Below are 72,089 nucleotides of genomic sequence, written 5' to 3'. Positions count from 1 at the left end.
AATTATGTTTCTGCGAAGCAATAGTTTTATAAATCAAAGAGTCTAAAATGTTAAGTTAATGCATAAAAAAACTTTACCAAACTAAGTGTATTTATGCTAACAGTCTATAGGATCATCTTTCAAGCATGTAGGATTCTTTAAAACCCAAGTATATTACAAGAAAAATAAATGCACGGCAATGTACATTTAAATTTAAAAGATATTTGTGCTAGCAGTCCCAAAGCTTACGTTCAGCAAAACAAGAGTTGTTAAATAATAGATTTTGAAAAGAAAAGTGAAATGATAACAAAGAGTGTACAATTCGAAGTGCAATTTTGCTAGCGGTATATCACATCATCTTTTAGCAATGCAAGTGTTTTTGAAAATCAATTATATTTCAAAATATGTTATTGCGTAGCAAAGTGTATATTAATATTAGAGGCGTTAGTGCGAGAAGACATTAGGCATATTTTTATGTAAAGCTTTTGTTGTGAAAATAAAAGAGTTTCAACGGTCTATTGAATGTTTTGAAAAGAGATTACAAATCTAAGTGTAATTTATGCTTGTGGTCTATCGAATTATCTTTTAGCAATGCAAGTTATTTTGAAAATAAGTTGTATTATAAGAAAGTGGTATCGTATTCGTAGCAAAGTGCATAATAGTATAGAAGGTATTAGTGCGATCAGAATATAAACATATTTATATGAAAAGCTATAATTGCAAATCAAATAGTTTAAATATGTATTAAATGCAAAGGAAAGTGTAAATTGTAAAGTTTATTTCATGCTAGCGGTCTATTTGATTATCTTTTAGTAATACAAGATTTTTTGAAAATCAAGTATATCACAAGGAAGGTAAAAGCGTACTAAACGGCAAATATTATAAATGGCGTTAGTGCAAGCAGACTATAAGCATATAATTATGCAGAGTTAAAGTTTTGAAAATCATAAAGTTACTAGTGTATTACATGTGTAAAAAGAGTATACAAATCTAAGTGTATTTGATGCTATTGGTCTACCTGAACACATTTCAGAAATTTAAGTTTTTTAGAAAATCAAGAATATTACAAGATAGATGATTGCGGAGCTATGTGCATAATAATATATAAGGATTTAGAGTCAGAAGACCATAAGTTCATGTTATAGCTAAGAAATAGTTACATGAATCGAAGAGTTAAAAAAGAAGGAAATGTGTATAAAGTTTGAAATTTAAGAATATTTTATGCTAGTAATTTATCAGATCATCTCTCAGAGACGCAAATTTTTTTGAAAATTACGTATATTACAAGAAAAGGTAATTCGAAGCCAACAGTGTAATAATCTCAGTAGATTTCGTGCTTGCCCATATATACCTTTATCTGCGAAAAACAATAATTAAAAAATCCAAAAGCATACATGTTTATTGAATTCAAGGTAAGTTTAAAAGTTGAGGTTTATTTTATGCTAGCAGTTTATCAGATTATCATTTAGTACTGCAAATTTTTTTGAAAATTAATTATAACGTAAAAATAGTGATTTCAAAGCAAAATGCATGTTAATATAAGAGGCTTTGGTACTTACAGACTATAAGCATATTTTTATACAAAGGAATATTTGTATAAATTAGAAAGTTAAAAAAGTAAGTCAAAATGTAGAAAAGTGTAAAAATCAAAATTTTTTTAATTATATTGATATATTATATAATCTTTCTGCTATCTAATTTTTTTTTAAATTAAATAAATAACAAGAAATGTTTGTCCGAAGTAAACAGTGTAACAATCTGAATTATTTTATTGCAACCAGACAATAAGCTTATATTTCTGCCAAGCAATAATTATCAAAATCGAGAAGATTACATGTGTATTAAATGCATAGAATGGTAAAAATCAATGTGTATTTTATGTTAGCCGTTCATCAAGTCATCTTTTAGCAATGCAAGTTTTATTTAAAATCAGTTGTACTATAAGAAATGTGAATGCGTAACAAAGTGCTTAATAATATAAGAGGCGTTAGTGCGTGCAGACTATAAGCATCTTTTTATGCAAAGACATTATTATTAAAATAAAAATGTTTTACGAATTAAATGGGTGTGTAGAAAGGAGTGTACAAATCCAAGGGTAATTTAAGCTTGAGGTCTATCCAATCATCTTTTAACAATGCAAGATTTTTTCAAAATCTGCTGTACTATAAGAAATGTGAATGCGTAGCAAAGTGCAGAATAATATAAGAAGCGTTTTTGCGAGCACTCAATTAGCATCTTTTTATGCAAAGCTATTTTATTTAAAATAAAAAAGTTTTAACAGTGTATTGAGTTTGTACAAAGAGTTTACAAATCTAAGGGTTTTTTTATACTTGCGGTCTATCAAATCATCTTTTTCATAAGCAAGTTATTTTGGAAATCTTTTGTACTATAAGAATTGAAAATGCGTAGTAAAGTGCATAATAATTTAAAAGGCGTTAGTAGAGGCTGAATATAAGCATCTTTTCATGCTAAGCCATTGTTTTTAAAATAAAAAAGTTTTAACGGTGTATTGAGTGTTTAGAAAATAGTGTAGAAATCTAAGAGTAATTTATGCTTGCGGTCTATCTGATAATCTTTTAAAAATGCAAGTTTTATTTAAAATTAGTTGTACTATCAGAAATGTGAATGCGTGTCAAATTCATAATAATATAAGGGGTGCTAGTGCGAGAAGAATATAAGCAACTTTTTATGCAAAGCCATTGTTTTTAAAATAAAAAAGTTTTAACGGTGTCTTGAGTGTTTTTAAACAAATTTAGAAATCTAAGTTCATTTTATGCCTGCGGTCTATCACATCATCTTTTAGCAATGTTAAAAAAATAGAAGAAACTATAAAAAATAACTTCAAGGAAAAAAATTGATTAGAGAAAATAAAAATTTATTATTATTATTATTAATATTATTATTTATTATTATTATTACTATTATTATCATTATTTATTTTCTTATAACTTTTTAATTTTCCTTGTTTATGATTTAAATATTGTTATTATTTTATATAATAATATTATCAATATTATGAATTTTCTTTTTACATAGAATATAGTTGATAAAGAAATCTTTTCTACTCCTCCCTGCTTGTTGATCAATAATATTCCCTAATATAAGAAGATTAATTTTTTTTATTATTTTATTTTCATTCTTATTTAGTTATGAGAGTTATTTAATTTTATTTAAATATATATAAATATACTTATAGCGTGACCAGGTAAAAAGGGGAAGGATTTGAAGAATGAGAAGAAATGCTACTAATTATTATAATATATTTATTAAACAAAAAAAAAAAAGAATCATATTTTCAATCGATCGATATGTTATATATATATATATATATATATATAATCATCATCATCATCATCATCATCAGCCTATACTGTCCACTGCTGGACAAAAGCCTCTCTTATATTTTGCCACTCCTTTCGATCCTGTGCCATTAGCATCCAGTTTCCCGCGTGTCTCCTTATGTCGACTCTCCATCGGGCTGGTGGGCATCCTCTGTTTCTGTATGCTTCCAATCTTGGTCTCCACTGTAATATTTTTTTCGTCCATCGACCATCGGTTACTCTGGCCACATGGCCCGCCCAGTTCCACTTGATACGCAGAATGGTCTCAACAGCATTTCCTAGTCCTGTGTTGTATCTGATGGTTATATTTGGGATTCTATCTCGGAGGGTAATTCCAAGCATTGATCTCTCTATCTTACCTTGCATGACTTGTATTTTCTGAATGTTGTTATTAGTCATTGTTAAAGTCTCTGAGCCGTATGTTAAAACTGGGAGAACGCACTGGTTAAATACCTTCCTTTTTAAACACCTTGAAAGATTAGAACGGAAAACTGTTCTTAATTTTCCATAAGCTGCCCAGGTTAAACCTATTCTACGCTTTATTTCGTGTGTTTGATTGTCTCTTCTAATACTTATCTCGTGTCACAGGTATTTGTGTAGACCTACTTGTTCTATGTTATTCTTGTTAATTTTTATGGAATCACTAAAAATAAGATTAGTCATATATTGGGTTTTTGAAATATTTATTTCTAGCCCTACTCTTCTTACCGCCTTATAAAGGTTTTGCATCATAGTTTGTTCTTCTGACATGTTGTCTATTATTAAGACGATGTCATCGGCAAAGCATAGGTGGTTTAATTTCTCTCCGTCAATGTTAATTCCTATGTTTTCCAAATTTATTTTGTTTAACATGCTCTGTAACAAAGTGACGAATAGTTTAGGAGAGAGCGCATTGCTCTGCCTCAGTCCTCTCTCGATTTTAAATTTATTTGTGTATTTTTCGTTGAATAGTTTTACATTTGCTGTTGCTGTCTTGTATATATCTAATAGCTGTAGAGTATCGATGGTCTATACGGCATTCGGCAAGTGCTTCTAATAGTATCTGTTGGTCTATTGTGTCGAATGCCTTTTTAAAATCTACGAAAATCAGCATCAGCGGCTTATTGTATTCCATGCACCGTTCGATAAGAGTTTTATTGTGAGAAGGTAGTCGTTTGTTCCATATTTTGTTCTAAATCCTGCCTGTTCTTTTGAGAGGAAAAACTCGAGTTCGTTTGTTAAACGTGTGGTTAAAATTTTCGTGTATAACTTGAAGATGTGACTTAATAGGCTGATCGGTCTATAATTTTCAAGATCTGTATTATCTCCTTTTTTATATAAGATAATAATTCGTGCGTTTTTCCATTGAGATGGTGTTATTCTTTCGAGTTGACATCTGTTAAATAGGATCTTTAGGGCTTTAGTAATGTTTTGTCGACCATTTTTTATGCTTTCTATTACTAGACGGTCTTCGCCTTGTGCTTTATTATTTTTCATTCTCTTTAGAGCTGCCTTAATTTCTTCTTTATCTATCTCAGGAATGTCTTCAGATCCTTTGTTTAGCACTCTAGGGATATTGGTGTTTAACTCCTTGTTTGGTGCTGAGTATAGTGGTTGGTAAAAAGTTTCGATAGTTGTTATTATGTCTCTTTTGTTCGTTATTATGTCCCCATTGTTGTTTTTGATTTATATATGTCCTTCTTCCACATAATGGTTTTCTTTCTTAGAACTATCAAGCTTCTGTTTTCTTCTTTTAGGTTCTCAATGTTTTCTGTATTTTCTTCTCTTTTATGTTTCCTCATTTCCTTGGAAATTTCTTTGTTGATTTTTCTGTACTCTTCAGTAGTTGGACCTTTAATGTACGCAATCTACACAGCAGATTTATCAACCTCTGACGAGATAACTACAGCTACATTTGCGGACGATACAGCTCTATTAGCATCTGACAGCAATCCTCAAAATTCGACTGATATCTTACAACGTCACCGACATATTCTAGAAAGATGGTGCCAAAAGTGGCACATCAATATAAACGAAAGTAAATCGGCGCATGTAACATTTACACTGCGTAAGCGCACATGTCCTCCAGTGGCCAATTATGGGGTAGAAATACCAATGAAAGATTCGACTAAATACTTGGGACTGATACTGGATAAAAGATTGAGGTGGAAACAACATATCCAATCAAAAAAAAACTACTTGAAGGGAAAAGTAATAGATATGTATTGGCTAATTGGGAGAAAATCTAAGTTAAGTCTCGAGAGTAAGCTTGCTATCTATAAAGCAATCCTAAAACCGGTATGGACCTAGGGAATCCAACTTTGGGGTACTGCTGATAACTCAAATATAGAAATCTTTCAGAGATTCCAATCAAAAATCCTGCATTGCATCTGCAATGCCCCCTGGTACAAAAGCAATGAAAGAATCCATAAAGATCTAAGGATGCCTACAGTAAAAGAAGAAATTGCAAACTTCATCGAACGCTACAACATTCGTTTATCAAAACACCCGAATCCACTATCAAATAATTTGCTGGAAATCTCGAATCTAACTCGTAGGTTGAAAAGATTCTACCCTTCGGATCTTGCAATAAGATTCACCTAACATCTAACGACGTTAATTAATAAAAGTTACATATATTTACGCTAATCATTGTAATGTTTTCTATACTTACAGTTCATGTCAATGTATCACTTCATCTTATATTACTCATAATTCTCGCTGAGAATTGATTGTAAATTCATATAATTATAATAAAAAAAAAAAATATTTTGTAGGAATTTTATACTAGCTTGATTTAAAAATTTTTTCTAGATTTTAATAATAATTAAATTAGATGGTAAGAAAAAGGTTGCATTAGTATTATCTAGGATACGATTGAGATTTTCAAAGAGTAAGAATAACTATTGAGTAATTGAAATCTCATAAAAGAAACAAGATGAAGTTACTTCAAAAAAAGTACTCTTTGTAACTCGAGAGATATTTATTTAAAATTTTCTCGGTTTAACCGCACTGTTCAATTATGCTTAAATATTTATTTATGTCATTAACTGAGATAATTAAATGCTTTTACGTATGAAGCATTGTCATTGTACTTTCATTTAAAAGAAATCTTTCCTACGGCATCCGATGACCTTTGACTTCTAATTGTTTTTTATATAAGAAAAAACTGGAGTGAGAACTTATGTACGCACGTAACAAGTTATACTTCTTTGGCGTTAAAAAAAATATATATAACCTCAATTACCTTAAGTTTATTTTACCTTTATTAAAGAATAACTTAAAAAAAAAATAACTTGAAAAAAAATAATAGTAATTTTTATTGTTATCATTATTAAATTTTCTTGTTATTTTTTAATATTTCTTGTTATTTTTCAAATAATGTTAATATTATTATTTTTAGGAATAAGCATTCTAAAAGAATAGCGCAAACCTACAGTTGTCGCACTAGGAACACGCGTCGTTCCCGAGCGCCTTTTTTGACACCTCGCCGTAACTTCGGTTTTCCGGCAGCCGTTATCCGGTAGCTATTATAGTTAAAATTCTCAAACGGTTACGACGTGATCTTTAAGGATTCTCTGATACTTACTTGCGATCTCGTTTTGTTTCTCTGACAACTCAAGTGATTAATGTAATTACTTAACGTCTACTCTCGGAATTAATATAATCCTAAATATCTTTAAATCGCCTCTTGTACGTCAACACTTGCTGACCACCTATTTTTACCGAAATTATTTTAAATTCAAACCTGCAATTGTAAAGTGCTCGGCGTTCATCTCATTTTTATTTTATTTCCTCAACATATTTATATTATTTTTAATATTATTATTATTATTATTATTATTTTTATTATTATTATTATTATTATTATTATTATTATTAATAATTTTCTTTTAATATAAAATAAATTTGATAAATAAACGTGTCCCCCCCCTCCGCCCTGCTTGTTGATCGGTAATATTCGCTAATGTAAGCTGATTATTTTTTTTTATTATTAGATTTTTTTCTCTTTATTTATTTATTTAATTTTATAAATATTTATAGCGTGACCTTGTGAAATGGGGGAAGATTAGAAGTATGAGAAGATATATGCAACTTATTATTATTATTTATTTATTTAACAAAAAAAGAAAAAAATATTTTAAGTCTAATGATATATATATAAGAAAAAATAAAGAAATATCAAAATATAGATACCAGTCCGCACTAAATAGGAGATAAAGGAGATATATAGAATTACTTTATGCGTCAACGGCCATGGCGCGGTTACAGCACTAGTTCTCGTTTGATCATTTAAGTCAAGCAGCGCTGAGTACGATTAGTACTTGGATGGGTGACCTGCTTGAGAAAAAATGGGGAAGAAGAAGAGAAGACGACTTTACGCCGTAAATTTGAAATCGCTTTGCCGTGGATTGTAAATACCGACAAACTTCGTAAGGTGGCGATATTTACCATGTAAATATTTGTAAAATGTATGTGTAAAAACTTGTAAAATATCTGTGAAAAAATTTTCACTCTAATCACATTTTCCCAAATGCGCTAAAAGAAATATAAATTCAAAAACTCTACTTTTTCTATATAAAAATGAATTATTAAAGATCTCTTTATTGTTGTTTTTCACAGATTATTAGAAAGAAAATACAGAAGAAAAAGGAAATATAATAACGAAAAGAAGATCCAAAGAATTAAAGCATAAAACAACCATTTTATCGTATAATGAGCTATTGTTAATCTGGAAACAATAAACAATAAGAAGAATGAATAAATAATAATTTGGTAATAATTATATTTGTTATAAAAAAGACATTGCCAAAAAGTTACCTTCTATAAAATGGTCTTGATTCGTCAACCGTCTCCATCGGATCTTTAAGTAAATATACTCGAACTCCCTTAATGTAAGTATTAGAAAAACATTCCACATCATTATCAGAAACATTAAAAAAGAATTTATGTTTATCAACTACAGATAGCTTGTCCCATAATTTTAAAACGTTATCGTTTGTGAATTCCCATTCGGTAAATGTAAAGTAATTCATTACATATTTAAACTTTTCTATATTTCTGTAGATTTTAGGTAATCTAAAAAAATATACAATAACGTTAATGATGTTCTTTTTTTATCGACAAATAATAAATCGTTTGTTAATCTAAAATATTGTCAGATATTACCTTGGCTTTCTTCCACTAGGATAAGCTATCGAGTCTACTATAATTGATGGTATCCAGTGCAAAAAAATTATCAAAAAAATATGAAAAGAATAATTATGGTTAAACCATAGGAAGTAACACCATAAAACTTTTTTCGTCGGAACATTAAACCCATGATTTTTTATATAATTTTCCATCATACCCCACGTAATTAATTTTTGAACTGAGGAAACAACATTATAAATTGGAATCTCTTCGTTAACAGGAAAATATTTGTCTTTTCTCTTACAGAGATTAATAATCTTTGGTATATACCTACAATAAAAGTTCTTTCTTATTCACTTTAATTATTATTTTAAAAGTTCAACTAAAAGTAAATTTTAGAGATTTTTCAGAAAAGGAAGAAAAAACTTAATGTTTTTGTGCAACGTCCCATGGGGCAGCAATAATGTTGTTGACAACATAGTCGGCGGGAATTATGTCGCAAATAAAATTTTCATTACAATATCTTCTTCCTCTTTTTTCATTCTTTAGTTCAGGCAAGTTGCCTGTTTCGGAACGACGTTTTTCTGCCTATGGCACTGTTAAATTGTCACATCATCGTTTACGTGGGCGCCCAGTACTTCTGCGGCAAATCGGTGATTTATCCCGTGAAATTCTGACGATTATTCTGTTGTCCATTCTGCTAATAGGCAGAGTGTCGATTCTATGAGCCACAAACTTTTTTTTTTAATTTGGGTAGGAAGCTAACCTGACCCAAAATCCTTCCTCTTTTTCCCGGGCTAAGGACCGGCAACATAATCGCTGATCTCGATCCGCCCAGCCATCATGCAGGCTGATCTTCATTACAATATAGCGTGTGTAAAACACCAGTCGCACTTCCTACAGCAATACCTGTTATTCCATACAGATTGTTTATCCAACCGGCGATTGGTTCCTTTTCCGTTGCGACAACAATCGATGGCCGAACGATGCAAGCAGGAATTTCATTAGAATACTGCCGTACAGTGTCTTCACAGATTGCCTTCAAATATGCATAGGTGTTAAGGCAATTACCAAGTAGCCTATGAAATAAACGAATTTGCTAATAGACTAAGCTCTAAAAAAAAAGCAATAGTATTCTCGTTTTATTACTTTGGTGTTATTAAATCTAATTGATCTTCTTTCAGAATCTCTGTCAATTTAATTAGGTCTTCTGTCTTTATAGGTGGATTATAGAATTTTCCTTTAATTTTACTATTGAAGAATTGGAATACAGGAGGGAGGAAATCTACGAAGCAGACAAGAAGTTGTTTTATTTGTGGATCACTTGACCATATGGCTGATAGTTGTCCAAAGAAGAAGGATGGACCAACGTGCTACAATTGCAAAGAGCGAGGACACATTGAATCGAATTGTCCGAAGAAATATCCCGTAGTAAAAGAAAGTTTAAACACATTTAGAATTCAAGAAAAGAAGTGCGTTATTGACGTTCGAGTGAATAATTTTTGCATCAAGGCATTGATTGATACAGGCAGCGATATATGTCTTATGCATTTTGATCAATACATGGAGTTAGGATCTCCACGGTTAATGGATAGAGAATTGAAATTTAGTGGTGTAGGTGGAGGCACAAATACAACAATAGATGAATACTATGCACGGTTAACAATTGACAATAATTTATATGTAGTTCTAATGCGTGTAGCACCGAATACAGTTATGAGTCAAAAGTTGATATTAGGAATCGATTTTCTCAGTACGGTCGATGTAGCAATTAAAGATGGAAACGCTATTATTACACCGAAAGCAGGTAACGATTTAGATCGCTCAGAAATATTTAAAATAGATCTTATTGAAAAGTCTCTGGAAATAGAAGTAGATCATGTAAACGATGTTAAATATCAACAAGAAATTAAGAATTAAGTTGCTGATTATAATCCTAGGAAAACAAAAGATATCGGTGTTACAATGTCTATCGTAGTTAAGGATAACGAACCGGTATATAAAGGAGTGAGATGGCTTTCCCAATCCCAAAAAGATATTGTAAGTCAACAGATACAAGAGTGGATGGACGAAGGTATTGTACAACCATCTCTTTCTGAATATGCAAGTCCGATAGTTTTAGTGGAAAAACGAGACGGTTCATTTAGATTGTGTGTTGATTATAGAAAATTAAATCAAAAGATAGTTAAAGATCGTTATCCTTTGCCTCTTATAAAAGATCAGTTAGATCAGTTGCAGGGCGCTAATTACTTTAGTACTCTTGATTTAAAGAATGGATTCTTTCACGTGTCGATAGAAGAAGAAAGTCGAAAATACACCGCGTTATAGTTCCTGATGGACACTATGAGTTTTTAAAAGTTCCTTTTGGACTTTGTAATTCGCCATTCGTATTTCAAAAATATATAAATGCAGTTTTTAGAGATTTGACTCGCCAGAAAATAGTATTAACATATTTAGACGATTTGATTATACCATCAATTAATAGTGATGACGGATTAGAAAGATTGAAAATCGTGTTAGATACTGCTAGTCAAGCAGGTTTGCAGATAAACTGGAAGAAGTGTTCCTTTTTACAAAGTAGGGTCGAATTTCTAGGCCATATAATAGAGAATGGAAGGATATGACCATCTGAACGTAAGACAGAGGCTGTTAAAAATTTTCCCACGCCAACGAACATTCGACAGGTTCAAAGTTTTTTAGGTCTAAGTGGCTACTTTAGGAAATTTATACCACATTATTCGTTAATAGCTAGACCGTTGACAGATTTGTTGAAATTGGATGCTAAGTTTACATTTGGTGAGGAACAAGAGAACGCATTCATTCAATTGAAAGAAATATTAGTCGAGAAACCGGTGTTGAGTTTGTATAGGGTTGGTGCAGAGACACAGTTACACACTGACGCGAGTATGCATGGGTATGGAGCGATATTGTTACAAAAGAGCGAGAAAGATAACGCGTGGCACCCTATTTTTTATGCTAGTGGTAAGACTACACCGGCAGAAAAGAAATACACAAGTTACGAGTTGGAAGTACTTGCAATAATTAAAGCGCTTAAGAAATTTAGAGTTTACCTATTGGGAATTTCTTTTAAAATTATTACGGATTGTCGCGCTTTTGCTCTTACGATGGGAAAAAAAGATTTATGCGTGCGAATTGCTAGGTGGGTTTTCTTTTTACAGGATTTTAATTATGTTATCGAGCATCTCCAGGAAAAAATATGCTGCATGTAGATGCTTTAAGTCGTCAGCCGTTACCATCTTGTATGATTATTGAAGAAAGTAAAAATGGATTAATGAATCGCTTAAGGCAGGCTCAGCGGAGCGATAGTGATGTACAAAAAATAATAGATTTAACTAAAGACGGAAAAATTAATGGATACGAAATGCGAGGAGATTTGTTGTTCAAAGAAGTTGATGATGATTTTAAATTAGTAGTTCCGAAACAGATGTGTTTACAAATAATTCGTCAAGCGCATGAGGTTGGTCATTTTTCTGTAAGTAAAACGGAGGCATTAATTCGAAAAGATTATTGGATTCCAAATGTTAAAATGAAAATAGAAAATGTTATTCGAAACTGTGTTGCGTGTATATTAGCCGAAAGTAAACAAGGTAGAAAAGAAGGATATCTGAATCCCATAGATAAAGGGGAAGTGCCCCTTGATACCTATCACATAGACCATCTAGGACCGCTGCCTTCTACAAAGAAGAGTTATCGACATATATTTGTAGTTGTAGATGCTTTCTCAAAGTTTACCTGACTTTATTCAACAAAAAGTACTAGTTCGTCTGAAGTAGTAATGAGACTGCGAAAACAAGCTGCGATTTTTGGCAACCCACGGCGTATTATTTCCGACAGAGGAACTGCGTTTACCTCTGCCGAATTTAAAAACTATTGCACTGAAGAACGCATTGTACATTCTCTTATTACGACTGGTGTGCCGAGAGCAAACGGACAAGTAGAGCGTGTTAACCGAACATTAATACCACTGTTAACAAAATTATCTGATACATCGAAAGAAGAATGGTATAAATATTTAGATACGGCTCAACAGTTTTTGAATATAACTTTACATAGGAGTATTGGTATGTCTCCATTTCAATTATTGTTCGGAACAAAACCCCGTTTTAAAGAAGATTTGCAGATAAAAGAAATGATAGAATCAGAATTAATTAGTATGTTTGAGGATGAGCGTAATGAACTACGAGAGCGTGCGAAAGAAAATATTAGTAAAGTACAGAGGGAAAATCGCAAAAGTTTAATAAAAAAAGAGTCGAAGCTAAGGTTTATCGCGACGGAGATTTGGTTGCAATAAAGCGTATGCAACAAGGACCAGGCCTGAAGTTAGCGAATAAGTTTTTAGGACCGTATACGATAATAAAAGAAATGCGTAACAATCGTTATTTAGTACGAAGAGTTGGAGAGCAGGAAGGTCCATTGCAAACATCCACAGCAGCCGATTATATGAAACCGTGGATTAGTGAAGAAGGTGATATGTCTGACAATGAGAGTGAGAGTGATATATCCGATAACGAGCGTGTGTGTGAAAATTTCAATGTAGTATGTATGCATGTTCTGTAATGTTCAATGTAGTATGCATATATGTTCTGTAATGTTCTATTCGGAGAGGGAACATTCGTTTTCAATAAAATCCTGTATGTATGTATTGTTCGAGGACGAACAAAATTTTCAGAATGGCCGAGTAAAGGATAAGAAATAAAGAAAAGAAACTTTCTCTTCGAGATTATCCGGCATTCGTTTGTTTAGGCGATACCACGTAAGAAATGCGTCACCCTATGTTTCGTTTCATGTTTCGTCGCATGGAAACCACTCGATGTTTCTCGTAAATAAATAGAAGAATATTCGAGAGGGACCGAGGAGTTTCTAGAACGATAAGAAAGTATAAAAGAGAAGCGTTTCAGTTCGGACCGAGTTCAGTGTAAGTCCAGCTACGGTATAGTCAAGTGTTTGTTTTATATTAATAAATTGTTACTTCTGATTACAATCACACTCCTAACTATTTTTTTATAATTTAAACATCCTACATATATATGTAGGATTCGTGAAAAAATTGGGCCGTTGGACCGACTGGACCGGGACTCGAACCGGGATCTTCCGCTTTCCGGGCGACTGTTCTTAACCATTGAGCTATCCAGGGCCCACCGTCCAATCTCCTCACGAATGCCTATTTAAGTTTTTGGCTTGGATGTGCTCGCATCCCACATATAATACAATTACAATAACTAAAACTCTGTAAAATTTTGTAGGGACAACTAAAATTATAAAAATATAGCCTGCAGAATTTCTAATTTTTTTTTTAAATTATTTAAAAATAATGGACCATTATATACAAAAACTCCATGTTGTTTAGATAGAAAGCTTACATTGCTGTACGGCAAATTTTAAAATTAAGTTATAGATTTTAAACCTAAAGAATATTCTTTTTATTTATTTCAAACCATATAAACCTCTGGGAACATAAAAAATTTTGAAATACTCAAAATAAGGACCACCCTTTTGTACATAGTATAAAAATTTATTTAAAATTCATGATTGAAATCTTATAAGGAATGTATAAGTTAATTCGAGAACGGAAACATACATAAAAGATTTTTACCTTACCAGTTTTTCCCTTATAAGCCTTCATATAAATCCTAAACTTTCTGTTATGAAAATTTTTTTTCCAGAATAAAATGTAGCAATTTCACCTAGCTGATTATAATAATTCAACTCTTTTACCATAGAAAACAGTACCTCTTGATACGTTCGGCCGCTTAATGACACCATTTTAAGGATTTTTTTATAATAACAAAAAAATATTACATATGAAAAACGTAAGCAATTTCAATAATTAATAAAAATTAATTCCGTGCGAATTTTAAAGATAAATAAAGATGTATAAGTGATAGGAATAAATGGATTTGATAATGATTAAAGTAATAAATTATTCGTTTTTTAATAACTCGAAAATTTTGTTTTAATGAACGTAAATATAATCTATTATTAGGACAAAAATATATGAAATAAGTATTTTTATTCTTAAAAAATAATTATTTTGTATAATTTAAAATTTTTTCTAATAGCGTGTAAAAGGAAACATTTATTTTAACATTTTTAATGATTGAAGCAACTTTAATAATGAATGCCTTATATATTATCTCATTCAATAAAAGCTCATAAAAATTTGTTTGCAAGCCGTTTTAATGTTATTCACAAAAAAGAATCAAACTTGTGAATTTAATGCGGCTAACTTCTCATCTTATTTACAAAATTCTGCCTTTTGTGACTTTCACAGTTTGGAAAGGTATAAAATGATTAAAAGTAGAAAACTTAACTATTTACCTTAACAACTTTTATCACAAAGAATATAATAGAATATAATAAGTTATCCAATTTTACGCTATAAGAAAATACTTTATCATATTTGGAAATATTGTGAACAACTAAGTATGTTGGTTAGTGATTTAAAAGGATTATTCGAAACTGAGTATCAAATACAAATTCTTAATAAAATAACCGTTGATTTTATTCAAAGTTATTTGATTCATCTACTGTTATATATCGACACCCGAACATGGCTTAGCTTGTCTCTGAATATATTGAGACAGGAATTATTTCTTTTCTAGACTAAAGAAGTTAATCCTTCACCTGGCGGGCCTGAGTCAAGTATCTACCAGGGCTTTGAGTTAAGACAATATAAAATTTATTAATTAAAAGACAAAATAAATTTTGGGCGTCACAATTAGGTTTTCCATAATAAGTATATTATTAAATTACTCAATCTGTGCAGTCTCGACTAGCAGAAGGAGAATGAGACAAACAAGGACGGGTGTCATTAGGTGACCCAAAATATTGCAAAATTCCAATGAAAAAGAATCAACAAAGACTTAAGGAGATAACTTACGTTACTGGCGGAGAAAACACTGATCTCTAATCTTACAATTAACTGGTGGTATATAACAAAATAAAATACACTTATACTCTAGGTTGAACTCGTAGTCTGTCAAAAGTAATTCAAGAGTAAATAATATAAGAAAAATAATCATATAAAATAATACAGTAATAAATGATATAATAAAGAATAGAAATTTAGAATACATATATTATTAATATTAATAAAGAAAATAATGAAATAAAAGTTATACAATATAATATAATTCTAGAAACTAATCAAAAATTAGAATCAAGAGAAATAATCAAATCAGATATAGAGAATTCTGTTAGAGAATCTAATATCATAAACTGACGGTATCACTTCTAACAATAAAAAAAATTGTTCAAGTTAACAAGTTACAGTTAGTAAAGAATTTCGACTAGTCCGAACTATTAGACGGCTGGCAGAAAAGTGCCGATATTTTTCTCCCTGACAACAACGTGACATTGAGGAACTTCATCTGGGGGAATTTCCTGTCACGATATATATAAATAGTCCAACACGATTACGATGTACAGAATTTGTATTATTAATTTGCATATAATACAATAGGAAGCTACATTATCATGATGATAATATTCTTTCACAATATTACCAGTAATTACATTCAATAATTACAATAATCCCCTACCAACGCATCGTGGTTCGCCTTTTCTGTTATGCCCATGACGCTGCATAAAATACGAAATGGAAAGAATACGGAGAAGAATCGAAACGGGAATAATAAAGCTAATACGTATATTATAATTGTGGTGGAACGTCACACCTTCCTCGTATTTTAATTACAGTCATCACGATTTGAACAATAGTGAAACGATGACTATATTTACTCTTAGGTACAAAGTCTTATTAAGTAATAGAGCATAGTCACTGCAATGAATCGTTAAATATAGTGCATTCAATTTCTTAAACAACTCATGTTACGCTGTTGTTTGATCATTTTAATGTTTTGAAAATAGTGTATAAACTTATCATTGGTTTCACAGTAACGGCTATTGTTAATATTACAACAGTACAATTATTGTACTATATTCGAAAAATTTCACTTATAATTTCAAAAGAGATTGGGAATAATCTTGTGTCCCAACAATGTCCCATAAGTTATTTTCGCTTCACATTATGTATGATTTCGAGCCTTTCAAGCCATGCTTGTAGACATGCAGGATTATCTATTGTCCATTTGTGGCATTGATTTCAGTTTTTTCACAGCTCTTTCGAAGTACGTTTCCTTGCTGACAAAGTCTCTTTTCAAATCTTTTTTTATGCCGTTTAATATTGATAGGTAAAAGAAGCATTTGCCGTATCTTATGCTTCACTGCTTTAGAAAAAGTAGAAGTGAAAAGGACACTACAAATAAGATTTGCAAAACTACTACTATACTACTATACAACTATACTACTACTGTACTATAACTTAAGAGCCCATGGAAAGTAGTCAAAAAATATTTTACTAAAACCCAAATTTTGTCCAGTTAATCTCTCATACCTACTATAAATTAGATTGACAAATGATCAAAGGTCAGCAGCGATTCCTATAGCGTCACATAGGTAGGAAATGTACAAAAATTAGACCAAATTTAAAAGTATTTTTTGAACGTTGATATTTAGATATTTTATTATTTTCTATTACTATTATTAAAATAAAATAATAGCTTACAATTATGAAGATTCTAAAGTAATAGCAGACACTTACTAAAGTACCAAAAAAAATCAAATTTTAAAAATATTTTAACAAATCTGAAATTTAATGATGTTATTTATTATAGTATTAGGAGCCTACATTTTATACGGCAGATATTTTTTTTGGCAATAACATTCTGGTAGACATCGAAACCTTGTCTATAGCCCGAGCATCACTGATTTTAAAAAACACATAATACGTACTTATTAATTAAACAGAATATCGTTTCTCCGAATGATACAGAATTATTAACTACAATAATACAGACCCTCAGAAATACCGAATTAAATTAAATTATGAATAACAATGATAATCGTTCTTTCTCCTTGATCTTGGTTCTACGGTACTTTATGAGTCTACACTTATGGATCTGATATCCGTTCCTTTACATATTTACTTAGGGATGACATTGAAGAGCTTAACAAGCAGCCGCAAAATTGTAAATATTTAAAGTCGATAAGATACGTATTCTTTTTCCTCTTTTTCCTCCGTATTCTTTGCATTTCGTATTCTATGCCACGTCTTGTACATAGCAGGAACCCCTTTCTCCCTTCTACCTCTTATAATGTTAAAGCAGCAAAATGCGTGGAAAAATAGGAGCGAGGTAAGACGCACCACGTTACGTTGGTAGGGGGTTATTTTAATTATTGAATGTATTAATTGGTAATATTGTGAAGAAATATTCTCACGATTACAATAAAGTTTCTTATTGTATTGTATGTAAATTAATAATACGAACGTTATTATCATCAATCTTTGGTACAAACTGACGAAGTATCTTTTTTTGCAACAGCTCGCAAGACCGCAAATTTCATTGGCCGAAAAACAGAAACTCTTACTAATCGATTGAGATGTTCTACCTCATCCTCCGTACTCCACAGACCTTGCTCTATCCGAATATTACTTATTGCTCTCGTTAGAAAATTCTCTTCGTGGTAAAAGTCCAAAATCCGAAAGCGAAATAAAAACACAAAACAATTAATATTTTGCAAGTAAGTCTCAAGAATTTCAGAAAGAGGGCATAAAGAGGCTTCTTTACAGATTTAAAAAGGTAATAAAGCAAAATAGGTTATATATAACATATTAAATTACCATTAAGCAACAAATATCGTCTAATAAAGTCACATAAAAAAATAAATTGGTGTGTGTACTTATGTACGCCTGTAGGAAGTCATACTTCTTTAGCGTACCAAAACGAAAATAAACTTAATAGTTTCAGATATAACTTAAAAAAAAAAACCTAAAAAAAAATAAATAATGATTATTATTAATAATTATTATTATTATCATTATTAGTTTTCCTTGTTTATTTTTTAATTATTGTTATTATTATATTGTTATTATTAATATTTTTATTAATATTCTTTTTAGATAGAATATAGTTGATAAAGAAATCTGTTCCTTCCTCCCTGCTTGATGATCGATAATATTCGCTATTGTAAGCCGATTATTTTTCTTTTATTCTTAAATTTGTATTCATTTAATTATTTAATTTTATAAATATGTGTAGCGTTACAAGGTAAAAAAAGGGAGGATTGGAAGTATGAGAAAATAAGCTACTAATTATTATTATTTAATTATTTAATAAAAAGAAGAATGAAAATATATTTTTAATTGGTCGATATATTATATATATAAGAAAGAATAAAAAAAAGAATATCAAAATATAAATATCAGTGTACACTAAATACAAAAGAGATATTGCGAATTACTCTATGCGTCAACAGCCATGGCGCGGTGACAGCACGAGCTCCAGCTCGATCATTTCTGTCAAGCAACGCTGAGCACGATTTATACTTGGATTAGGTGACCTACTTGAGGAAAAACCATTGATGTGCCGTTTATGACAAGACTCTCCACCTAGTAATTACCTAGCTAGTCCTAAGCCCAAACAATTAGGAGGGCTTTGGGGTGATTCTAGCAATCTATCCTCGGTAAAAAACAATAAAATTGCTCTTGCAATTAGTAATAGCGCCTCGGATTGGACGGAAATAACGATGATGGCATGGTGAGCGAAAAGGAATATCATGAGGAAGAACATGAAAACGCTTAGAATAGGATGCTAGAACGTAACTTCAATAAAAAACAAAGACCAGGAAGTAATAGAGGAAATTAGCAAATACAAACTAGACAAACTAGACAAACTAGACCAAATATTAGATATCAGGACGTTAAATTCCGCGAATGTAGGAAGCGATCATAGCCTGCTATTAGCAAAGATAAGAATGAAGTTTAAACCCCAAAGAAATCTTGCACGAGCAACTCAAGAATTGAAAATAAACATCGAGTCACTATGGAACTTACTAACAAAACAACTATACGAGAACAGGTTGAAAGAAAAAATCGAAAAAAACCCAATAAAAGAAGAAGATAACATAAACATAGCCTGGAAGAAACTAAGAACCAACATTTTAGAAGCTGCATATGAAGCCCTGGGAACACGAACTGTAAAAAACCAAGCTAGAATGATCAAAACTCCTTGGTTCCGCCCAGAGATTAAGGAAATATGCAAAAAAAAGAAAATAGCATACCTTAACTATAGGACATTACGAACACCTGAGTCATACGAAACGTATAGACGAATCCGGAATCAAACAGCAACATTAGTAAGGCAAACAAAGCAAAATTATTGGGAGATTTTTTCGAAAAAAATGGAGAGTGACTTCTATGGACTCCAAAAACAAATCTGGCGACTTATTAGAAATCAAAGAAAGGAGGTCAATGAAATGATAGAAAAAAACCAGATCACAAAAGAAAATTGGATTAACTATCTAACAGAGCTCTATAAATCAGAAGAACCTCAAACGGAACTAAATACGCCAGAAATAATAACCAGAAGCGACATACAAATTGAGTCCAGTGATGTAGAAACAGCTATTCGAAGACTAAAGAATAGGAAGAGCTCAGGGCAAGATGGTATCCAAAACGAGTTAATAAAATATGGTGGCCAACGTCTCACACAACAATTAACATTCCTAATCCAAAAAATACTATGCCAACACAAAATACCTGACGAATGGCGAACTAGTACAACTATAGTTATGTTTAAAAAAGGAGACAAAAAGCAGCCTACAAACTACAGGGGAATAAATCTTTTAAACACTTCATTAAAACTAACAACAAAGATTATAACGAATAAAATTAACAGCTTAACGAATCTAGAAGACGAACAGCAGGGATTCAGATCAGGCAGATCGTGCACAGACGCGGTTTTCATCATAAGACAGATAACAGAAAAATCAATTGAATACAACAGACCAGCTTATATGTGTTTCATTGATTTAGAAAAAGCATTCGACCGAGTGCAGTTAAAGGATGTTATACACCTCCTCTATAACCGGCAAATTCCGAACAATCTTATCAAGACCATAGAGGACATCTATAGAAACAATAAGATCCAAGCAAAGATAAATGGCGCCTTGACTGAACCGATTGATGCAGGTCGTTGTATCCGACAAGGGGATTCCCTAAGTCCCCTGCTTTTTAACATCATTATGGACGAAATAATAAGAAACGTAAGACTGCTAAAAGGATATAATTGGGCAGTGAAGAAATAACCATTCTATGCTATGCTGATGACGCTGTATTAGTGGCCGAAAATGAGGATGATCTACAACGTCTACTACACCGATTTAACTGCATAGCCAAATCATTCAACATGAAAATATCGGCCCAGAAAACTAAATGCATTACAACATCAAAGACACCGTTAAGATGCAAACTGGAAATTGAAGGGAAGGTTATTCAGCAGGAAATGAGATTTAAGTACCTAGGAATAGAAATCTCAGGATATGGTGATGTTGAAGCAGAGGTAAGAGAACAGAAATGAAGGCATCCAGAATAGCGGGTTGTTTGAATGACACAATATGGCGAAACAAAAACATTGACATAGAGACCAAAGCAAGAATTTACAAGGCAATGGTAAGACCTATTATGTCACATACCGCAGAAACTCGACCAGACACGGCGAAAACGAAACAGTTACTAGAGACAACCGAAATGAGAGTTCTTCGCAGAATAGCTGGAAAAACACTACTGGACCGAGAGAGAAGTGAAGATATAAGAAGAACATGCAAAGTGGAAAACATTAACGAATGGATACTAAAAAGAAAAACAGAATGGAACGAACATATCAACAGAATAGACAACGGAAGAATTGCACGGGATAAGTCACCGGTAGGCCGCAGAAGCACGGGGCGCCCACGAAAACGATGGTGCGACAATTAACAGTGCAATAGGCAGAAAAACGTCGTTACGAAACAGGCAATTTGCCTAAACTAAAGAAAGAAGAAGAAGAAGAAACTAGAAATCTGCGCTCTTTCCGAAACAGAAAAGAAAGGCAAATAAAACCTTTGATATGAAAGATAAATCCTATTCTAAAGCGAGAAAAACAAAAACGAAAGAGCTACCTCAGGAGTAGGCCTACCGATACACGAGAGATACGAAGATAATGTACTAGAGTCCAAATATATTAGCGACAGGATACTACAGGTAACACTACAGCTCCAGAAGAAAACACCGATACACATAATCAATGTATATGCTTCAGATATCATCAAATCACAAAAAGAGAAAGATAAATTTTATGATCTGCTGCAAGCGCACCTAGAAAAAATCCCTAGACGACATAAGACTGTAATACTTGGAGATTTCAATTTAAGAATCGACAACGAAATAGTAAAAGGGATTAAAAGTCATTTTAAAGAGGATAACCTAAATGACAAATGGGATATGCTAATTACCTTCTGCGCAATGAATGAGCTACGTATCAACAATACATTTTACCCACATAAACCATAGTATAAATTTACCTTCGAAAACACTAGAGGAAAAAAATAAACAGTAGACTACACAATAACCAATAGGAATATACACCTCACAAAAATACTGGACGCCAGAATGCTAATGTCAGCAAATACGGGCACTAACTACAACCTGATACTTGCGAAAATATGGAAAAACATTTTACACCAAAATAAAACAAATGAGGAAAACAATAGAAAAACTAAACATAGTACTTTTAAGCGATAATTCAATAAAAGACTTTTAAAAAAGACGTCTAGAATAAAAAATAGAAAAAAAACAAAATCTGAAAAACAGACGACGTAGAAACATCTTTGGAGAGAATCAAAACAAACATAAAAAAAACTGCAGAAGCCCTAGGAAAAAGAAAATGTAACTCCGGAGGAAGGCGGAGAATTACTTAATGGTCTAAAGAAGAAATAAGGGCCTTAGCTGAAGAAAAAAGGTACGCCTACCGACAGTACCGTAATTATACAATAACATATGACGATTACCGAAGTACAAGAAACAAGGTAAATGAGGCAATTAGACAAATCAAACGAGACTACTGGGAGAAATTCTCGGCCGACATGGAACACGACCTTTACGGAGCACAGAGAAAAGAATGCAAAATGCTACGAAATCGAAAAAAACACGTAAACGAATCCGTGCAGACCACCAAAATCACAACAGACGCGTACAATAGAAGCGAGAAAGAAGAAAAGGTGGCACTAAACGATTACACTATCTCATCTGAAGAAATACAAAATACAATAGACAAATTAAAATACTGTAAAACACCAGGAACAGATGAGATACAAAACAAACTAATAAAATATAGGGGTAGACAACATACAGAACAACTAAGTACCCTATTCAATAAAAATGCCAACCCAATAGAATGAGAGTATAATAGTTCCCATATTAAAGAAAGTAACTAAGACAGAACCGAAGATCAACGGCGGAATCAGTCTCTTAAGTGCAGTAAAGAAGGTGATAACGAGAATCTTGGCAAAGGTAATAGAAGGGACAGAAATAAGCGAAAAGCAGCAAGACTTTAGACAAAACAGATCGACGGTTAATGCAATATTCATACTACGACAAATATCTGAAAAAGCGGTAGAATTTTACAAAACAATATACATCTGCTTCGTTGATCTCCTAATAGCGTTTGACAATGTGAAGCTTAAGAAACTACTACGGATCCTGAGAGCCTGAGGAGTAAATAGCAACATAAGACAAATAAAAAAAGAACTTACCACCTAAAATACAACAATAATAAGAACGGGTAGTTTGAAAGCGAAGAAGTTCCTAATAACGAGTGGAATTAAACGTGAAAACAGTCTAAGCCTGATCCTTTTTTAACCTGAAAATGGACGACGTAATAAAAGAGGTTAAAACAGCTGGAGAAGGAGTAAAGTTAGGAAAAAAGATAAAATAAAAATAATATGTTACGCCGACGATGCAATCATCATGTCAGAAGGCGAGGACCACCTATAAAGGATACTGTACAAACTAAGGCTGTCAAACATAACATGATTATTTCGACACAAAAGACTGAATCACTTATCAACTCCAAGGGGCCTAGATGACGCAAGTTAGCTGTATATAACAAAAACCTAAACAAAGTTATGCGATTTAAATATCCAGGAGCAATTATTACGAGCAAAAGAAACCTAGAGGAAGTGGTAAGATTTCAAGCAACAAAAGCCTCCTTAATCTCCAGATACCTTTGGGATATCATATGGAGAAAGAAGTATATGAGCATTAAAAGCAAGGTACGTATTATACAAGACTTGTCTCGAACCGTTAATGACATATGCGGCAGAGACAAGGGCAAGGTCTACGATATCAAAACGTATCCTAAGAGTTACGGAAATGAAGACGCTACGAGCCATAACAGGGAACTCACTAAAAGATAGAAGAAGAAACAAAGAGAGAAGGAAAGAAGGTGAGACCCACGAAATGGTAAGGTTGATAAGAGGGAGAAGAAGTGAGTAGCGAGACCATGTAGATAGGATGGATGACAATAGGTTACCAAAAGTGGAAAAAATGGGAAAAATAGGGAAAACGAAACAACCTGAAATTCCTCGAAAAATGTGGCAGGAAAGCTGGACATTATAATCACAAGATAAACAAACGCCCTACAAAGAGAACTATATAGCAAGTATATAAAAGGACGAAGTCCTAATAATAAAAATAAGAAAAAATATAATCTCTTGCTGCTTTTTGAACAGTATTAGTGTGCATTTTAAGTTCTATTTCAGTTTTCTAGATTTCTAAAACTAGTGCAGGGAAGAGTAATGCCTATTACTATCGTTACAAAAATGTATCTAAAAGAAAGAATCAATTCAAAAAGACGTGGAATGTTGTGAGGCGTATAGGCAGCGAAAAAAATGTCTTGTTACACTGAAGAATTATATCTTCTTACGTGCGTACATAAGAGGACACACTAGTTTTTTTAAATAATTTGGAGCATCAATTTGAGTCAAAAATCAAAAATTATTCTTAAATCGATGCTATTTTGTCAAAAATCAAATTTTTTATTATTCCTTTTTTTAATACCTGCATTATACTATCTTTTACAAGAATCCACTATATTTTTTTATTTCAGATAATTGAAATTGCCAAAAGGAAGATCACTGCTGAGTACCTATTTTTAGAGGTCGTTCGGGGCATCATCTACAAGAGCGGGGCACATTAATATTTTTACATAATCGACGCGCTATTGTATTCTTAAAAGTAGGCTCTATTTTAATTACTATCACTTGTAATTAATAAATAAAAACTGTTTCTATAAAAAATTCATAACAGGACGTCTTTTCTGAGCCTCGCAACTGCATATAACCCCTTAAATATTCATACAGCAATACATAATCGAACAAAAATATTCCATTTAAAGTTAAAAGCGAGAGTAATAACGACTTCTTAATCGAAACTCGTAAGTAAAGATTTTTAATTTTTATTTGTCGAGAAAAAATGATAAATTTTCCAATTTTCAAATTTTTTACTTATACTACTATAAAAAAGGTTTTTTTTGTTTTCGGTAGAACTTATTGGTTGTTTTCGTGTATTCTATAAAAAAGCTTACATGAAAAATAGATAAATTTACCAAGGATTTAATCAATAATAATCCAGTTTTAATAGCGTCATAACTCGTCTCCGAATTTATGTCTATAAAATATGTTCGATACCCATTAAGTACTGTTTCTACATGGTAGTACATTGTGCAATAATAAAATGTTCGCATTATTTATATAAAATACGGATTACCAACCGTGTATTGTTCTTGCACGTGTGCTTTTTTACGAAATAATTTTAATTTCTCTTTCCCTCTCTCTTTAAGTAATCCTAACTAACACGACAGCGCATGCAGAGCATGGCAAATTGGAACGAAAGAAGTTATATTTTCTTTACATACATATAAAAAATAAATTAGAGAGAGAGAGAGCATAATATTAAAAAACGAAAAAATATATAAATTAATTTTATACCAACACATGTTTAGAATATAATATATTCGTAAGTTATGCTGTGACAACAATAAATCTTTGTTATCTGTTTCACAAAAAATTTGTATAGATAATAATAAGAATAACGTATTATGTGTACAAATAAGTTACCGCCGTTTTAATGTAGATAGCGCGGAGTTTCCGTTAACTTTCGCAGATGATATCCTACTTAAAAATTAGTTTGGACGTTTAAGAACACATAACCTATTAATATTATTCATTTCATATTGGTAAAATATAATTTTTTTTAGTTGAAAATGTCCAAATTGGAGCCAAATAAGCGTCATTTGCGAGGAATATTAGTTTACTTCTTTAATATAAGAAATCTGCTGCTGAAGCGCATCGATTGCTCGTAGAAGCATATAATGAGGCTGTTTTGAGTGAGAGAACATGTTATGAGTGGTTTCAAATGTTTAAAAACGGAGATTTCGACGTAAATGACAAAGATCGCATTGGAAGGCCACAAATTTACAAGGATTTAGAAATAGTGGAATTATTGTGGGAAGATTCGTCTCAAAACAAAAGAAACTTGCACTTACTTTACAAGTCACTAAGCAAGCAGTCTCATATCGTTTAAAATCGTTAGGAATGATTCATAAACAAGGTAATTGGGTTCCATACGAATTAAAGCGGAGAGATGTTTAACGCCGATTATGCATGAGTGAAATGCTGCTTGCTAGGCACAAAAAAAAAGTTTCTTTACATCGAATCGTCACTGGTGATGAAAGGTTGATACATTATGATAATCCAAAAAGAAGAAAATCATGGGGACTACCTGGTCACGCGTCAATATCCACAGCAAAACCGAATATTCATGGAAAAAAAATCATGCTGTGTATTTGGTGGGATGAGCTGGGGTGTGGTATATTACAAGTTGCTTAATCCAAGCGAAACAATCACTGGAACTTTCTACCGAACACAATTAATGAGATAGAGCCGAGCATTGAAGAAAAAACGCCCTCAATACTACTCCAGACACGACAAAATTATTCTTCTAAAGAATAATTCTCGTCCGCATGTAGCGGTTCCGGTGAAAAATTATTTGAAAACACTTGATTGGGAAGTACTACCCCACCCGTTGTATTCACCAAACATTGCGCCGTCCGGCTATCATCTATTCTGGTCAATGGCACATGCTCTTTCGGAAAAGCGGTTCACATTATATGAAGATACCAAAAATTGGGTTGATTCGTAGATAGCCTCAAAAGATAAGGAGTTCTTCAGACATGGAATCAGAACGCTGCATGAAAAATGGGAAAAGTACTTGCTACGATGGACAATACTTCGATAAAATTTAAACTACCGTTCTTTCACAATAAAAATTATTTTTTTGACAAAAAACTGCGAAAACTTACTTGTACACCTAATATATAATAATGTAAGTAATTATTTAATTATTATTTCTTTAAGTAAATAAATTAAGTGTAAGATTAGAAAAATCTTTTAAAAATTTTCAAAAATGTATATCTCAGGAACTATGAGCTTTAGCAAGATTTTCTATAGAATACTTTCGTTTTGAAATTGCCAAAAATAAAAAAAAAGAATAATTCATCCCGAAAAACTCTAATTTTTTGAAAAATTGTGATATTCGGATTCAGTTGATCAAAATATATAAAAAGTTTAGCTTCACCCATTAAGCTCAAAATGTTACGAAATATAATACAGTATCCAAATAAAAAATCCTTAAATGCGTTTTCTCGAAACAATGTTTGTCCAGTCGGTGACCACTATAATTCAATAACCACTCGATGGATTTTGATGAAATTTGGACTGTTTATTAAAAGCACTAAATACTAGTTCATCGAAGGATTTTTATTTACGTAAAAAACTTCAATTTATTTTTACAATAGACTCAAAATTTTTCTGTCGAAAATAGGAAAAAAGCCAAGAGCTGTCATTTTGTTCATTTTCAAAAAATAAAAAGCTTTGATAAACAACTAGATTTATTATTAAACTAATAATTTATATGTTATTTTTTTTGATGATCAGATATTGTGGGAATCTAAGAAAGTAAAGAGAAAATCCTTGTAGCGTACATCGATTATGAGATCCGTTGCTATTGGTGATGATGCGAAGTGGGGGTTTCAACCGAAAAATTAGTTTAAGGTGAAATACGCAAGAAAAAAGACTATAAATAGAAACTTCTAGAATAAGATGAAGATGATTTCAAATCGATAGAGCTATTTCTAGAATAGGTAAAGATATTTTTGTGATAGTTAAAGCCACAAGAAACGTTGTCCTCCGTTGTTATGATATGAAGGAATGAGAGAGTATGTGTGTACACGTGTTTCGTGTGTTTAGTATAGATGAAGAAATAAGTGATGTAAGATAAAAGCGAATATAAATGTATAGGAGAAAGTGTGTATGTGTAGTAAGAGTAGTATCAGAGTAAAGAGTGCAAAAAAAAAAGAGTTTAACCTTTTGCGGTCGGCGACATTTTCGGCCAGGTGATTAGCAGGTCGACACGATTTTCGCGCATGTGTCAGGCACATTATAAGTAAAATAAAATTATCTTCTACATAAATTATCTTATAAAAATTGTTATATTTTGATAGTTTATCTATATTTCTACCATTAAGAATATAATTTTGTAATTTTAATGTCTGTAGTTTAGTTTTGTATGATAATTTACAAAACATTGTCCAAGACTCAAAAGAACTGTTTACTAGTTCTAATCTTATCTCCGTCAAGATGTGTCATTTGATACTTGATACGAAAGGGTATCAACAGTTTAGGAACATTCTAAAATACTTATACGACATACCTGTTGTTTAGAAATAACGAAGATGCTTCCAAATCGACAGTATACTGTATATATTCTTTTTCAAATAAGTATTCAATTTGATACACAAATAAATTTCTACGAGACAAAAAATCAGTAAGTAATTTAAAATTTTATAAAATACATAATTTAATAGGAAAAATATTTAAATTTTAAATTTCGTCTTAAAAAGAATACGTATTCAATTTGACACAGAAATAAATTTTTGTGAAGTAAAAAATTTATATCAATTAATTATACCAATAAATTTGATGTGTCGAGACTCAAAATAATTCATTATTTTTACTCTCTACTAAATTATAATAGTTTCTGTTAAAATGAATTATTGTTTTTCTTTTGTTCAAGGGTTACTACTTTCTACAATAAATAAAAAAACGGCGTGTCATAAGCATTAAGATTCGATTTAAATACTCCGCGCTTATACGCCGATATATAAAGATATACAGAACGCCCGACACTGGATGACCAAAACGAAAATGCTTCCTACCGAATGAAAAAATAGAAGGAGAAATATCGATTTCTTGTAAAACTCGACTTGGATACTCAACGCTCAACAGTTGACGGCCATGAAAAAAAAAATACTCTCTATCGCCTGAACGAATAGAAAGGAGGAAATGTCGGTTTCTTCTCTCACTCGCACTCGTATTCAAAGGCGAGAGGCCCGGAGATTGTCGAAAATCCTTCGTTTGTGGATTAGTACGCACGGACGCTCGCACGCACACTAGCCCGCTCAATTGTAAAACCGACTGTGAGGCGGGACTCGACGTTCACTTTTACAATATCTTTTACCATCTTTTCTTGCTTATTTTTGTAAATACGGAGATAAACCTTAAAACATATTGTAAACTTACAGCACATAAGAGTTCATAAGGCCGTTACTTTCGATAGTGGACAATTCTTAATAATTGTAATAACCCGTTACCGTAAGATACATAAGACTCATAAGAAGGGTCATCATAACTAACATAAGAACCGACAAAACTGAACTAAATCACTCACTCCTCTATAACTCTTCTATAACTCTTCTATAACTCTTCTATAACTCTCTGGCCGTATTCCCCGACTGTTCTTTTATACCTTTTCATCGAACGACGAAGCATCGGCCTCCCCCACGGGTGACGCATTAAGCCTCTGTTCCCCACACTTAATCTTAAGAATTTCGATATCCTAAACAAACATCCGCACGCACTCACACCAGTGCAGTCGCCAACGTGCACGAACCTGCATAAGACGTTTACAATCGGCCAGTCCTGACGGTGACCGCCCTCGGTCACTAGACCATCACACATACATAAAGACGCAACGTAAAATGAACATGAACATAAGGTTAATACACACATAAGGAGTACATGAATACAAACATAAGAATACCACCATAAATAAAAGTAATAATCTAAAAAAAAATATAAGAAAATCCATACATAAGAAATACAATAACAAAATAAACACAAGCGCAAGATAGTATAAAAGGTCCTAAAAATGCTGATATGAAAGGGTCTAAAGATTAAATAAACGCATACATAAGATATAAAATCACTCGGATACAATATTTCTTTTCCTTTTTTCCTCTCTCTTTTTTTTTTTCTTTTCGATCTAATAAATAACTAAAATATATTATTCTTACAAACATAAAGCGAGATGCGATTTCGGTGATAATCTTAAAAAGGAAATGAAATGAAACATAATACAACTGGGTTTTAATCGTAAAGATAAAATATACTAAAATTAACTTTAGATTATTCTCCTCTCTCTTTATTCTTTGGCCTGTTCCGTTCCTCGCCAGGGACGCATGTTACATATTCCCATGTTCCCTGATACGGTCTTTGAGATATTTGGAAGCCCCCTATATCGGCAACTACATATCTATCGTTTCGTAATTTTCTTATAACTTCGTACGGACCCCTAAATTTTAGTATCAGTTCTTTTCTAACCCCTACAGTGCTATCAAAATTCCTTACAACCACATAATCACCGACATTAAATTCTGACCGTATCTTATGATGGCGTTTATCATAATACCTCTTGTTATAATTTTGCTTCTCAGCCATTCTATCTTCGGCCTTATTCCTAATTGCTTTTAAATCGCGTTCGCTATTCGCGATGGTGTTTTCTAAATAACTACGGACATTATCGACAATGTCACCTCTCTGGGTTAAACCAAATAATAATTTACTAGGAGATTCCCCGGTTGATGCATTCGGACTGTTATTTAAAGCGTACTCAATATTCGTTAAAAATTGATGCTAATTTTTTCCCGATGATTTGTCATTTAATTTGGCTAACAAAGGCGCTATAACTAATTAATCCTTTAACTCTTCCATTGCTCGCAGGTGTTCCTTGCTTATTCTAGGCTTTTCCGGACGAGGTGCATCTAAGTAATTTACCTTTAAGATTTCCTTTAATTCATTTTGTTCTTCCACCGCGATTTTGGGATTAATGTCTAATTCGGTAATTTGATTATCGGTGGAATCATCTATTTCTATATTCATAATCTGATCTATCACTAAATCTTCTTCGGAGCGCTTATCTTTTCTGCTGAAAACTAATCCACATTTTTTTAATGCGTCGCGACCTAAAATAACGGAGTTCACCATTGTAGTATCCGGTACTACCAACAGACGAGTGTCAACCCTTTCGCCGTCATCTAATTTTAAACTAACTCGTATCGAGCCGTGTACCTGCAGATGACTATGATTAATACCATAATATTCACTTCCGAGTTCCGGCGCAGGGTCGATCGGTCCCATCACTAACCCTTTCTTTATGAAACTCACGGGGCTGCCGGAATCCAATAAGGTGTCTAAAACTAAGATGTAGTGTAAATTGCCTGAATCGACATCATTAGTTATCTTCCTGATGTAGTCGTCATCGGTGGTCACGTTCCTGGTGACGCTGTGGACTTCGCCACCCTTCTCCGGGCATTCTGGTCTAAGATGTCCATGTTTACCGCACTTTTAGCAGCTGCCTCTTTCCCTCTTCGGACGGGGGCAGTTCCCCGCAAAATGTCCTGTCTCTCCACAGTTGAAGCATCTGGCATAATTTTCCTCCGACGGCCTCTTATGGTCGATCGGTTTTCTTCTTCCTTCTCCCGTCGGCCTCCTTCCTTCGTATTTTGTAGGACTTCGAGGGCCCGTCGCTCGCACCCTTAACCCGGCGTATAGCGTAATACTTTCGAAAGCCGTCAGCAACGACTCCTGGTCTCGGAAACCAATCATCCGGGCCTGGTTTATTAATGCAATGTCTGGAATGCCGTCTATCGCATACTCTAAAATTTCTTGTTCTGGGAGGGGAATTCGGTATCCCAGAATCATTTTGTCATGTAGGTAATCTCTAAACGACTCGTTGCCGTTCTACCTACGTTCCTCAAACTGTCTTCTTAACGTGATAACACTTTGTCGCGAGCTAAACATCTTCCCTATTGCTGCTAATAATTCCTCCATTCCATAAGTCACGAGTTCGGGTTTTGAGTGAAACCATCGCAATGCTTTTCCCCTCAATTTTAGACTAATTATCATAACAATTTCGGTATCCCGAAGCTGGTGCATTCGTTGTATATAGCGCACTCGTCTCTCCCAGACGGTAAAGGTACCAACGCTTCCATCAAAAACGTCGATCATATCAGAGATTACACTTAAGCTGACCTCGCGGTGTCGATCATTCACTCTTGGTCGTTGTTCCGTTGTTCCCCTTGAGTTGCCCGACCTCACGCATAAGGTCTTTTACCTGCCGTCAGAGACTTTCTACTTCGCCGTCTTCGGTGGCCGGTGTTTCCAAGGCGGTCGCTCCGTCGTCGTAAGTTGTATCTAAGATGCCTTCATCCCTCCAATGAGGATCAGCTAAATCTAATCTTGCCATAAGCTCGGCTTTCGTGCCGTACGTCGCCAAGCCTTGAGAGCGTAACTTTTCTCTTAGCTCGGTTACTGTAAGTTTGCGGGTTGTTGCCATGTTTCTTAATTTTCGTAGACAGTTTCAATGCAAACGTTTTCTAAATTTTTTAGACTTCGTATGTTATGTCACTCAAACACGTAAGTTCACCAATAACTTCACTAATAACGTAATAGATTCAATCCCACTTTTTATAACACACGCGCGAATCGCGAATTTCTAATTTTGCGAGTTTGAATCCCACTTCTGAAATTTGTAAACTCCCCAGCACATAAGAGTTCATAAGGCCGTTACTTTCGATAGTGGACAATTCTTAATAATTGTAATAACCCGTTACCGTAAGATACATAAGACTCATAAGAAGGGTCATCATAACTAACATAAGAACCGACAAAACTGAACTAAATCACTCACTCCTCTATAACTCTTCTATAACTCTTCTATAACTCTTCTATAACTTTCTGGCCGTATTCCCCGACTGCCCTTTTATACCTTTTCATCGAACGACGAAGCATCGGCCCCCCCACGGGTGACGCATTCAGCCTCTGTTCCCCACACTTAATCTTAAGAATTTCGATATCCTAAACAAACATCCGCACGCACTCACACCAGTGCAGTCGCCAACGTGCACGAACCTGCATAAGACGTTTACATATTTATTTTTTTTTAAATTCTCTACAACTTTTGATTGTAACTTCTTTCGATTAAATGCCTAGATGTTAAGAAAAAGCTATTTTTACCAATATTAACCCTTTTTCTAAAAATAGCCGATCCGATTGCAAAAAAATAAACACCATTCGATTCAGCGTTGTCAAAAAACGCTCACAATAAATCAAATAATCAAATTGTTACCTGAAAAATGACAAAAACCTTTATTTTATCTATTCATTTATTCCGTGCGTATCGATACTAGTTTGCATATTCGGAATGTATCATCTACGTTGTTTCTTACGTTAGAAAAAAGTAGTTGATCGATGTTTTTAACATAATTTTTTCTTAAAAAAATCTTCTTTTTTTTCCCTTTCCTCTATCTGACTTTGCATTATGTTAATAAATATTAACATAACAAGATACGTTAAATGAAAAGCAAGAAGTGTTTCAATTAAGGGTCCTTATTTTGTAAAATGACTTTATTTTGCATTATTATATAAGTGTTTTGATTAGTTTTTATTATTCAAGGTACACAAGAATTAAACAAACATAATAATGAATGTAAACCTACTAATGCACAAAAAACCAACACCACCGCGTTAGCCGAACATCACTTTAATATAGGACACATATTAATTTTGACAAAGCAACTATTTTAGATAAAGAAGACAACCGGTACAAAAAAAATGTAAGTGAAATGTACCATATAACAAGTAATAACACAGTTAACTACAGAACGGACACAAATAATTTAAACAGTATTTACAACGAAGTTTTAAAATTCCGCCTGCATAATCGCTGGACAGATCAAGGTCAGCGATCATGTTGCCGTTCCTAAGCCTGGGAAAAAGAGGAAGGTTGTTGGATCAGGTTAGCTCCCTACCCAACGTAAAAAAAATTAGCGGCTCATAGAAACGACACTCTGTCTATTAGCAGAATGGACAACAAGAAACGGCAGAATTGCACGGGATAAATCACCGATTGGCCGCAGAAGTGCGGGGCGCCCACGAAAACAATGGTGCGACAATTTAACAGTGAATAGGCAGAAAACGTCGTTACGAAACAGGCAACTTGCCTAAATTCAAGAATGAAGAAGAAGAAGAAGAAGTTTTAAATTTTATTATCATAATAAGACATGACAATAGAGGACATCATAATATCGAGGATAACTAGACTATTGAACGCTAGTCTAGATAGAATGAGTAGTTTTTGATTATATGTGGTAGGAAAAAGTTTTGTAAAATGTTAAGTATAAGTTTAAATGTATGTCTTGAAAAATAAAAAATGTGTATAACTTGCGAACGATAAAGATCAAGGTAAAAAAAACATCTTCTAACTTATTGTAATTTTTTTGTATATATATAAAATGTCATAAAATTACAGTTGCCGAGGAAGTCCCAATTAAGGGATGAAACGTTCAACTTTTTCAAAATAAAGTTAAAAAAGAATTCATAATAGTCCAAAATTCCCTATTATACTATTTTATTAATAAAAATTTTGGATAAGACAAAAAAAATCAATTAAAATAAAATACACAGCGCGGCTCGGAGTTTCCGTTAACTTTCGTAGATGATATCCTGCTTAAAAATTAGTTTGGACGTTTAAGAACAACATAACCTATAAATATTATTGATTTCATATTGGTAAAATATAATTTTTTTTATTTGAAAATGTCCAAATTTTAGCCAAATAAGCGTCATTTGCGAAATATTAGTTTACTTCTTTAATATAAAGAAATCTGCTGCTGAGGCGCATCGATTGCTCGTAGAAGCATATGGTGAGACTGCTTTGATTGAGAGAACGTGTCGTAAAGGTTTCAAAAGTTAAAACGGTGATTTCGACGTAGAAAACAAAGATCGCAGTGGAAGGCCAAAAATTTACGAGGATGCAGAATTGGAGGAAATATTGGAGGAAGATTAATCTCAAACACAAAAAGAACTTGCTGTAACATTAGAAGTCACTCAGCAAGCAGTCTCACATCGTTTAAAATCATTAGGAATGATTAATAAACAAAGAAATTGGGTTCCGTACGAATTAAAGCCGAGAGATATTAAACGCCGATTATGCTTAAGTGAAATAGTGCTTGCTAGACATAAAAAAAAGGGTTTTTTACATCGTATCATCACTGGTGACGAGAATGGATACATTAGGATAATCCAAAAAGAAGAAAATCATGGGGATTACCAAGCCATGCGTCAACATCAACAGCAAAACCGAATATTCACGGAAAAAAACTCATGCTGTGTATTTGGTGGGATAAGCTGGGTGTAGTGTATTATGAGTTGCTTAATCCGAGCAAACAATCACTGGAGCCCTCTATCGAACACAATTAATGAGATTGAGCCGAATTCTGAAGGAAAAACGCTAATAAATAAAAAAATTATTCTCCTGCATGACAATGCTCGTCCACATGTAGCGGCTCCCGTGAAAAAGTATTTGGAAACACTGATTGGGAAGTGTTACCCCACCCGCCGTATTCACCAGACATTGCACTGTCCGATTATCACCTATTTCGGTCAATGTCACATGCTCTGTCGGAGCAGCGGTTCAAACCATATGAAGATACCAAAAATTGGGTTGATTCGTGGATAGCCTCAAAAGACAAGGAGTTCTTCCGACGTGGGATCCGAATGTTGCCTGAGAGATGGGAAAAAGTCATTGCAAGTGATGGACAGTATTTTAAATAACCTTAAAATTACCATTCTTCTAGAATAAATACTTAATTTCTAATAAAAAACGGCGGAAACTTATTTGTACGCCTAATATCTATTACTCTCTGCATATGCATATAAATTTTTTGAATACCAAAATTTGTAAAGACTTATAGTTTTAAAATCATTTTTAACCCTTTAACTTACAAAGACGCCTCAGAGGCGTCACAAGGTTATCGGACCAAAACGAATAAGACGCCTCAGAGGCGTCGCAAGGTTATTTGACCAAAAACGAATAAGACGCCTCAGAGGCGTCGCAAGGTTTTGGGACCAAAAACGAATAAGACGCCTCAGAGGCGTCGTAAGTCTACCGGGCGAAAAAAAACAAAACATTTCAGAATATTGTTTGGGCGGCCGTTCCAATATGAATGTAAGAATATTTTTCGTAACTCTAGTTTTACACTTTCTTACTCTGATATTCTTACTCTCTACCTTGATTCTTTTCCCTCTTCACCCTTATACTCTGTTACTGTGTAATAAAGGTAAAAATTTTTATTTGCAGCTTACATAAAGTGAAGAATATTTGTCGGATCGATTTGAAATTTTCAGAGAATATACTTAAATATATGTACATTCCGAAAATGAAAAAAACAAAAATCGATTTTTTTTAAATTCTAACTGCGTATAATCCCTTAAAATAAAAATGTTATTAATAATGGATTATTTAATTTGCAACAATAAGTCTTTTTTTGTTTAATAACCAACTAACCGTAATTATTTATCAAACATCTTGCAAAGTTAATTGTACCGCGCACGTGTATATACAAATCATAGGAAGTTTGAGATTAGTACAGTTTCGAGCGCTGAGCCAAGCTTGTGTTTATGTCGCTGCGCTCGACCGACTGGTGTCGCTTTAGGCCCGCACAGTTGGAAATTCGATCGTAAGGGAAAGGGTTAAAATAGCAAGTTTTTTGAAGAAGATTAAGTGACTTTAAGAATGTGGAATACTTTCGCCTATCTAATGAATACGTTAATACTTCTTGGACTTTGGTAGGTTACGACGGCAGCGAATTAGCATTAACCGTTAACACGTGATCACTGTTAGAAATGGTAGAGTGAGACCTCCCTTCCTCTACTACCAGCCTGAAGAATCTTTCGTAAGAATCTTACAGGTGGAGAACTATGAAGTTATTCTAGAATACTCTGAGAATATAAGTAATAAAACTCTTTTTTAAGGTTAACTGAAGTAGGTATTTTATTTATTAGTTTTGTATGTGTGTGGGTTATGGAGGTATATATTATTATTTATTAGTTTTAATTCGTTTTATTCTTCTCTCTAGTGATTATCAATTAAGGTTTAAATGAATAAACTGGACTACATGTTGTACGATTTCTTTTAATAATTAACCATAGGATTACAATTTGCTGATTTTAATCAATGTATACAGATGAATTACAAATCATTATCTTTATCCTGATTTTATAACAAACAATATAAGTAGAATAGCTTAAAGTTTAGTTAAAATACTTTACTGTGTAAAAAGAATGTTTTATATAATTGTTTATTTTAATTTATGGCTTTTTGCTTCTCTTTTTAGATTTTCCTATATTTCATACATAAACTACTTTCTTCAATAGTTTTAGCAAAATATGCAGCTCTACATTATTATTCCAATCAACGACCGTAACACATCTAAGAAAAAACTTCTTTCCACCATCCAGTCTATGCATATAAATTTTATTTTTCAATAATTACCGATATAAAAATTTCTTTAAACTAATGTCTCCTTCGTATTGATCTCATATGAATTATTGTGCGAATAGAATTTTACCACAGTTATTAGGAATAGGCAAGATATGAATCTGTTAAAAGGTAAAATAATACAAGGTCTGTTCAAAAAATATCGCGAAATTAGTGTTTTTTCAAAAATTATTTATTTTTTCATGAATATCTGATGTGTTATCTTCAAAGTTATCAGTATTAGATATTATTCACTTGTGCTAACGTTTTTTCCAATCCTCGAGGTACTTCAAAAAATCAGTTTTATTGATCCTCGGCGTCCTTTCTTGGGCCTTTTCACTTTTGGAAAGAAGAAAAAGTCACAGGAGACAAGATATGGGGAATATGGTAGCTGCGGTATCATTATTGTATTGTTTTTGGCAAAAAATTCTAGCACGAGCTACGATGTATGAGCAGGAGCGTTATCATGATGCAGAAGCTTCTATTGGGATGATTGAGCTTTGATTTCTGCGTAATGACCATAAAACCATGATTCGTAACCAGCTTTGACCATCTGAATAAAATTTGGGTAGTCGCGAGCAGAGTTCTACATTTCCTTAGAAATTGTAATGCAATGCTGTTTTTGGTCGGAACTGAGCAAGTTTGGTACGAATTTCATGGTGACCAGTTTCATGCCCAAATTATTTATAAAAATCGAATAGCACGAGGCAATCGATAAGTTTGGGTTCAACGCCACTTCTCTAACGATTACTCGACTATTGGCTAATTCTATTTTCTTTACTTCTTTCATCAATTTCTTTTAACAACAATAAAACAATTAACGTTAGGCGTTCACATTAACCTCTCATTTGTGCTTCTTTAACGATAATTTACAAATCATAAGGAAGGACATATACCGAAATTGTTTATAAATACGATTGAAGAAATCAATTGACTTTAGTTTATGTCGCTTTGTCACGCGTATCAAGTATTGAGGACTTATATATTACAACAAACGACATTGATAGTACTTTTTATCACGACTGAAGACCATCAAATGCAGTAATTAATATAATGCAGTAATTACAATTAGTAAAGGCACCAAATATTTTATGAACTAAAGAAAAGGCTTGACAATAAATACATTAACTTGCCAAAGTCTGCGAGCTCACTTCGGTGATATTATTAATTCTATTTTACAAGAATCTAAAATTTTAATGTTGAGTGAAACTTGGTTACATGATCACGAGTCTGTTAGTATACCAAATTTCAATTGTATAATTCAATACAAACGACCAAATGTTCGAGCTGGTGTAGTTGCTATCTATCACAATGCGAATGATATAACTTACTTTCTGACCACTAATATTCACATGACTGTGAGAGAGTCCGATTTTTTTAGTACTGCTATATCATCAGTGGGTGATTTTTGTATAGCAAAGTGTACAACGGAAGATGGTTAAATAATTGTGTTAATAGCAGTTTATATTTCTCCAAATCAAAGAATTGAAAATTATATTCATTTCTTGGAACGGGTGCTATTTACATACACAGCATATAGAACACTATATATGGGTAAAGGCAACGATAAGCTACTGTTGAGGAAATAAAATAAAAAATGAGATGAGAAGAACGCCGAGCACCTTACAATTGCCGTGGTCTGATTTTAAATGATTCCGTTACAAAATAGGTGGTGGTCACGTGTTACCGTAGTGAATTTTGTGAGAAGTCTGTTGTAGATTAAGAATGGTAATAAGACGTTTGGATTATATTAATCCTGTGAGAAGACTTTTAAAGATTATATTAATCTCTTTAGTGTTCTGAGAAACGGAACGAGCTCGACAATGAGAAACTGAGATTACCTTTTTAGAGCACGTAGTAACCGTATGAGAATTTTGAATGTACTGTCCTAGCTGCCGGAAAAGCCGCCGTTACGATGATTCTTCAAGAGAATGGTGGAAAAAGAGGCGTGTTTTCATCACGCTAAAACTGTCACGTGGCGCCGTTCGATTTGAGTGCTTATTCCCAAACATTCCGCCCGCCATCAGCAACTGAGTTGATGATGAGTTAGAAGTCCCCTTGTTGAGTCACCGGAAGCACGGCGAGCTTGGCGATCGGCCAGGTGAGCGTGGTGGTTGTCGTTTTGAGAGACACAATTCTGGTGTGTCCGTCCTCCCCTGGCAACAGCTTTAGTACTATAGCCATGGGCCACTTTCCTGGAGGCAGCCTCTCATCAGTAAGCAGAACTAGAGAGCCGATCTGTATATTGTTGTGAGGGTGCTGCCACTTCGAAATGGCTTGCAATCGCTGCAAGCCATTCACACAAGCGCCAGAACTGCTGCATCCGCTGTTGGATGAATTGCCATCGGGACATCCGATTGACCGAGACGTCTAGAAGTGAGTGTTCGAGGAGCGCATTGAGAGCGGTCCAAATGAGAAAATGACCTGGAGTGAGCACTGTTGTGTCCTCAGGGTCATCGCTGAGTGGTTCGAGAGGTCTTGAGTAGAGAATGGCTTCTATTTGAACAAGGAGCGTGGATGCTTCCTCGTAAGTGAGTAACGTTTCTCCGACCGTGTGCTCGACGTGGAACTTCAACGATTTGACTGCTGCTTCCCACTTACCACCCATGTGGGGCGCGGCGGGTTGGTTAAAGTGCCACTGTGTGTTGTCTTGCGCCAGTAGTGCGGAGAACTTGAGATATCCAGGTGAGCTGGCAGCGAAGCAGCGCTTGAGTTGCGCATTCGCGCCCAAAAAATTTGTTCCGCAGTCGGAATAGAGTGCGGACGGGGTCCCGCGTCTTGAGATGAATCTTCGGTACGTTGATATGAACAATTCAGAAGTGTAGTCGGAGACCACCTCAAGGTTAGTAGCCGATGTTGTGAGACTAACAAACACGCAAATCCATCCTTTGTAAGTTTTTGCCGCGCGGCCTCGCCATGTTTTGAGCGTTAGTGGTCCAGCGTAGTCGATGCCCGTGTGTGAGAAGGAGAGTAATAGTGTGACACGCGCTAGAGGTAGTTAGCTCATCAGCTGCTGGGCACGGATCCCCCTGTGGCGTGCACACATCACACACCTGAGAATATGAGATTTGACTGGGGCTGGACCGCCGACGATCCAATAGAGCTGTCTGATAAATACTAGAGTTGTCTGAGTTCCTTCAGTCATTGTCTTTTTGTGAGCGTGAGCAATGATGAGTTCTGAGAGTCTTGAGGTCCGGGGAAGGATCGCAGGATGTTTCGTGTCATCTAAGGGTTCTGATCTTCTGAGACGACCGCCTACTCTGAGCACACCTTCATTATCGATGAAGGCGGTGAGTTGGCTGAGTGAGTGAGAGCTTTGCAAGTGAGATTGTTGTCTGAGCAGAGCAAGTTCATCCTGGAAGTATGCTGCCTGAGTTGCCTTGACCTAAAAGAGTCGTGAGTCTTCCAAATCGGCAGCTGAGATGAGGATTGCTGGAGTTGAGTCAATCCTCCGTGAGAATCTCTTGATTGCTCTGCGACAGAGTTAGGTGACCCTAAGTTACTTGTTGAGTGTCGAGTACTTGTAAATGAGATCCCAGTGATATTCAGGAATGGACCGTACTGACTTATGTGCAACACTTGCCCGAGTTTCCTGAGCACATATATCATCTGAAGCTTCATCAGGTTGAGCAGGCCATGAGTCATCTGAGTGAGTCAACCATGGTGGTCTCGTCTACCATAGTGAGTGTTCTTCAAGCTGATCTGTGGTTATTCCACGCGATGCACAGTCACCTGGATTTGAGGTGCCTGGTACATGCCTCCAATGAGCAGCCTTCGTACGATCCTGTATCTTGATAACGCGGTTGCGCACGTAATCCTTCCATTTGGAGGGGTGAACCTTGATCCATTTGGGTGTCACTTGAGAGTCTGTCCACAAATGTATGTTTGTAATAGTCATGTTTAAAGTAACGTAAAAATAATTGATTAGCGTGGAAAGTAGCAGCGCTGCTGAGAGGTCTAACCTCGGGATAATTAGCCGTTTGAGTGGAGAGGCCTTTGTTTTTGAGCAGACGAGTGAGACGTTGGCGCCAGTGGACGGTGAGTTGACGATTAAATACACAACAGCTCCCATTGCAAACTGAGATGCATCAGCGAATACGTGCAGTTCCACCGTCGAATGAGCAAACGTGTTGAACCACCGCGGAATAGAGAGTCCGGTGAGACTAGTGAGATCCTGTCTGATGCTGAGCCATTGAATTGTGAGTGGTTCTGGGAGTTCGTCGTCCCAGTTAAGAGTGTGCTACCAAAGAGATTGAAGAAACATCTTCGCTCTGATGACACCTGGTGACGCGAATCCCAATGGATCAAATATTTGTGCTACTTCTGATAAGACGAGGCGTTTTGAGAATCTGTTGAGATGAGTTGGCGAGATGGCTGAAAAGTTGAAAATTTCTTCCTGAGATGACCAGCGTATTCCCAGGATTTTGGTGTCGCAACCGTCAAATGAGATGTCTGAATCCTTGCCACTTTCAGAAGGGAGCTCCGCCAATAGCTGACTAGATGTGGAATTCCACTTATCTAGTGGGAAGCCGCTCGCGTGGCACTGCTGTATGAGTTGATGAGCAGTCTGAATCAGATCTTCTACTTAATCTGCTCCTCCGAAAATATCATCGACGTATCGACTGTGAGTGATTGGTTCCACAGGGAGTGGGTAACTTAAACCTTCATCTTCCACTAGTTGAAGCAGAGTTCTTACTGCCAAGAACGGAGCTGACTTGGTTCCATATGTAACCGTGGTGAGTTGGAAGTGAGATTCCTTGAGCTGCTCGTCTACCCACAATATTCGTTGGAGATCCCAATCGTCTGAGTGTATCTTGATCTGTCAATACATCTTCGTGATATCCGTCGCGAACAGATATTTACGGCGGCGTATCCAGATGAGCAGGTCAAAGAGATTAAGCATCAAATTTGGACCAGCGTGCATGAGATCATTGAGAGAGTAACCCGTGGAGGTTGTGCTTGATCCGTTGAAGACCACTCGTAGCTTAGTGGTTAAGCTGTCTGGTTTGAGAACTCCGTGATAAGGCAGATAGTAGTGTGGTCTTCTGTCTGTTGAGTTGTCTACGAGTTTAGTCATGTAACAAGCCACCTCGTACTCTCTCATGAACTGCATGTACTGTTGCTGGTATAAATGATCTCTGCGAAACCGGGTGAGTGCTCGTTGTAGACAGGAGTGAGCAGTGTGTTGAGAGTCGCCCAAGAGCTTCGGAGAAGAGTTGAGAGGTATCCTGACGATGTAACGCCCTGTCAGGTCTCTCGCATGAGTCGTCTTGAAGTGGTGTTCACACTCCAGCTCTTCAGGTGTGAGTTGACCGTCATTTACTGTTGGAACCTCCTCTTGATCCTAAAATTTGGTGAGTAGATCTTGCAAGCAGGAGTTCGTCGGTTGTGAGATTCTATGATGAGTCTTCCTTGCCAGCGTGACCGGTGCACGAGTTGGACCGATGACTAGCCACCCAAAGATGGACAGTTGAGCAATGGGGTCTCTAGTTAAATGCCAAATGATTTTTGGCCTGATGAGATGTTCGTAGAAGTCGGCCCCAATGATCACGTCCACAGCTCTTAGAGTTAGAAACTCTTGGTCAGCGAGGTTTAAGCCTCTCAAGTTAGGCCAATCAGGCTCGTGTGATATCTCGATAGACGGCAGGATGCTGGTGAACGTCTTTAGCACATGAGCCGTTATTCTCACTGAGAGTGGTCTGTGGCTGGAGTGAAGGTCGATTGTGACCACACTGCTGATCTGAGATGTCTTTTTGCCTCCAACTCCATAGAAGTCTAGCGTTAAGTGTCGCCGCTCAAGATGCAGTTTTCTGGTGAGATCTTCGCTGACGAATTAGATTTCTGACCCGGGGTCAATGAGCGCGCGTACCTGAGATGACGAGGTGGGTGAGAAGACTGTGACTATTGCGGTTGCAAACAACGTGAGATGACTATGTTGCTTGAGCGGGCATGTCAGTGTGGGATCGTAAACACCGACGATCTGACCTGTACTTCATGCGGTGGAGGGCTTGGCATTGGTTATCACCGGAGCCCGCTGGATATTCCTACCTGATGGATCAGCTGTCGCATGATCCCCTGGAGCTGTCTGAATGACGTCTGGATTTGTGACGAAGAGGCTGGAGATATTAGCACCATGGAGCATGGTGTGATGCATGCTATTGCAGTTCCTGCAATGCCTGCGGCTGTTACAGTTTCTGATGTTGTGTCTGCCTAGGCAATTGCAGCATCAGCTTTGCTACTTCACCACCCTTAACCACTAACTGAGTGGATAGTTGCGAAACCTTGGACACACTACGATGAAGTGATCCTGTCCAAAACTATCGCATGGATACGTTGAGCGGGACTGAGTTTATTGATTTGACTGAGCTGCCTGTTGAGACGTCTGAGTTGCCGGCTTTGGAGAGTTGGCTTGGGACTGTTGAGGTGCCTGATGGACAACGACGCGCTTGGGCACCGGTGTCTTCGACGCGTTGAGCTGAGCTGTCGTATGGGTCGCGTTCTTCTCTATGGTTTCTAACGTGCAAGCCCGAGCCAAGAGAAACTCAGTGAGCTGACTAAGTGACGGGAACTCATATGAAGATGCGAGTGATGTTTCCCATCTCTCGCGCGTGTCTCGGTCGAGTAGCCCACTGGCGAGCGTCACCAAGAGGCACTCATCAGTGTTGGCATGCTTGAGAGCCTGAGTCGTCTCGTTAATGATGTTGAGCAACTTGGTGAGAGAGCTAGCCTGCCGCTTCAGCATGGGCTTGAGGTTGAGTAGTCTTTCGAGTTGAGCTTTGATTATAAGCTGCTTGTTTTTGAACCGTTTATTGAACAGTGACCACGCTACAGCGTACGATGAGTTGTCTGGCGTGAGATTTAGGATGAGCTCTGATGCGTCATCCTGCATTGCGGCCTTGAGATATTGGAACTTCTCGAGGTCGCTAAGATTTGAGCGACTACCGATGACCGAGACGAACATGGACTTGAAATCTGGCCATTTGCGGATATCTCCGCTGAAAGTAGGCACAGTCAGTTCAGGGAGACGTGAGCGTGTTCGAGTGCAAAATGCTGCCGCAGCGGCTTACTTAGTAGTCTTCATGAGTTGATCTTGAAGCCGTCCTAGATGCGCTTGACCTTGATCACCAGCTTATTTTCCTTGAGATGGACCTTTGTGCTAAAGTAGGAGTGATTCAAATGAGCTGGGGGCCAGTGAGACACCAACAACGAATGCTTCGTCCGAAAAGCCTGGTGCATTTCGTTGAGCTAATCTAACATCATGGTCACTTCGGTCAACGCAATGTTAGCTGCTGGCTCGGTGGCTTGGCTCATCATATCCTCTATCGTCTCAACGAGCTCATTTTGAGACTGCACCCGTAAAAAGAGCTCACTACTGAGCTTTGACGGAGACTGACTTCTAGCCACCGCCCCTTGAACTGCTGATGCACTGAGCAGATCTGTTATTTGAGTCTGCGACCCAGAGATGGACGATATCGACTAAACTGATCCCTTGGGGGTTACATTTTTGTCGCGCGTGACAGGCATGAACAAGATGGAATGAGACTTTCTATGTGAGCGGTCTAACAGGCGGACAAGCTGAATAGTACACGCACTAAACGCGTGGAAGAGAGTGAGACGACACTATACCTCGCGGCGCACGAACGTGAGCGAGGAAGACACGGCACTATATCTCGCGGTGCACGAACGCGAGAGAGTGAGTGAAAGGGCGATAATCTCGCTGAACACTACACAAGCGAGCAAGAGAGATTGCGATAATCTCGCTGAGCAGTACACGAGTGAGCAAGAGAGATGGCACTGGATTCGCAACGCACGAACGCGAGCGAGCAAGAGAGATGGCACTGGATTCGCAACGCACGAACGCGAGCGAGCAAGAGAGATGGCACTGGATTCGCAACGCACGAACGCGAGCGAGCGAGAGAGATGGCGATAATCTAGTAGAGCACGATCGTAACGGAGCGAGTAAGATGGCACTATCCTCGCTATGCACGAAAGCGAGAAAGCCTCCCGCGAAGAACGCGCACGAGATTGAGAGAGACGGCAATATACCTTGCGGCGCACGAACGTGAGAGAGCGAAAAAGACGGCACTACACGCACTTCACACTACTTCGTATAAATAGCAATTGTAAATGGTCGATCCGGCTTGAAGGACCAAATGTTTAGGAAATAAAATAAAAAATGAGAAATGAGATGAACGCCGAACACTTTACAATTGCTGTGGTCTAATTTAAAATATTTTAGTTACAAAACAGGTTGTTGTCACGTGTTACCGTAAGTGAGACGGGTTAGAAGTCGGTTTTAGTAGAGTAAGAAGGCTTAAGAGACGTTCTGGATTATATTAATTCCGCGAGCAAGACTTTGAGAGATTGTATTAATTACTTGAGTGGTCAATGAACTAGTATGAGATCTACATTGCGCAAAACTGAGATGTCTTTCTGGTGAGAACGTCGTAACCGTTTGAGAATTTCAACTGTAATGGCTGCCGGAAAAGCCGGCGTTACGACTAGGCGTCAAAAAAGCGCTTGGGAACGAAGCCGTTGGCGCCGTTCCTTGGGTACGCTTATTCCCAAACAACCATATAGTCCTAACTTGGCACTAAGCGATTACCATGTTTTTCTTGTATTGCAAAACTTTCTTAGTGATATGAAGTTGACATCAAGAGAAGATTACAAGAATCGATATCTAGGGTTTTTCGACAATAGAGACCAAGACTTTTATGAGAGGTGCATTATGAAGCTATCTTTAAAATGACAACAAATTATAGAACAAAGCGGTCCATATTTGACTAAAATTTGACAATACAAAACATGTTCAATAAAGTCTTGAAGTTTACGTAAAAATTATGGATTTCATTTTCCTCAACCTAATATAACGGAAGTGTTTAAAAACAAAACGAAGATGTATCTCTTACATTTTCGGTTTCTTATTTAGAATTCTACAGAATGCCTATGAATAATGAATACATTTCGTACATTGCTGGACAGTTTGCCGGTAACATATATAATAGGCAACGAAAAGACAAGTTGGGACGCATTTGCATGGTCTTTATTTTTAAATTTTGACGCGGGTTTTAGTGTGTAATGACTAAAACAAAAAACGTCGAGTGATAAAATGATAATTACGAAAATATCTTTGTTAAGAATTGCAACGTTAAAAGTAACATAAAACATAACGAGTATAAATTAATAATTTTTACGATTATAGATAACTATTTTTTTATTCCCTTTCATTACACTTAAGTAAACTATTTAATAAACATTAATAATCAATAATAAATAACAAAATCTACAAAATCGCGAGCTATTCTTACTATTTTTACAATGTAAAAGAATTTACATAGATTAAATATAATGTAGAGCCATATGTAATTTTTAAAACATGTAATTTTTGAAATCTCTTCATAAAAACTAATTTCATTATTTCCACGTATCTCTAATCTTGTGTAATGTGAAAACGCGCAATATTTTTAATTTATTAGATATTCTATATACTTGTTGATATTGTAATTTTTCAGAAATCTTTCAGATATTCCAGAGGAGCAGCATTAACGTCCTAACCAAATTTCAAATATCTCGAATATCCCGATATGACTAATACTATTAATTAAAGATTTGTTAGCCTTTTTGAGCTATTTACTATTACTGCAACTTATTATACCTAGTTTATAAATTCAGTGAAAATTTAGATTTTTACGATTTGAATTAGCAATTCAAATGTTTCTAAGTATGTTTTATTGTCATTACATTTTAATTTTACATATTTTTATATTTTATTTTATATACCTTTCCCAGAGTTATATGCATAAGCAATGACATTAACTTATGTGTTTTTAAGTAAAACATTTGTCCACTAAATTTGCAATGTAACCATTTCCGGAATGATGACTAGAAATATGCTACAGTTCAAGGCAATGACGTTTTTCCAAGATCTCATTAATTTGTAAAACGGACGTAAACCATATACGTTTCTATATAAAGTAATTCTCTATATACGTACAGCAAATGTTTTTCGTGTAATATAATAATATAATGTAGAAAGATAGTTTTCAACTTTAATTAATATTCTTTCTAAACTTAAAACAGGAACTGTTTCATCAAATATTTTTTGTGTGTAAACATAATTTTGCAGTTTTACCCTCATAAGCACTCTTAGCAATTATGTAATTTAAATGTATAAATCCTAATGTAGTAGAAGAAACAAGAACATTTAGAAGATTTCTAGAATTTAAAAAATCTTGATTTTACCACGCTTTTGCGACATATATCTTTTTCTTGTGGTAATCCTCAGATAATTGATGTAAAAATGAAATGGAAACATTATGGAACTAATTATAATAAGATGATTTACCTCCTCGTCGATTTAATTAGCTTTGATATTTGTCCCATTGTTATGTACTAAATAATCAATATAACATACCACGATTTCTGCAGCATCTGTGCAGAGCAGAGTGTGTAATCGCTTCAAAAATGATGACATTTCTGTTATATTAATTAAATTTATTTTCAGTTAATTTATTTTCAAGAAAATTAGGCAATAAAAATAATACCATAAAAATACCAGATTTTTTCTTTCTATTCATAATTTGTTTTTATTGAGGTTTCGTAAGTCACCTTCGTTTAACTTAGTTACATTGGATGACGAAAAAACGAAAAATACCAAACGTAATGGACAAAGCTTATTGCTACATTTATCGAATACTTTAGTGACTTTGTAATACTTAGCGAAAGAATTGACAAATTCGTTTTCGTTTCTTGTCGATCAAAAGTATAGTCGAATTGGCTCATATAAATAGCTTCTTTTTTTATTTTCACTATACAATAGGACTAGTTTTTTTTTTATTTCAGATTAACTAATTAGTGGCTATGAATAATTCTCTGAAAGAAAGTTATTAATATAAAGGAGAGATTATTATTATGTCTAAATGATAATCTCAATTCACAAACGGCTAACGACAAGAGCTACTAACTAAGCAATTTTGTTGTAATTTACCTAAATAATAATGTTGTTAAATAATTTAATAAAATATAATGTTGTTATTTTGAGGACTCTAACAATCCTGGATTTATGTTCCTTATCTTGTGTTTCAAAAAAATAATATTAAATTCTTAATCACCTTCTAAAAAAACTTTTATTTACTAATTTAAAAAAAATAAACTATATTGTCATAATATTACAACATTTTATAAATATTGTACTACTGTTCGCCGTTTGTATTGATTTTCTCTTTACGGTAAATAGTTTCTATATTCTCTTGAATTTAGATTAATTGAATAAATCATAGTTCTAACAAAAGACATTCTCACGATTACAGCATAATTTCCTATTGTATTGTATGCATATTAAAAATATTCATTCCGCGCATCCTATACGTACGGAATAATACATATGTAAATCCAGTGATCAGTTAACGGATATTCGTCAGTTTCTATATAATCGCAGTCGAATCAAGTTACGTCAAATAATATCTACAGAGTTTTTATCGGGAGTACGTTTATAATACTTAGTTTCCTACAATCGTTTTAAACCACTCACAAGCATACTTAGTTCTTCAAAACATTGCAAATTATTAAAAGTATTTTTTGAATATCATAAAATCTGAAAATTGGTATATTCTTTGCGGTAAAAAATTTTGAGATAAATAGGTAAATTTTGTACTTTTCAACCTTTTATATCTTTTTTGACTTAAAATCGAAAAAAGTAAATCTTTAATGTAAATAAGATAAAAGAGCAAATGAAATAGATTATTACATTTATATGCTTTTTTTTTAAATAGATTGTAAATTGTTGATTTGAAAATTAATTCAAACTAAATAGTTGAGAAATCTGAAAGAATAAAAATTATAATCTTAATCATTATCAAATGCGTCTGTTTTTTATAAGTGATGACTTATAAATATTTTTTTAACTTGAAAATTTACTTGGAATTTATTTATCAAATTTTTTTATCAAAACTTCTTTCTTTGTTTGTATGTTGAAGAATCAAAAAAATGTCGTCACTGAGCGGTAAAACGTATCAAGAGGAACTGTTTTCTATGATAGAAGAACCGAATTGTGATAATAAACGAAGTGAAATAGCTACATTTTATTCTGGAAAAAAAATGTTCATAACAGGAGGCTTGGGGTTCTTAGGAAGGCTTCTAATGGAAAAGCTTTTGAGGTAACAATGTTTAACATTTGTTTTCATTCTCAATTAAACTTACACAATCATAGCATTATAATCATATAATATATGATATGTAAGATAAACTTGTAGTTATTTTGAGTAATTTTGAATTATAATGCTCCAAGTGGTTTATATGGTTGGAAATAAAAAATAAAGTAGTGGTTTTACTTATGTATGCACGTTTTACTTATGTATGCACTTGTTTTACGTAACTAAATTGTTTTTGAGAGATATTTTCTTCTAGGTAAATTTTTGAAATGATAGTGAAATGATAGTAGGAATTACACTTCTCTGAATTAGTTTAAGAAATATCTAAAACTTAAACAGGAATTTAAATCCATACTGATACTGAACAACAAAAGTTTAATAATTATTAATAAAGAAAAGTAATTTGTTTATAAATAACGTATTTTTTATAAAATACAACAAAAATCAAAAGCTTAAAACTTTTTTCTTCAATTCTTTCTAAAATTTACTAGGCATTTTAAAAAACCCTTTACCACGATAACACCCTAAAAGTATACTACTAATATACCAAACTCGTTAAAATCCGTGAGTATCTAAGTGTATGTTCCCCTTGTAAGAACTTTTTGTATAAATCTATTGCTATTTTTGTTAGATGTTGTCCAGACATAAAAACGGTTTATTTGCTAATAAGAGCAAAGAAACAGCAAGATCCGAATACTCGATTCAATGAGTATTTCAATGATGTTGTGAGTAATGTTACAAACTTTCTACTTATTATTATACTAATGAAACAAATCACCGATATTACGTTGTATATTTAAATTTTTAGATTTTCGACAGATTGAAGAAAGAGCAGAAAGATGTCAAAAAAAAGATCATTCTCATAGAAGGAGACATGAATCAAGTGAATTTAGGTTTGTCAGAGGAAGATCGTAAACGTATTCAAGATACCAATTTGATATTCCATGGTGCAGCATCCGTGCGTTTTATGGATAATATTCGTTTTATAGTTAATACGAATATTAGAGGAACAAGGGATCTCCTCTTGCTTGCCCAGGAGATGAAAAGTTTAGAGGTACTTTTTTCTAATATAATCACGGTTTCTATATATTTAATCACGTACCTAAAAATATCATTTCTAAAGAAATTTATTTATTTAGACATTGGATTTAATAAAAAATATGATGTTCTAGTTTTATAATTAATTTTTTCTTTAGGCCTTTGTCTATATATCAACGGCATATTCACATTGCATACATAAAAAAATTGAAGAAAAACTCTACATGCCGCCTTTAAAGACGGAAGACATAATCAAATTGACAGAGATTTTAAGCGAAGACGTATTAGATTTAATTACCCCAAAGTAATAAAAAAAGAAGAATATTGCATTTTTCTTAGAGCCAACATAAGTAGTTTAGCATATTCGCTTATCTTACAGGCTACTTGGTAAATGGCCAAATACTTACGCATATTCAAAGGCAATCTGTGAAGATACAGTACGGCAATATTCCAATAAAATTCCATCTTGCATCGTTAGGCCATCAATTGTTGCTTCAACGGAAAAGGAACCAATTGCCGGTTGGATCAATAATTTTTACGGAGTAACAGGAATTGTTTTTGGTAGTGCGAAAGGTGTTTTACGCACGTTAAATTGCAATGATAGGCTTATTTGCGACATAATTCCTGCTGACTATGTTGTCAATAACATTATTGCGGCAGCATGGGACGTTGCACAGAAAAGGTCACTTTTTTTTTGTAAATAATCATTAAAATGAATCGTTAGTTTATTTCTTAAAATAACTTTTAAAGCGAATAAAAAAAATCTTTTATTATAGGTCCATACTAAAGAGTATTAGTCCCTTAAAAGGCAAAAATAATGATTTACCAGCGGACAAAGAGATTCCGATTTATAATGTTGTTTCCTCTGTTCAAAGACCAATAAGTTGGGCTACTTTAGAAAATAATGTAAAAACAAGTGGTATAATATTTCCTTCGAAACAAATATTATTTTACTACTCGTTACAGATGAAACAGAACTATTATGTCTATTTTCTTTTGACAATTTTTTTGCACTGGATACCAGCTATTATAGTGGACTCGTTAGCTTATCTCAGCGGAAGAAAGCCAATGTAATATATGACGATATTTAAATTTACAAGCGATTTATTAATCATTGGTAAAGAAGCATATTATCAAATAATTGTATATTTTTCAGATTGCTTAACATCTTCACAAAAATAGAAAAGTTTAAACATGTATTGAATTTTTTTACACTTAATGAATGGGAATTCAGGAACGATAACGTTTTAAAATTATGGGACAAACTATCACTAGTCGATAAACATAACTTCTTCTTCAATGCTGCTGATATTGATTGGCAGAATTATTTTAAAACTTACATTAGGGGAATTCGAGTATATTTAATGAAGGACCCGATGGAGACGTTAGAAGAATCAAAAATTTATTACAGAAAGTAAATGTTTGATAATCTTGTTTTTATAAAATATTTTGTTTTCCTATTTATTTAATCATTTTTTTATTTATTTTTTTTTCCAGGTTGAAAATCGCTTATTATACGATGAAATGGATGTTTTATGCCTTAATCCTTTGGATCATCTATTCCTTAATATATTCACTTTTTTGTACTGTATTTTCTCTCTGATAATCTTTGCCAAACAACAAAAAAGTGATCTTCTTATTATTTTCTTTTTAGTATAAATATATTACTTTTTATCATAGCGTGAGTATATTTCCCTATATCCTAAAAAGTTTTTTACAAGTAGTCATTCTGACCTCGTATTCTTGCAAGAAAATATATTATGTTGTTAAAATTATCTAGAAGTATGTAGAAGTTAGAATTGTTGTTTCAACTGCTATCTAAGTTTAATTATAATTTGTTGATTATAAGTAAAATAAAACAATTTTCGATAGGTATGCATGGAAAAATTTAGTACGTTTAAAATATATACTTGATAAAATGATAATTGATAAAATAGTACATATTCAGATTTAACAGAAGATCTTCACATATCTAGAGCGAAATATTATCGATTCACGAAAATTATAAAGCACGCAAGTTATATTTAATGTTAATATTTTAATTTCAGTGAAATTATTGTAACAACCGATGTATTTGATAGGGATTAGGATATAGAATGTGATTTAGAAATCATATGTAGGAAACAAAAGAGGAGAGATTTTAAAGAATAATAAATATTTTAATCAACTTTTTAATATCCCCTAAGACTACTTTCATGTACTCTTTCAGCGATTGATCCACGAGGTGTTCGAGTTTCTCGTAGAACCCGTTTTTAATTTCATCTTCTTTGTCTTTCGTCGGCGCTTGCAAATTGATTATTACAATCTTGTACTACCAACCCTGCACAACGAGCGGTCCTACTTTATCGTTAATAAATTCAATTTTTCTAACCGTGGATAAGATTTTTCTACTAATCATAAATCCGACGCAAAAACTATGGGTCCCCGACCCTCCATGGTGAAGCATTTAAACCCCCGTGTTAAGCAAGTCTTCCCACGACTATCTAGTATCTTGCAGTAAGACATCATCTGCTCCGTACTTATCGATCTCGCCGACCATCGATTGCAACGCCCAGGATCTGTACGTACTTCGTACGTTCTACGTACCCACTTTGAGATTTCTTCCGTTCTTGGACTTGACTCGACATGTATTCCCTAGATTAGTCCCTACTCGAAGATCTGAACAGGGGACTACTTTACCTCCGGAAAATTTTACTCTAGCAGAAACTATAGCGATGCTTGTTTGTTACGAGATAAAGTCGTTTTACAGTTTGAGCTTATCAGACCTACGCCCAACCCCGGATCAGGAGTGCCTTTTCCAATAGGCTGTCCGCGACTCCTTATTCATTTTGTTCGCAGCTAACCTCTATCCCTATCCGAGAAAAATAAGACATTCATCTATCCACAACCTAAAGACACACTGTGTCCTGGTGACTAGAACCCACTAACTCTGTGAATTATAACACCTTTTTTACTGCTCCGAGAATAGCAGCTTTTAGGCTAACACAGAATCTGCAAGAGATTATAGTTTAAAATGAAATTGTTTTAAAAATAATTTATAAGTAACACAAAGATGCATTCTTTTTTCAATTCTATTGAAAGAAAATTAATGCACATGGTTTCTTTCTTGTATAAATAAAAAGAAGACTGTGTCTTCAAAAATCTTTAATGATTTCAATACCATCGGCTTCTTCTTATCGTTGGTAAAAATAATGCGCTCTCTCTACTAGTAAAATGGTTGATCATCTATGGTGATAGAATAAGTTCTCTAATGCTTTGAATAAATATTTTTCAAGAGAATCACAATATTTGTTTCTATCTGAAGAAACATTATTTTTTTTACCTTTTAACGAATTCATGTCTTGCTTATTCCTTGTTGCAGTGGTTGAATTCTATTCGCATAATAATTCACATGGGATCTCTACGAATAAAAAATTAGTTAAAAGAAATCTTTATATTGTTAACCCATTGGAAAATGATATTTATATGAATAGATCCGATGCTGGAACAAAGTCTTTTTCTTACAGCCGCATACTCTTAGATAAAACTATTTAAGAAAGTAGTTTATGTATCAAATATAACAAATATAAATACAGAAGCAGAGTATCATAAATTGAATGAAAAAATAATATAATAAACATATTTAACTCAGTAAAGTATGTTTCTGAACATAATATTTTGCTATTCTACTTACTATTGTCATTTATAATATTAAGATAAAGAGTACGATTGTAATTCATCGGTATTCTTACATTTAAATCAGAAAATATTCATCCTATGGTTAAGGTATACAAAATCGCACAGCATGTTATCCAGTTTATTCATTTTCAACTTTAATTGATGATCACTATAGAGAAGAGATGAAAGGAATTAGAACTAATATATTATTATATAATACATACCTTAGTTAACCTCAACAAATACTTTTATTACCAATATTCATGAATAATAAATGATGATGTGATGTGTATATTAAAATATCAGAATATAGATACCTATCAGTCCAAACTTAATTTAAGAATTATTGATTTACCTTATGCCGTTATTTTGAAATCGATGTGCCCACGCATCATAAATTCCGACAAACTTCAAGATGTAGATTTAGTGATTGGTGGTCAAGCATCGTAAAAATTCATTTTTAACATCTTTTCTCAAACACGTTAAAAGTAGTATAATTTCAAGCACTTTGCACGATTTATAATTAAGGTGCAACTATGTTTATAATATTCCTTATAAAATTAATATAACATACTCTAATAAAAATTTTAAAAAGTATAAAGTAAATTAAACATACTTTAAAATATCAAAAATAAAAACGGAAACAAAGAAAATCAAGACAAAAAATTTTTCATGTCGAGGATTCACTTCGACGATATTACGTTAAAGAAACTGTGTTTTAACTCATCACGCTACTGAAATGTAAATAAATATAAAAATTTTTTTCGAAATCCTACTACTGCTTTCTTGCAAAAGATTTGCTGTCTGTATTCCGTTAATGGTGCAATGTATAGTCTTTAAAAACTTTTACATTTGTTCAAAGATCTTAAAAAACTATGGCCAGAAAACCTAAGATTAAACTTTTTAATTTTATTTAATATTTGTTTAATTAAATATGTATAGCATTCGTATAAGCATTTATAGTTGTTAAAAAGGTATAGTAAAACGTGACGAAGTAAATATTAACTGAGAAGAATATCTCTATCTAACTGCATAAGCTATTGTAAAAACTTAAGATTGTTTTTGTAGTCGTTTAAATGTTATTCCAATTTAAAATAATTGTTATTTTACATTAGGTCTTATAAAGATTCTGCTACGTAGCAGAATAAATACATAAATATTATAATATCAAAAGCTACAAAGTGTCCTAAATTTATATTAAATTTAACTTCAATTCTTTTAAATTGATTTTGCACAATTATAATAAAATTAAAAGTACAGTTATTAGAGTCTAAATTAAGAACAATCAGAAAAAAGGTTATAAATAAATAAATTAAATTGTGTAATAGTCTAATTAATTATGTATTAGCCAGATATGATAACAATTTTTTTGTTTCCTACGTTGATTAAAAATGCCTGGCATTGTGGACAACGGCAAAGAAAAACTCACAATTTTGGCAGGTCAAACTTTCCCTATAACATATATATGATATATAGCGTATGTAACGGAGTAATATTAGTTTAGGATAGGCTATAAGATAATCTAATCTTAGTTTGTTTTACGATAGAATAGAAACTTATGGAACTGTATGATTCGTAAGAAAGGGTCCTCTTAAGAGAGGAATATAATATTTATTTCCGATCAAGTAACGTCTGGTGGTCTAGACTGTTGAGATTACGAGAACGCTTTGTACGCACTCCCACTCTGGGGTGTTGCGTGGATTTGAAAGAAAGACGGTTGATGACCAATAATGGATCGGAAAAGGGACTAGGACCGCCTTGCGTACCCTTTCCCCCTCCGTCGGCGGTAGCACCGGTGCATAAGAAAAGAATAGAGTTAGTCTTATGATTGCGCTTCGAAAAGTATTATGATTGCACTGGAGTTATGTATTATGATTAAGTATTAAGAAGTCTTATGGTATTATGTCAAGATATTAAGTGGTCGTATTATGTTGAAGTGTTATGTGTTCTTATTGAGTGATTATTATTTCTTATGTCTTATGTGTAACGTCTTTTATGCTTTATGTTTTCTTACGATTATGATTATGTTATTTTGAAGCCTTATGTTTAAGTGATTTTATGTATGATTAAATATATGTGTACTCTTAACTATTAATCCTGACAAACTGTTATCTAAATAGTAACGCCATTTACCCCTTGCATCCAGACATGAAGAACGATCTATCATCATCTCAATCTTTTTTCGTATACACGTAGGAGAAAAGAGCTTGTATAAAAAAATAGTCAGATATAGTATCTAGCAAACTGCAAAACGTTAGAGTGTTTTCACGTTTTCACGTTTTCTTTATATATCAAGACGTTGACTACTTAACATTCCTATCATTTATTATTCTTTACGACTGAAAATAAATAATATTTAAATGTCGAGATTCATATTTAGAGATTATTAAAACTTTGATATTCAGAATTAAAAAATGTGTAAATAAAATTTATTTTTTCCATAATTGAAAAGTAGAGGCATATAACCTGTTCAAAATTACACTAGATTTTTTCATCTAAGCTATGATTACTAATTTAATTAATGATTATTGGGAAAAATTGCCACTTATTTCTTTAACAGATTGACTGTCGTGTAGATCACCGTAACTTTAACACAACCAATAGTAAAAAATTATAATTTAGGTAAATATCGATACTGATAAATTTTTAAATAATACTATTGTTTTTATTACAGTAGGAAAAGAATAATAACATAAAATATGCAAAAATAATTTTACCATTGTAACATGTAACAACGGTATTTTTGTACATTATTGCATGATAAGATGCAATCCTCTTCATTAGAAAATTTCATTAAATAATTCGCTAACTTAATCCTGAGATCGGGAAAGAAAATATTTTTCGAATTACTTATTAGTATAATATTTTTTAATTTACAGCACAAGTAATCAGTTGAAGATATATTGCCAATTTCCTGTAATATTTTATAGTGTTTTTATAGTTTTTAAAGGTTTGAATGTTTGCTCTCTTTTCTGTGCTGCTTTCACTTTTCGTAAAGTTTTCAATCACAACGTTTCTAAAAATGTTTTCGCTTTGAAAATCGTTGTAAAGAAAATGATATAATTAAATATAAAGTAAATTTTAAATCTTCCTTTAATATTTATTCGGAAAGCTCTACTTCCTTTAGCTCTCTTTATTAAGTAATAGGAGTAAACGATCATCACTGACCAAAATCTTGATGTTAAAACCAAAATTTCGAATCTGTCCTTCTCCGCTCAAAAAAGAGAGCTACAGCTGTCATCGTAGTTACATCGACTCAGCTTTATAAAAAGCAGTTTTAAATATATACTACAAAGATGATCCCATGAAATACGATCTAATATTTTATTTCTGATCGAATCATATATAGAGATCAAGTATAGCATTTTGCTTGTGAGAAACGGCAAATGGTATTCGCTCTCTGGTGACAAGTCAAAGAAGTAACTGATCTTTTCTTATAGATGGTACATGTTAACATTAAAACAAGATAGCTTTATGGCAACTAACTTTATGCTGTAAATTTCAAATCGCTTTGCACACGCACCATAGATATAATTATATTATAAACCTTTTTACTTTTGTATAAACAGGTTGTTATCCTTACTCTTTGAAAATCTCATAGGTGTACTGGATATTAATACTGCGTCATTGTTCTTCCTATCTAACTTAATTTCTGTTAAAGTTTCTTCTGCTTACAATACTAACAGCTGGAAGTATTTTATAATATATTGCTTTTTCGTGAGATTAATTATTCATATAATGCTTAGAAAAAATATTTCTTAAAACGTAAAATAAAAAATTTTACTGGTAATTAAATTCTTTCAAATGTTATAGATTGTTAATTTTCTGTAATATTTTTTTGTTTGTTGTATTAACTCAATACAACTTTACAATTTGTCCACAGACATTTGATAAATTGTTTTATAAGTGAAAAAAGATAGCACGTGGACGGTTTCTCCAATGAGATAGTGTCGCTATTGTCGTTTATTTCATTTAGGTTTAGTTTTTACCAGGTCTTCTGGGTGAATTCTTTTGAGCTTTCTACGGATATATTGGTTTTAGTTATCTTTGGCTAACAGGTTTATGTGCGTATCAATTCTTCTTGTGTATCTGCAGGTTGACTTGGTTATCTCTTCTTCTATCGTGGGAATATTTAAATCTTTCCTTATCTCTTCGTTACGGACGTACCATGGAGCATTCACGATTGTTCGTAGGGAGTTTATGGATTGCATAGCAAAGGAACTTTTCCCTGCTATACCGCATAGCGGTATTCCATAGGTCCAGATTGGTTTTATTATTGTTTTCCAAATTATTAGTTTTTCTTATATGCTAAGTTTTGATTTTTTGCCAGTTTGCTAAGATATTTGTCTCCTTTTTAAGCAAATTTCTTCTATTTTGTCATTTATATGCTTTTTCCATGTTAGATTGGAATCTAGGTGTAGTCTTAAATTCTTGACTGTTGTTACTTGTGGAATTTCTGTATTATATAATTGTAGTTTCGGTATTTTGTTTTTCCTCAGTGTAAACGTAATATATTTACTCTTGGTAGAGTTTACCTCGATCTTCCTATTATGTAGCCATTTTTCGAGAGAGTTGAATTGGTTTTGTAACGATTGAATTGCTTGTTGCGGGTCTTTGTTTATGGTAAGCATTGCCATGTCGTCTGCAAATGTTAAGACTGTACAGTTTGCGTTTATTGGTATGTCTGTCATATAGAGGATGTAGAGAATTAATCCGAGGATACTTCTCTGCGAAACCCCAGCTTTGATTAGTTTGATGTTCGAATGAGTATCTTTTATTTTTACGTAAATTGTTCTTTCAGAAAGGTAAGATTTTAGAAGTTTGTAATACGAGTGTGGAAAGTGTTTATTGATTATTTATTATAATTCGTGATGCCACACTTTATCAAAAGCTTTTTCTACATCTATGAAGACGGCGGAATAGTACTCTTTATTTTCTAAAGCTGTGATTATCGTATTAGTAAGTCTGTATACTTGTTCAACGGTAGAGTGTTTGTTTCAGAATTTAAATTTATGGTCAGGAATCAGGTTTTTGTCCGAAATTATTCTTTTTATTTTATATTACTTTTTCTAGCAATTTAGATAGTAGTGATAAGAGCGATATCAGTCTATAAAAATTTACTGTTAGGATAATAGTAATTTTCATGCTACTTATACTAGGTATTAAGTCGTATAAGTAGAGTGTGTATGTAGGCATGCGTGCGCAACAGTAGAAGCAATATCTGTAGAGAAAACTCATAACGGAAGTAAGAAGATAAGATAACCAAGTAGATATCCTAAGTCCATGTTCTGTGTATCCATAAGGATATATGTAATCCATAAAAATAAAATATTAAATAATGTTAAAATAATAATGGAATGAATCTGATAAGGTGATGAGTAAACCCTTTGCACTCGAGCGGCGCCGATACAGCGCACGGTTGATTCCAAGTGTGAATTCGAGCTGCGCTGCTGCAGTGTCCGATTTATTTGAAATCTTAAATCAAGCGACTTAGCAAAACAGCACAAAAAGGGACTGCAAGGTTTGCTCTGACCGTAACACGACTTCTGGGTATAACATTTTGAGATGTAGATGCCCACGCTGCTTCTTGTATACCATATGATAAATTATAAAAAGCTTTTTCTATTTGTAAAGAGGTCTTAAGCTGAATATTACAGTTTTATTTTGATTCTAATTTTAAGATCATCCAATTTGTACATTCATTGCACAGAGTTTGTGATTTTTTATATATTATAGGTTTTTTCTGGTAAGTTATTATTATAGGTGAATTGTATGAACTGAAATCAAGTGATGATTCGGTTTTGAAGTGTATTAGGTTTAGGCTATTAAGGACGCTGAAGTCTATTAAGTCGGGAGTTTTATTAGAAGCTGATGGGAATTATGTTGGTTCACCTGTCGTGAGGATGTCTAGGTTTGCGTTCGTTATGTAGGAGTTTAAAATTTTACCTCTTTGTGAGGTGGTTTTTATCCCCAATATGGATGTTTGGCGTTAAAGTCGCCAGCTGTTACAAATTTATTCTCAAATGCCTTGAAAAAGTAGTTCCATTGATCTATTGTAATTTTGAATTTTGGCGGTGAATAAATAGCCGAGAGCTTAAGGGAATTACCCTGAGTTCTTAAGGTAATTGTGGTGGCTTAAAGGTAATCGTGGGTTGTTTTACTGAATAGATTATGTTTGATCTCGTTCTTAATAATTATGGCAGTTTTACCATGCGCTTTACCTGAAGGATGTTTTGTGTCATGCATGGTATAGTATGGAATATTTATATAGTTTTTGTCTGTGAGATGAGTTTCAGATACAAGTAGAATGTCTATATCATGCGTGTATATGAATGTTTTGGTTTCTTGAATTCGTTGTTGTAATCCGTTGCTGTTCCAAACCGCTATTTTTATTTGTGTATCCATTATTTGTTATTAAGTAGCGTTTTTGTTATTAGTTGTAGCATTGTGGTGATTTGTTGCGTTTGTATTTTTAAAAGAGAATTTTACTCCATTATCATTGTAGTAATGATTTCTCTATTTTTAATAGATTGTTTCGGTAGTTCTTTAATGTCCGATGTCTCCTCAGTGTTTAAGTCTTTTGTATTTGTATGTGCACGTTTAGTTACATCGGCGTAGCTTCTCCTTGTTTCGCTGAGTTCAACTATCGTTGTATTATTCCTGTTGGCATTTATGATTTGTATATTTTAGTATGTTCTTTCGTAAGAATCTTCTAGAGAAGGTTTTTCCAATACTTTTTTTCTCAGCGTTGGATACAGTTTTTGTTGTAGTAATTTTCTTGTCTGACATTCTTTGTAATTTGCTGAGTGGTTACCGTCGCAGTTTACACACATGACTTTTTCTATTTTGCCCTCTTGAGGACAGAGTGCTGTTAAGTGATTTTTTGCACATTTTACACATGCAGAATTTCTGTTACAGTAATTTTTTGTGTGCCCATAGGCTTAGCATCTTGTGCATAGAGGTATTTCTCTTTTAGTTTTCGGTAGTTCTACTTTAATTATTGTATTAGGCAGGATATTAATCTCGTATATATTTTTGCTATTATCTTAAGGAGCCAGTGCGCTAGAAAGTCGTTAGAAAGACGTTAAACTTGAAATCTTTTGACACAGTAACGTCAATGGATATAAGCCTTTCGCATATCCTGGTCAAGAATATGCAAACATTCAGGCCATCGCCGTGGGAAATAGCTACTGGATCCATGCGTCCGAATAATAATTATAGCAGCAAAACACCACGAGCAGAGGATGATAATAACAATAAAAATCATAAAAGGGAAGGAGTTTTACTAACAGCAAATAGGTACTAAATCCTGAGTGAGTTCACGAAAGTAGATGCACCGGCTCCAGTAAATAGAAAGTCAGGAAAAGCGCCTCCTCCTTCTCCTCAGATATATATAGATGACGTTATTGATATTCAATCGCTGAAGAAATGCTTAGAAGAGGTCGTGCATGAAAAAAGCTACACTCTTAAGATAAGCAATAATCAGGTTCGTGTCCTGCTGGCTAATCCGGAGTCTTATAGAAGGATTGTGAGAATTTTTGTAATAATCGAACGCTAATTTTCACACATATTAATTAAAACAGGAACGGTCGTTTCGGGTTATCTTACTCAACATTAATCATTCCGTTGATTTGAATGCCCTAAAGGACGAACTTCTAGAGCTTGGGCAGGAAGTTGTAAACATAAGCAATATAAGACACAGGGTAACACATAACCTGCTAACAATGTTCTATATTGACTTGAAACAGAAACCAAATAATAACACAATATATAACATAAACAAACTAAAAAATACAATAGTCAAAATTGAAACACCCCTAAAAAAGAAAGAAATAGTTCAGTGCAAAAGGTGCCAAAGGTACGATTACACTCAGAGGTATTGCAATCGCACATACCAATGTGTCAAATGCGCAGGTCAATACGCAACAGCTGATTGCAAAAATCCATAGATAATTTACAAACCTGTATTCTATGTAGCGGCCTCCAATACTGCGAACTACAAGAGATGTATACGCTATCAAGAACAGCTTAAGAAAATATTCCCAAAACTAAGTCTCAGGGAAAATCATAATATTCAGACCAAACTACAAGCCGACCAGGTAGGGAAAAACCAATATTACAAAAAACCACTTTTATCTTATTTTCAGGCAACGAATGGGAAATAATCGCCCGTCATAGTAATAAAATAATAATAATAATAAAATAATTCAAACCTGGAGACATCCAACAACAAAAATACAAGCAATTGTACAAGATCTTCTGAAAGTCTGAGGAAATTGGAAAAACTCATTGAAAAACAATCTAGTCAAATAAACATTCTCATTTCATTGTTACCAGTTATCGTAAGTAAATTGTCAAGTATCGGCAAATAACGAAGACTACGTATCGCTGTTTAGAATGCCATCGGTTTATTGCAACGAAAAGTTGAGTAGGAAGCTTTCTTGAAACATCAGGATATTCAAATAATGCTGGTATCTGAGACACACTTTACTGACAAAACTTACTTAAAAATTTTTGTCTTTAAGGTTTACTGCACGAATCATCCAAGTTGAAGAGCACATAGATGTACAGCGTTTATAATTAAATTTAGTCATAAACATTACGAACTTGCACCCTATAAACAAGACTACCTTCAGGCAAAAAATGTAATGACTTAAGACTGGAATAGCCCACTAGCTATCTACGCAGTCTACTGCCCCCCTAAACACAATATTCAAAAAGCAGAATTCGATCATTTCTCGGAAAGTCTAGGCACCAGATACATGGCAGGAAGTGATTTTAATGCTAAAAATAACCATTGAGGCAGTAAAATTGTAAACCTAGGGGAAGAACTCTCTTTAAAAGTATTGAAACAAATAAAGCAACATTTATTAGTTCCGGAGAACCTACGTATTGGTTAACAGATGTTAACAAAATCTCAGATTTGCTTGAGTTTTACATAATTAAAAATATATCTCCTAGATATATACATGTATGCTCTTTACTTGACCTTTCTTCTGACTATTCTCCGATCATAGTAACAATAAACACAACAATTGTTAAGAATAACTCTCCAAGCTCTATATGCAATAAATTTACAAACTGGGCTTATTTTCGAGAGACAGTCAGTACTGCTACTAAAGCCGCAACACCATTGGTAACGACCGACGATGTAGACGTTGCAATAAATTACCTATCAAACAATATAATAAATGCAGCTCGAGGCTCTACACCTATTCCTAAATATAGGAATAGCAACCAGTTCCCTGAATATATTATAAAAAAAATCCAAGAGAACAAAAGCTGAGAATAATTTGGCAAAATAACAAATTACCGGTCGACAAACAGAAATTAAATAAAGCAACGAGGATTATAAGGAAAAATCTTAAAAACTTTAAAAATGAAGGACTATAGACCTTTTTCTACAAAATTTAAATCCCGTAGTTAACAGTAACTATTCACTTTGGAAAGCAACCAGGCGATTCACACGTCCAATACAAGACATACTGCTAAATCGACAACCGATGGATGGCCTTGAAGACCAATAGATAAAGCGAATCACGTCATCTTAAACTACTAATAATTCTCGCTGAGAATTGATTGTAAATTCATATAATTATAATAAAAAAAAAATACAGTTTTTCAATTCATTTGTTATTTTATCTGTATTAGACATGCAATTAAGTTCTTACATTACGATTTTATAGCTCTTCTCGTTTTTTTCTTGATACGTGATGTATCTTGCGTTTTTAGTTTTTAGAGCATTTACTACCTTTCTGAACGTATCTGATGTAGTATTTTGTACTTTCCTTGGGTTATCTTTAAGTTGTTTTATTACATAGTTATATTGTCCAACTGTATCAACCTGTAACTGGAGCAGAGCGTCGATGATCTCTTCGTCAATGTATATTGGTGATGATTTTACAGCTTTTCTTCCTTCCAATTTTTCTATAGTATTTTGCGGTTATTTTGGCTTTTCTAGTAGATTGTAAGAGTTGCTAATGGGTATTTCTTGAAACTATTTTGTTTGTAGTGGTGCGGAGGAGTTATTATTATAGTTTTTTGGTTCACCCATCTAGCGTTTTTTTGAACCCTGTGTAATTTGGTTCATTTAGCGGGAATCCAGTTTTGCGAATCTTCCGAATCTGTATTCATTTCAATTTCGATACACGAGTTTCTATTATCTATTTTGATTATTCTCTTTTCTGTATGAGCAAGGTTAGAGGATTGTTTGTTTGGTCGGATCTTGATAGTTTCTATGGTCAAATCTTTTCGTCATAGGATAAAACACGCGGTTGCCCGCGTGAAGCAGTGTTACTTCGTTAGGACACTGGTCGCTTCACCCTTGTGTCTGCTATGTCAAACTAAAGTACGTTACACTCTACCTCAACGTATTTATTATTTGAATATATTCTCAGGAGCGGTAGATAAACACATCTGTATTTACAAACGATTTAAAGAAGAATATTCTTTAACATTAAATTCTTTGATCTTGCATAAATAATGTTCTCAAAGTGTTTTTACAACAACTATATTATATCGAAGTGCATTACTGTTTACGTATGTTCAAAATAATAGGTGCTTCATGGTACGTCCGTTATAAAGAGATAAAGAAAGACTTAAATATTCCCACCATAAAAGAAGAAATAAACAAGTAAAGCTGCAGATACAAAAAAAGAATGGATACAAACATAAACCCGCTAGACAACGATAAGTACAAACAATATATCCCTAGAAGGCTCAAAGAAACCACCAAGGAGACCTCGTTAAAAATATAACTAATTGAAATAAACAACAGCGACGCTTTCTTATTAGAGAAACCGTCCACGTGCTATCTTTGTCACTTATATAATAATTTAAGAAATGTTTACGGACAAATTGTAAACATGTATGGAATTAGAAAAAGAAAAACGTCTGTTTAACGGATTTTAAATATCTAGAAAAATTTTTTTAATCAATCAAGTAAAACATGTTAGTGAATTAAAAATTATTAGGTATATCGAATCGTTTACACTGTAGATGACATACGGATAGTTTTTCCTTATATAAAAAACAATCAATTATTTTTCTTAAAAAATATTTTCGTTAAATTTTCCTAAGCCTTCTATACTCTAAACATTAAATATTTTCTCAAGTATTGCTTTTTCCTGGGATTTATGATCCTTATAATGCTCTAAAAAAATGGTAATTAAAATATTAAATAAAAAAATCTAACTTGTTATTAAATTATTTTTTATATTATACATTGTTAATTACCTCTAATACTTAAATACGTTGATGTTGCATTAGGTATGTTCGAAATGTATTTGTAAAAAAAACTATGATATATGAAAGAATATTGCTATTTACGTCTGTTCAACTTATTCATAAGATCTTAAAAAAAAATTTTTATCAATCAACTAAAACATGTTATTGAATTTGGAAGTATTAGGAATCTGGAATCGTTAACTCTGTAGATCACATACGGATAGTTTTTCCATATATAAAAAACAATCTTATGTCATATGTCACCAGAAGCCGTGGGAAAGATTTCTTTCAAATGAAAGTACAATAACAATGCTTCATACGTAAAAGAATTCAATATGCTAATCAAATCACATAAATAAATATTTAAACATTTTTTAGCAGTGCGGTTAAATCAAGAAAGTTTATAATAAAAATCTCTCTAGTTACAAAGAGTATAAGCGTTGGAATAGTTTTATCTTGTTTATTTTTTCAGTTTTCCTTTATCTAGTTTTTATTCTGACTATTTAAAAATCTCATAGGTTTCCAGAATATTTCTAATAATACATTTTTCTTAAAAAAACTAATTTTATTTTCGTTAAAGTTTCTTATGCTTTCTGTACTACAAATAGGAATTATTTTCTCAATAATTGCTATTTCCTGGGATTTATGATCATTATAATGCTCTAAAAAAAATGTTAATTAACATGTTAAATAAAAACATTTAACTTGTGATTAAATTCTTTTATATTTTATACAATGTTAATTTCCTGTTATACTTATATTCTTTGATCCTGCATTAGGAATGTTCGAAAAGTGTTTCTAAAAGAATTATATTATTGTATATGGAAGTATATTACTATTTACGTCTTCTCAACGGATTTAAAGATATTAAACAAATTTTCAAATCAAGCTAATATTAAATGTTCTTTAAATATAAAGAAATAGGTATCTTGAATCGTTAACCCTATAGATCCTACTGAAATATATTTCTTATGTAAGAAAAATTAGAAATCAAAAGTCTTTGGAAGCCTTGGATAAGATTTTTTTTATAGGATAATGCATTGACAAAGCAGCATTATATATAGTAAACGCATTTAAATTTCTGAACTTAATTGCGCAATTAACAGTTGAAATTAGATTTATTCAATAGGCTATATAAACAGAGTTTTTAATGAATAACTTCATTTGGCTTACGAATTAGTAGTTGATAGTGTTGCTCGTGTTGATACAATTTGCAAATATGAAATTAGATGGCTTGGATGATAGTGCATTGGTCATCTCTGGAGTATCGGGAAAATTTCCAAAGAGTTAAAATATTAAATCAATGATTTATGGGCAAATCTATTAAACGGAGAAGATTGCGTATCTGAGGACAATACAAGATGGAAATTCGGTAAGAATATCTAAAAATATATTTCATATGAAATTGATTACATTAAAGTACGTTATTTTTAAGTAACCTTAATTATTATTTTTTAGATCATTTGACTAAAATATCACCACGTGTTGGAAGAATTTCTGATGTAATTAAATTTGATAACTTTTTTTTTTGAAATTATGCAATTCAGGTACGATTTCTATCGCAAGAATTTAGAATGGCAATAGAAGTTACGTATGAAGCAATCATTGATGCCGGAATAAATCCTGTAGAATTACGGAGCAAGAAAACCAATGTTTACGGAATATCGAGTTTTAATGAGTTAGATAGTCATGTATTGAGCGATAAAACTCAAGAAAGTCAATAGAATTATCTAGTGGATTCCATTTAACCCTTTCGCTACGGCGCTTCGTTCCGCGAGAGTAGCGCCACTGCTACTTGCAGTGGCTTACGTTTTCCAATGGTATTTTGGAATTCTCTTGTGTGGATACTTTTTTGAGAGTTATGTAACAACTGTTTCGTCATTTTATATGAAAAACATAAGAATGAATATAATATGAGTATTCAGAAATTAACATATTAACAAATTTAAGCGTAAGCTTAGGTTCACGCGACACCGACTATAGTCGGTGTCCGTACAAAAACCACTTCGCGCAGCCGCTGACTATAGTCTGTGTCCGTAGCGAAAGGGTTAAAGGTAAAATCATTCTATGTTCAATTGATTTTATTTTCATTATAACATGATGGATATTGTCTACTGGGGTTTTGCCGTGGTTTGCAATCAAACCGGGTCTGGTATCTTATGGGTTCAACTATCTCAAGATGCACTAACGATTCAACCAACACATCAGGTTCACTTGCAATTCAAAAAGCGTACAAAGCTATAAAAGCTGGAGATTGCGATTATGTGATCGTTAGTTGTGGTATAATAAGCTTACTTCCCCAAGTATCTGACCAATTGCATGATTTAGGTAAAATAAGATTACACTAAGTATAATTTATTCCTGTTCTTGTATGTAAAAACAAAAAGGCAATTTTTCTTATATTTTTTCCATTTCCATAATAAGTAAATGTCTCAGAACTTCAAGTCTAATTTTTACGAAATTTATAAATAATTTTTTTTTGTGCATTACATTATTTAGGTTTGATGTCAGCAGACGGGGTAAATAGGTCTTTTGATAAGAAAGCGTCAAGATTCTCGAAAAGCGACTTGATGGGAATAATTTTCTTTCAAAAGAGCAAAAAATGCAAAGCGAATTTATGCTGAGGTCGTTAATCTTTGAGTTATGTACACTGAAGAATTTCCAAGAAACACTTTTCTATTTCCAAAGTCGAATCTCAGACACAAATAATGAAACAGACATTAAAACACGGTGGTCTTAATCCACATTTTGTTGCTTCTTATCGAACAAAAGAAATTATATCGTCGATCTTTAATATTGTAAGATATTTATTTTACGAACGAACTGATTAGGCACATTGATCGTGAATTATGATCTATTTGTGTTTAGTTAAATTCGAGCAAAGGAGATGATAAACTGGCTCAATAATTTACTGATATAACTGAGAAACCATTTCCTTATTCTCTTTATTCTGGGTATACAGTAATTCCAGATTTTAAAGCAGCTGATTCAGAGCAATCGATAGAGATGGTACAATCTAATATGTCGGCACAATCTCGGGAGATTTGGTTCGTTTCTTCGGGGATGGGGTCACAATGGTCTGGAATGGGTACTGAAAACTTTGTATTTGAATAATTTAAAAATAGTATATCGTATATATTAAACGTAAAATTTTCTTTTACGTGAATCACGAATGAAGATACCAATCTTTGCCGATACAATAAAAAAATGTGATTTAGTTTTAAGACCTTGAGGTTACGATATTGTGCATATTATATGCGATAAAAATCACACCAAATACGATAATATTAAAAACTGCTTTCTGGGAATAGCAGCAATAAAAGAAATAATCTATCTGATATATCCTATTAGGCAGTGTTTATTTTTTTTTTTTTAAATGAATAATTTCGGATAATTGTTACATAGATTGGTCTGATGGATACTCTATATGCTGTTACCTTGAAACCGAATTACCTAATCGAGCAATCTGTTTGTGAGCTGGGTTGTTCTTACGCAGATGGTTGCTTTACTGCTGAGGAAATGATTTTAAGCGCTCTTTCTCGTGGTTTCGCTTCAGTAGAAAGTGATTTGATACACGGAACGATGGCCACAGTAGGTCTGGGTTACAAACAGTTGTAACATTTCTGTCCTAAAGACATTGATGTTGCTTGTCATAATGGACCCGACAGTTCTACCATAAGTGCACCTACCGAGCCCATAAAAGCTTTTGTAAAAGAATTACAGGTAAGACTTAGAAGATTTCTTGATAGACATTTAAAATATTGAAATTTTGAAACTATAATTATTTTTTCTGTAGAGTAAAGGACTATTTGCAAAAACCGTGCCGACTAGTAATATTACTTTTCATAGTCGGTACATTTCTCCAGCTGGTCAAAAATTGTTAGAATATTAAAAAAAAGTCATTTCTCAACCAAAATATCGCAGTAAACGTAGGATATGCACGTCTATTCCGAAAAATAAATAGCATTTAATGAAAGCTCACTTATCTTTACCGGAATATCATACAAATAATTTCTTTTCTCCTGTCTTATTCAAAGAAATATTAACAATTTTACCAAAAAACGCTATAACGAATGAAATTTCTCCCCATGGACTTCTACAGGTTTTTTCCTTTAAAAATATTTCTTAATAGAATTTTTTTAAATTAAATAACCTAATACCTTTAATTTATTAGGCAATTCTAAAAAATCATTTGACAGTGCTTGCATTAATTTATAAATAACAAAACGAGGCTATAAGGACAATGCAACTTTTCTTTTATCCACATTAGGAAAGCTTTATAATCTTGGATTTTTAATTACGCCAGGAAAGCTCTATCAGAATTCCTTATGTAAAGGGAAAAAAAAGATTGATTGAGAATGAATGATGATAGATCTTCTTCTGGATGCAAGGATTAAAGGGCGTTATTATTTAGATAACAGTTTGTCAGGATTAATAGTTAAGAGTACACATATATTTAATCATACATAAAATCACTTAAACATGAGGCTTCAAAATAACATAATCATAAACGTAAGAAAACATAAAGCATAAAAGACGTAACACATAATACATAAGAACTAATAATCACTCAATAAGAATACATAACACTTTAACATAATACGACCACTTAATATCTCGACATAATACCATAAGGCTTCTTAATACTTAATCATAATACATAACTCCAGTGCAATCATAATACTTTTCGAAGCGCAATCGTAAGACTAACTCTCTTTCTTATGCATCAGTCCCATCGCCGTCGGAGGGGGAAAGGGTACGCAAGGCGGTCCTAGTCCCTTTCCCGATCCATTATTGGTCATCAACCGTCTTTCTTCCAAATCTACGTAACACCTTAGAGTGGGAGTGCGTACAAAGCGTTCTCGGAATCTCCACAGTATAGATCGCCAGATGTTATTTGATCGGAAATAAATATTATATTCCTTTTCTTAAGAGGACCCTTTCTGACGAATTCTACAGTTCCATAAGTTTTCTATTCTATCGTAAAACAAACTAAGATTAGATTATCCTATAGCCTATCCTAAACTAATATTTACTCCGTTACACTTATAATGTTTCTAGAGAAACCCCATCTATTTCTCCTCTTGTTCGATGGAAAAATAGTTCTGATTGGTAAGTACAAAATAGACTTTTCTCAAATGGATGGTATAAATTATTATTGTGTTTGTTTGACAGGCACGTGGAAGGTAGTAAATCGCGGGAAACTAATCAAACTAAAGAACTGGTAGATTTGAAATCAGATAAATACAAGTTTTTACAAAATTTTAAAATTACCGGCAATGTTATCTTTTTTTCAGCTGTATATTTAAAGTTGGTTTTAAATATTTACTTAAATTTTATACCGAATAAGGCTGACCATTATTTTATATTCGAGAACATTATTATTTACAATAAATTACTAGAAGTACCTAGAAACGGAAAAATTCATTTCATTATTATGACATATAAAAGTATAAATAGCAATCCTATAAATATAATAATTTAAAACAATATTTGAAATAATGTAAATTTTTAGGTTCAGGAAAATTTGAAGTAAAAACCAAAGATGAAATTATGATAACTTCTGGAACTATTTATTCGCTTAGCAGAAACAGAGAAGAGAGATATTCCAGAAATCATTTCAATACAAGAAGAAACGGAAATTTTAGACGAAGAAAATATTTACTCTAATCTACTTTTAAATGGTTAAAAGTATTAAGAATCTTACAATATTATAATATTAGTGGACATTCTACATTATGTTCCAATGGAACGCTTAAACGGAACAGAGACTTAAGGTTATTACTAAAAGGATTAGTTCAAGTCCATATTATAAGCAGTAGGAATAAAAATATGTTGGTACCGAGTAGGATACAAAAACTAGTAATCGATACGGAACAATTAACAGAAAAAATGAAAGAAAACAGTGGTAAGCATTTGAAACCTAATATAAACTTACTCGTGGTTATTTAGACCAAATGTTAAAAAACTCTTTAAATTCTTTAGCACATAAGTAAAAATTAAAATAAATGTGTATAATCTTAAGAGCATTTTTGGACTAAAAATAAATAAATTTTAATTTTCTTTATTTATAATCAAAGAATAAAAAAAAAATTATTATTATTTATTAAATTACACTTTTATAATATATTATTTATTACTGTTTCCTTAAAAATAATAATCAGCAGCTATTTTTTACCGTTTAAGTACTAACACTTACAATTAGAAAATACTACAGTAGACAATTTGTTAAAACAAAAACGACTAGTATGCAAGAAGGCAATACTTATATTTTTTTTCAAACAGCATTAAAATAGTTTTTACACCAAATATGCTCGTAAATCAAACTTGTTATATTATTAAAAAACATTTTTCTGATAACTTAATTAAAAATCGTTTTTATAAATGTTATCACTAAAAAGAACGTAATAAATCATAGTTTAAGAAACTATATAAATTAAACTTACTTCTTTTCGTAGCCTTACCTATGAAGTTTTAAAAACGAGCAAACGTAATTGCTTGCCCTGGAATAGCAACGAGTAGAATCCACTTTAAAGAAATAATATTTAAAAACAGGAATTTGAAAATTGTCGCGGATGAACTCAGATTTATCCAAAATATCAATAAACAAAGATGGATATCGACGACGTATTAAATGCAGAACTAGGATTAATTTCATAAAATACTAGCGTTAACAGTGAAGAAAATATTTTGTTATCGAATAAGACAGAAAAGAAAAATGAGAATGGATTTTCTCGAGAAGACCTTAAAAAGATTGAGAAAAAATTTCAATAAAAAATTAATTACTAGAGAGTTGATTTATCAGACAATTAATAAAAATTTTCTTTAAACGATTATATATAACGCGCATTATACTGATGTAAGAAAACTTATTAGTAGTCTCTGTAAAGAATCATTTTTATTGACAATCATTAAAACAAAAGAGGAAGATGATGCGATCTCTGTATTGACAAGTGTGGGATTAAACATTGT

The 72,089-nt window shown here is 33.3% G+C and overlaps 2 protein-coding genes and 1 non-coding gene across 3 annotated transcripts; 1 reads left to right on the top strand and 2 right to left on the bottom strand.

Moving 5' to 3' along the window:
• Positions 1-39,259: 39,259 nt before the first annotated feature.
• LOC122520450 lies at positions 39,260-40,945 on the bottom strand. The gene is made up of 4 exons (XM_043640516.1): positions 40,780-40,945; positions 40,631-40,692; positions 40,101-40,432; positions 39,260-39,911 (listed from the first exon to the last, which is right to left on the bottom strand). The coding sequence occupies exons 1-4, from the start codon at positions 40,943-40,945 to the stop codon at positions 39,260-39,262; spliced, it is 1,212 nt and encodes a 403-aa protein (XP_043496451.1).
• An 8,087-nt stretch (positions 40,946-49,032) lies between these two features.
• Positions 49,033-59,821, top strand: LOC122520449 (fatty acyl-CoA reductase 1-like). Its single transcript, XM_043640515.1, has 7 exons — positions 49,033-49,202; positions 49,828-49,921; positions 50,005-50,250; positions 50,393-50,538; positions 50,614-50,916; positions 51,011-51,153; positions 59,655-59,821. Exons 1-7 carry the CDS (start codon positions 49,033-49,035, stop codon positions 59,819-59,821), a joined length of 1,269 nt encoding a protein of 422 aa, XP_043496450.1.
• LOC122520453 lies at positions 56,993-57,210 on the bottom strand. Its single transcript, XR_006304547.1, has one exon. It is a non-coding gene; the product is annotated as a small nucleolar RNA U3 (small nucleolar RNA).
• Positions 59,822-72,089: the final 12,268 nt, after the last annotated feature.

This window comes from Polistes fuscatus, unplaced genomic scaffold (genome assembly GCF_010416935.1).
Source record: "Polistes fuscatus isolate 324 unplaced genomic scaffold, CU_Pfus_HIC Scaffold35, whole genome shotgun sequence".
Lineage (NCBI taxonomy): Eukaryota > Metazoa > Arthropoda > Insecta > Hymenoptera > Vespidae > Polistes > Polistes fuscatus.
Note: the sequence above shows the minus strand (reverse complement) of the source record. Positions and strands in the feature narration are given on the sequence as shown.

Coding starts and splice junctions, on each gene's coding strand:
- LOC122520450 (XM_043640516.1), bottom strand. CDS start 40,945: ATGACTATTACAAACATACATTTGTGGACAGACTCTCAAGTGACACCC. Junction 40,693..40,779: donor ACCAGGCACCTCAAATCCAG/GTGACTGTGCAT, acceptor TGACTCACTCAG/ATGACTCATGGCCTGCTCAA. Junction 39,912..40,100: donor GTCAAATCTCATATTCTCAG/GTGTGTGATGTG, acceptor CGTGTTTGTTAG/TCTCACAACATCGGCTACTA.
- LOC122520449 (XM_043640515.1), top strand. CDS start 49,033: ATGTCGTCACTGAGCGGTAAAACGTATCAAGAGGAACTGTTTTCTATG. Junction 50,539..50,613: donor TTAGATTTAATTACCCCAAA/GTAATAAAAAAA, acceptor CTTATCTTACAG/GCTACTTGGTAAATGGCCAA. Junction 50,917..51,010: donor TGGGACGTTGCACAGAAAAG/GTCACTTTTTTT, acceptor CTTTTATTATAG/GTCCATACTAAAGAGTATTA.